The 72089-nt window shown below is 44.0% G+C and overlaps 1 protein-coding gene across 1 annotated transcript; it reads left to right on the forward strand.

Annotated features, from left to right (window-relative positions):
- Positions 1 to 2562: 2562 nt before the first annotated feature.
- On the forward strand, positions 2563 to 58728 carry mbd5 (methyl-CpG binding domain protein 5; the record flags this gene model as incomplete). Its single annotated transcript, XM_084335583.1, has 9 exons — positions 2563 to 2684; positions 11694 to 11796; positions 25768 to 25945; positions 30949 to 33237; positions 42755 to 42975; positions 44154 to 45290; positions 45943 to 46016; positions 46530 to 46605; positions 55010 to 58728. 9 exons carry the CDS (start codon positions 2563 to 2565, stop codon positions 55064 to 55066), a joined length of 4257 nt encoding a protein of 1418 aa, XP_084191709.1. The 3' UTR covers positions 55067 to 58728.
- Positions 58729 to 72089: the final 13361 nt, after the last annotated feature.

Consider the following 72089-nt stretch of genomic DNA (forward strand, 5'->3'; position numbering starts at 1 on the left):
GTCAACTATTCACTTTTAGTTTAATACATGATGCATTGTCTAACGTTATCTAGCTGGCTAGCTACTGATAGCTGCTGATATCAACAAATGCTCCAGCAATAGTCGAGTGCATGATACCTCCGTTAGCTCGGTAGCCAACGTTAGCTCACGTTAGCTCTATATGAAATGTCCCAGTAAACTAAATAGTTCACTGAGGCGTTGTCTTAACGTTATCTAGCCGGCTAGCAGTAGCTACAGATAGCTCCTGATATCAATGTCTTATAACATTGATTCGATGCGTATTCGAGCCCCTGGCTTGCATCGCATGAGGGCATGCTGAATGTGATTTGACCAAAGCAGAGTATACAAATAGGGTCCAGCTGCAGCGCCGGAGAATCCTGGCTGTAGCTGGAGGCTACTAGAGCAGTGTTTCTCAACTGGTGGGTCGTGACCCAAAAGTGGGTCGCGGGGTCATTTTGATTGGGTCGCGGATGTGTGCTGTAATTTTTTTTTTTTTTTATAATATATTTTTTTTGCTACCTATCTTTGTGGAAGTGGCTTAAGACAAAGCAGAGGAACAGATTGGACATTGAGCATGACCTCAGAGTTGCTTGGTCTACCATCACCCCAGATTTTGAGACTCTTGTCAGGAGCAAACAACATCCCCAGTTATCCCATTAGTTCCCTGGGATGTTAAGCTAAGAAGTCTGCTAAGAAGGATATATTATTTATTATTATTATTTTATTTCATTGTGTTTTTAGCCCTAGTTGCACTTATGTTGCAACCCCAGTTATCCCATTAGTTCCCCCAAACTTAGGTCTGTTATGTTAAGCTAAGAAATCTGCTAAGAAGCATATATTATTTATTATTATTTTATTTCATTGGGTTTTTAGCCCTAGTTGCACTTTGAGTTTATTTCATGTTTTTAACAATGCATGAAAGATTGTGTATTACTGCAAAAAAAATTAAAATCATAGTGGTTAAGACATTTGGGTCGCGACTTAATGACTAAGGAAAATGTTGGGTCCCGAGGCTAGACCAGTTGAGAACCACTGTACTAGAGTACACACAGACAGTGGAGCTGTTTGCAGATAGCGAGCATTTTGACTTGTTGCATGGTGGCGATGTCTCGCAGATAATACAACTACAAGTATATGGCTCATAGACGATCGGTGATCGGTATCGGTGGCAAAAAACGTGATCGGGGCATCCAAATATCGATACTTGGCGTCCCTGTATCGATACAGTATCGCCACGCAAATTATCGTGATACTACTACGTATCGACTTTTCTCCCCACCCCTATTATGTACATAACAAACTGGGAAAGTTTCATAGTGATATCTATTCAAATATTATTTTTGCCTATTCACCTGGGGTGTCTCACCTTAAAGAAAGTAGGTAAGTAGGCCGTTTGGATCGGACAGATTGGAATCTGAGCTGGTCACCGCATTGTAATTGATCGGTATCTGTTATATTAAGCCAGATCAAATTCTGATAATTTTTTGTAAAAAGATAAATGAAAACCATTTAAGGGAAAGCTGTTATTTAGGTTATTCTTTTTCTTTAAGAATAACTGTTAAATTACCAATCATATCTTACCTACATTGGATTGGTTTTTACTCGCTTTAATATACTTAAGGTGTGCTCTGTGCAGCTGTATTATCTCTGTGCAGCTGTATTATCAGTATTGGCAGATGCTCAATATGAAATCAATCAAATATCAATCAAATGTGATATGGTTATCTAATATCACCAAATTGTAAAATATATTACATCAGCTGTTTTCTCTCTGCTGTGCATGTCCTAAATAATTTTCTCTGTCTCCTACTCAGGAATCATGGGGATACCACTACCCAACTTGGTTTGGGAGCAGATATGTTGAACGAAGCCAACTTTTACAACTGAGGATTGCCATTCTGGGAAGCTGAAGACGAATGGTGATCCCCCCCCCTTTTTTTTTTATATATATATTTTTATAAAGGACAACTGCAGGCGCGTGCGGCACGCGTAGGCCAGACTGTGTCACCGACTGCAGGTGCCGTGAGGCCAGACCGCGTCACCGACTGCAGGAGCCGTGCCGCACGCGTAGCCCAGACCGTGTCACCGACTGCAGGAGGCGTGCGGCACGCGTAGGCCAGACCGCGTCACCGACTGCAGGTGCCGTGCCGCACGCGTAGGCCAGACCGTGTCACCGACCGCAGGAGCCGTGCGGCCAGACCGTGTCAATCGTCAGCTAACCTACGTCGGTTCGGAGTATTCCTGAATAAATAGTTGGCATCTATTATGGCGCAGTGACGCAAGAGACGCAGTAATGGAAGTCTCTGCGCCGCTTAGCGCTCAAACGATGAGACAACTACAAAAGTGGGATCTGTCGTGAGCTCGCCTCACCATTCGCCTTCCCGGGTCCATTACCCGAACGGCGGCATCCCGCCTCTTAAGTGAAGTCGCGGCGTGCCACCCCCCTTCCCCCCCTCTGTCTCTCCCACTTTGGACGCCAACTGGGACATGTATTGCGAGGACACCGGTTGATGTGTGATAGATATACCTTCTGAGGGTGCCGTGTGTCGTACCAGTGGAGCGATGAATGGAGGAAAGGAGCGTGAGGCGGGAGACGGGGAGCGGCAGGCGGTCCGGGTCCCCGTCCAGGTCCCCATCGGCTGGCAGCGCAAGGCGGATCCCAATGGAGGAGTGGTCTACATTAGGTGAGAAGAGCTTCTTCTTTTTTCGAAGCTTTTAACCTCTTAACCTCTGGTACCGGACCGACATTGACATCAGGCCATAAATCCATCTCTACAGAATGTATGAATTAATGTTGCGTTTTTTTCTTCTTCAAATGCAGCCAAGAGTAAAGACCATAACGGCATAACCGTCTGTAGTGTGGTAGTGAAAGGTTAACCTTCTGTAGTGTGGTAGTGAGAGGGTTAACCTCTTCCACCCGTGCGGTACCGGACCGTAAATGACATCACATCATAAATCATTCCCTCTAGTCTAGACTGTCTGTCATAATTTTTTTTTCTTTTCTCCAAACGTATTCAAGAGTAAACATCCTAACCATGTCACAACAGCAGTCATAGTGTATATTTTCAGCAATATGTTTGTTTACCAATAGGTTAAAGTGTTATTAGTGAGATGTTAGTTTTTTAAATGTGTTGTTTTGATCGTGGAAATCCGCCATTTTGAATTAGCGGCCTTTGCTGAATGATGACGATTGTAGTCATTTTGAGAAGAGGACATCCAGAGCTCTCAATGAGCATTGGAATTTATAAAAACTACATTTCCCAACGGCTTATAGCTGCCTATAAGCAAATGACTAGTGTATACATTTCTTTTATTTCTCTTATTACTCTGGATTATATTATATACCACAAAACTGAACGTTATTGGCATATATTGGAGCACAGTTAGTTTGTCTCCCCTATTGTGAACATTTAGCAACCATCCGATTTGAAATCAGTTTAAAAATGGCGGAGCTGTCGCAAGAATAAAAAAAACGACTGTACATACAGTAGATTTCATTCTCTGTTCTTCATGCACGCCTGGTGATACTAAATCCAAATTGAACTCTGCCGAGTAGATTTGGCCCGATCCATAGTGTGCAAGTTGGCTATAATAAGGTCATTTATAGGCCTCATATTCTATTTTCTATAATAATATTTCAAATTGCATGGGTTTCCCCTAGGATTTTCTTCAGGGGGGGTGGTAGGCCCCCAAAACGACTAGTGTTTTCGCAGGGCGCGCGTGTCACGGATACGTGGTGTCAACAGTGTCGTCATAGACGCGCGCAGTAAGGCGGTTGTTAGTATCGGTGCATTTCTCTACACTGAGCTGAAATGAAACGATTGCACATAAATTAGGTAAATAAATATTAACAAGGTGATTGATTGAATGAAAATTCTATTAACAGATTGCAGAATGGGTACAATACAGTACGGCTAAATACACACAATTGTTAACACATTGGGCGCCATGCATTGTGCCCATCATTATGCCCTCTCTGCCACCGCTGTAAGCCTATGGAGATGTTTACCTTCTTTGCAGGGCTATAACTTTTTAAAGATTATAGCGATATCTGCATTACTATGGCCCATTCAACATCGGGTATCTATCGTTCCGGATGTGGGAACGTTATATTTTTTCATTCATACATTGTTGTGTTAATACCGTCGAGAATATAAGTATGTTTTTAAGCTTTTCTGCTGTAATTCCAAAAACGCTAGTTATAGGCCCTGAAGCTATGATAGATTATCGATTGGCGTTTCTTTCCTATACACGCTATATTAAAAAATTCAAATGTATATGATCGGTATACATTATGCTTCATCATGCGTGAAGGAAAGGGGGGGGGGGGTCGTTTATAATTCCTTGATCGTCAGTAACGGCTTTATTTAGTATGGGTTGATATATTGATCAGACTGATTGCAAACAAAGAAATGGACAATCAAGCTGAAAGTAACGTTAGTGTCCTCTTACCATTCGCCGATGAGACTGGAGGAAAAAGATCCAAATTATTTGACGTCGATCTGCTAGATCCATTTCCGGTTTGTATGACGCAATAAACGGCGAAATCATATCGATTATTGCGTTTCGAAAGCGATCCAAATGCACTCGAGTGTGTATATTGATCCACGCCACAATATATCTCTGGCGGAGGAATTTCCTCGATGCACCGATCGTCACTTCCGGTTTGGCGTGAGTGTAACTCGCCCGACCATCCACCAGGCGGCGGTATTGAGGCGTTGCAATATCAGAACAGGGTCTGGCTGCGATCCGGAGGGAGGCTGGATGAATTATGAATGCCATAGCGAAAAAATGAAATATTGATCCCAAACACGTGATATGTTGTTGTTGGCGTTCAACGCATGGCGGGCAATAACGATTTACACCGTTCTTGGCACACAATGTGTTAAGGGGAGGCAGACCAGAGAAAGACTTTCATCTTGTTTACATCAGGGTCCCCCATTTTCAATTCATAATGAGTAAGGGTGCAATTAGCACCGTGCAATCCATTCTTTGTGGATATAGCCCTGAGACTTGTTACACACGATGCTAGTAGTCAGTATCGGAGTTATCTCAGAATGGATTTGGTAGCTTTTTTCTGCGTCTCCGTAGACCGTGCCGCACCACCGTTTTAATGTCTTAGTGAAGATTGATTTATATGAAAACCGATTTATGTATAATTTAGCTAGCTCGTCAACGTTACTGTGATTAAAGCAAACTTTAACCCTTTATTCGCCAATGACGCGTTACCACGTCATTCTCCGCCATGCGTAATCTGCCAATGACGGCGTAAGGCGTCTTTGAGATCAATATTTTAAAAATCTGTCATGTCAATCATATTTCACCCACGGAGACTTGAGATCTCCTGTTGATCTCCTCTCAACTCTCCAACGGTTCAAGAGCGCCATCTGGTGGCCGATCGGCGGATCGCCCAAACAGGAAATGAGCGGCAGGAAGTGGTGCTCATCCATATTCGGTCCGGCCACTCGCTATCGCTCGCGGGACTCGAGCTCGACACACTGGATAGCGATCCGTTGCCAATAACTCGATAAACAACATGATTTGGACGTATATATTATTATACAACCTGGAAATGGATCGCATATATCAACATCCCATAATCGCGAACTTTCTGCTCCACGCTGACCACCCAACGGTCAGGAAGCTGCGGTAAGTTTCAGCGTGTTTGCTTATTATGATCCATATAAACTGCTGTGATCTATGTATCGCCCATACTACATAAATTATTTAACGTCGGCCACGGACTTATAAACCCCCCCCCCCCCTCCGGTCACCAGCAGATGATGAGGCATGACGTTTAGGACCTTTTACAATTGAAAATTTTAATATGACGTCAATCGGTATCAAACTACATTTGATGATGTAATATATGTATTTATGGCTATAAATCACGTTCTGCAGAATGCTGCAGAAAACGATAAAAACATATTTATACTTTAGACCGTATTTTAGTATGAATATGTGAATGAAAAAGTAGAACGTTGCTACATCCTAAACGATAGATACTTGACGTTGAATGGGCCATAGTAATGTCAATTTAGCAATACAATTTAAAAAGTTATAGCCCTGCAAAGAAGGGGAACATCTCCATAGACTTACAGTACTGGCAGACAGTGGATTAAGATCAGAATAATCCCTGGCAGATAATGGGTTAATAATAAAATTAAATTAAAAATTATTATAATATATTTTTACTGGAGGGGCGGGGTGTCCCGCCAAGGCAATGGTAGGGGAAACACTGGCACCGTCCGGATGGCATAATTCAGTACTGTATCTACAAAACCTTCTGTTTAATCATCTTCCCTTTATTAATTTCCTTAGATTTGTTGTACACGTGATCTCAAGAAGGTACTGAATGAGCTCAGTGGCAGTTTCTTATGTCTGGTCATTTTTAGCATGGTGTTATCAAATCAAATCAAATTTATTTGTAATGCCCGACAACACACGTTAATGTCCCCATGGGCCGGACACGTCTTCTTTAAACAAGTCAAGAAGAAACATAACAATAAGTCAAGAACAAAACAAGAACACCATAAGGTCCAACAAATTTTAAATAAATGCAAATAAATAATAGAATGCAAGCACTCCCAGACATACTCCACGCAAATGTAAGGAAAAACTCACTAAAACCTAACAATAGGGAAAAAATGCTCCACAGGCAATGTGGAGGAGAGAAACCTTAGAAGGGCCATACAAGGGGGGATCTCCCTTCTTGGATGCCAGTGATAGTAGTGTTGCAGACTAACAGTTGGTAAGCATGCACTCGTGTGTAGTGAAACACAGATGAGTGCATGCAATAGCAACTGAACATTTAAAAAAATTAAAGATAGAGCTGATAGCGATAGCAACTGAACATTTTGAGAGATTAAAGATAGAGCTGATAGTGAATCTATTTGAGGCACAGGGGCGATGCAAAGAGGGTCGCGTCCTCCCCGTCTTAATCACGGGACGTTCCGAGACAGCCGGAGACAGGGAGATGGGGGGCGGCGCAGAGAGGGTCGCAACCTCCCCGACATCATCGCGGCACGGTCAAAGATGCAAAGAGAAATCATAATTAATATTCTCCTTTGTTTCATCACAATTTAAGCAAGCCTAGTAATAGACACAATATTTCTGACATTGGGAATACATTCACCGAGGTCCATAGATGTCCCTAGATACAAAGAACATGCAAATGGACCTTGTAGAAGTGGAGCAATCTTCCATTTACTTAGGTATGTATTTTAGGCGGATTTTCAGAAAATAGGGCTTCAAGGTTAAGCAACACACTCCCAGAAAAAAGGTCACACAAATATGTCAATTCTACACATGACCAACAGTCGGTTTTGAAGATACGATTGGGCCGGTTCCGATTGTGCTTCTTTAAAACCCAAATTAGACTGATTCTGCTCGTATGCCGAGCCCTCCATTTACATTTAGTCATTTAGATTGATGCTTTTATCCAAAGCGACTTACAAGTTCTGTACAACAAGTCAGCAGGAAGGGTACAACTCTGGCAGCTAATGGTAAGATTGTTCTTCAAACACTGTTTGGTGCATAGCAGGATAGACATTATTAGCATAGTAGGTCGTAATATTGGCATAGTAGTAAAGACATATTAGCATGGTAGGTAGTAATATAGGCATAGTAGTCTAGACATATTAGCATAGTAGGTACTAGGTGGTAGTAATATAGGCAAGGTACAGTGTTTCCCACAGGATTTTCAGAGATGGAAATGGGGGGTGAACCTTCGACCCTCTAGGGGGGTCCGGGGGCATGCCCCCCCCCCCCCCCCCCCCGAATATCTATTTTTTTTGTACATTTTAAAGTTAAATGCATCAATCTGGTGCACTTTGAGAGCAAAATAAAGAGGCTAGATCTATGATGAACTTTGTGCTCAAAACACAAAATCGACTAGACTAGTGCTTCCCAATCCTCTCCTCGAAGCACCCCAGCCGTTCAATGTATTTGTTAAATTCCACCATCAGCACACCTGATTCAACTTAACTAGCCCTTTATTAGTTGAATCAGGTGGTGGAATTTAACAAATACATGGAACGGCTGGGGTGTCTCGAGGAGAGGTTTGGGAACCACTGTACTAGAGCATACATTTGAGCCATCAAAGAAATTAAGCAAAAGTGGTTACCTGTGTTGAACTGGTTTATTTTTTAGAAAATAAAAAAATATATTGGATTACCATTACGACTGGTATTGGTACATCCCTATTGGCAAACTTTATATTTAAATTATTATTATTATTATATATATTTTTTATTACATTTTTTTTGGTTCATTATACAACTGGCGGGACTAATTAGACTGGCGGGCTGCCACAGTCTAGGTAATTAATGGGAAACCCTGAAGGTAGCAAAGTGCATAATAGTAAAAGACCGTACAAACAAGTAGTGCTTTTTCTTTTTATTATTAGTATTTCCTTTTTTCACCCCATCCATCTCAAACCCCACCCTCTTTTCTTGATCCTCCAATCACAACTGTTGCAAGGATCAAGAAAAGAGGGCAGGGTTTGAGAAAGGTCAATACAGTAGTTGGTCTGGCTTCAAAAACACCAATCAATGTATATTTACCAGCCACAATGCAATAAAGCAGTCGGCTGGTGTCAGGTTTATTTTGGGCCTCGGAAAGAATCCTGTGTACTTGTGTGACCGTGTCCTCGTACAGTCACCACTCTGTAATACTAGCTTGTGCTCTTTTCTTTTACGTTATTTGCTCTTCTGATGCGTCCTAGGGCACAAGTAAGAAATAATAATAATCAAGCATCCTCAAAAACCACTCATTTAGTTGAAACACAAGTACTTGAGTAATCAATTACTCACACCCATCCCTAATATCTAGGATATATCTGTATATATCCCATACCTACTCTCATACCTCAGTGTACATAATAATACTGTATACATCAGATCAATGTATTATTCAGTAGCTTCATTATATATATTCCATTTAATCACTTGTTTACATTTAATCACACTGTATATTGTTAACAGTGTTGGGAAAGTTCACTTTCTACATGAACTAGTTCAGTTCACAGTTCACAATTTTTTTATCCACTTTTTCTCCCATTTTTCTATATTTTCTCCCATCCCAATTTTCGTATCATCCAATTCAACCCTCCCCTGTCACGGACGCTGTTTCTTGCCTCCCACAAGCCGGCTGCAATGTGGACTAAGTCATACATAGCACAAGTCCCCTCCGGTACCTGAGGTAACAGCAGTCGCATCTTTTCACCTGCGCAGCTCGATCTCTCAGTGGCGAGGAGTAACGCGTGGGAGGCTCACGCTGCCCCCGACACTTCCTGATTCTACTGCGAAGGCGCACCAACCGACCTGTAAGAGTCGCTGTCCACAACGCCCGATCCTCACCCATCAGTTTCCCACCCCCTAATACGGCCAATGTGTATTAGTACGGACGACCAGCTAAACTGAAAGCAAATGTGGAGCGCTGGGCTCGAACTGACGAGCCCAGCGTTTCCAGCATTTCGTGGCGAGCGCCTTGCCCACTACGCCACGTAGCCGCCCTACAGTTCACACATTTTTAAATGAACTACGGTAGTTCAGTTCATAGTTCATAATACATTTTTTTTTAACTAAAGTTCATGGTTTAAAAAATGAACTGTTTATAGTTATTTTTTCAATACGTTGCTGCAAGCTATTATTTGTAAAGATTATTGCCACAACTAGGGCTGCAACTAATGACTATTTTGGTAGTCAACTAATCTGTCGATTATTTTTTCGATTAGTCGACTAATCGAAAAACAATTATATATATATATATATAAATCTTTTTTCTTTTTCTTTTTTTTTGCACTACCTATCTTTGTGAAAGTGGCTTCTCAGCTCTGGTCCAGCTGAAGACAGAGCAGAGGAACAGATTGGACATTGAGCATGACCTCAGAGTTGCTTTGAGACTCTTGTCAGGACCAAACAACATCCCCAGTTATCCCATTAGTTCCCCCAAACTTACTGTCGGTCTGTTATGTTAAGCTAAGAAGTCTTCAGCTGGCTGGACCAGAGCTGAGAAGCCACTTTCACAAAGATAGGTAGTGCAAAAAAAAAAATATATATATATAATAATATTTTTTAATTTTCTTTTAATGACTAATCGACGCAACAATTTCTCGTCAACGATTTTTCATAATCCATAATCGACTAATCGTTGCAGCCCTAGCCACAACCCATATAGAACCACAGACAGCAATCAGAATACTGGCATTTATTTATCAGTGTTTCCCCTACCATTGCCTTGAAAGGGCGCACCGTGTCGCGCGTAACGAGTGGTGTGTGTGTGTGTGTGTGTGTGTGCGTGTGCGTGTGCGCGTGCGTGCGCGTGCATGGTGATTGATTGAATGAAGATTTTATTAACAGATTGCAGAATGGGTACAATACAGTACGGCTCAATACACACAATTGTTAAGGGGATGCAGACCAGAGAAATACTTTCGTCTTGTTTACATCAGGGTCCCCCATTTTCAATTTATAATGAATTGTAAGTAAGGGTGCAACTTGCTCCGTGCAATCCATTCTTTGTGGATCTAGCCCACAGAGTGCCAACGCTTGGTTTGCACAAGCTGAACCGCTTAACGTGCGGTTTTGTTTTGCGGTAAACAAAACTTTGACGTCATCGGACTTTTTCTTTATATATATATAATGTATAATTAAATATTTTTTTTTTTTTTTATTATTACCGAAAATTGGCACCGTTGGATCTCACGTGAATCGATACACGGTAGTACCGACGTGTTTCGGTCGGTGTACCCTTAAAAGTATTATGAAATGAGTCATTGAAGGTCCGCTTGTCTGTGTCTATTATGAAATGACAATTGCGCATCATCATTGGAGGTCCGCTCTGTTCTGTGTCTATTATGAAATGACAATTGCGCGTCATTGGAGGTCCGCGCTGTTCTGTGTCTATTATGAAATGACAATTGCGTGTCATTGAAATTCAGATTATTTTCTAAATGGGCATGTCTTAGGTACCAAAATGTGGCACCGATTGATCTAACGTGAATACTCTGTAGTACCGATGTAATTTGGTCGGTACTAGGGTTGGGTACCTTTCACATTTGAACCGGTACCGGTACCCTTTTTCTGTACTTTAGTCTCTAAAAATGTAATCTGCCTACCTCAGTTGTAAAAAAAAAAAAAAAAAAACATTGACGACGTCGGGGGAAATTGTGATTTATCGTGATTCTGTCGGTACCCTTAAAAGTACCTAATTCGGTACCCATCCCTAGTCGGTACCCATAAAAGTACAGAGTTCGGTACCCATCCCTCCCCATCCCTAGTAGAGTCCTGTTCCTCATACTAGCTCCAGCTAGTTAGCCACAAACTAATGCAATGTCAGTGGGGTCAAGCTCCTGTCTGTACAGGTGGACTGAAATCTATTTTGTGCACACTGTGGAGTTAATTTCATTGAGCTTCAGTAAGCTTTTACAGGGGAGCTTGACCCCATTGACTTTGCATTTGTTTGTGGCGAAATAACCACAGCTAGTATGAGGAAAGCCGTGGATTTTGCCCGAGAACCCTACTGATCAACAGCATGCTAGCATTGCTAGGTAGGAAATAGGGCTAGTGTTCCAAAGATCTGAACGATCCCTTTAACACTAAGCTATGGAATGCTACTGTAATGCATAATCTCTATTTGTAAGCTTACCTTTCTCAATCTTTTTTTTTACATTTTTCATTCACCATCTTCAGTCCTAGTGGCTCGGTGCTGGCCGGCTTGGATCAGGTGAAATCCTACCTGCTGACAGATGGGACGTGTAAGTGTGGCTTGGAGTGCCCACTGATCCTCCACAAGGTATGTGACTCTGTGGACGTTCCTCTTAACTCATTGACCGCCGGGATTAGACGGGGCCCGCTCTAGCACTGCCACACTTTAAAAGATAGGAGTGGATCACCTTGTTTGTAGAACTATATTCTATGTTATAGCTATGGATACAATACTATGGCCAGGGGAGGAAACTAACTTTTTGGCTTACCAGCCAACTGGCGAGTATCTGATTTTTTTTACCAGCCAAACAGATTTTTTACCAGACAAAAAAAATCGCTAATTGTGATAATTACTTCTTTGTACGTCTTCGTCTAAATTGATTTTCAATCATAGTAAATTAATCACACTGTCTCTACTCTTCAAAATATTACATCATTAAATCACATATTAACATGAAAGAGGGAACTATTCTGGACTGGGTTGGGCTGAACTGGACAGTGAAAGATGCTGGGTTGGGCTGGTCTAGGTTATACTGAATGATGAATTGAAAATGAATTGAAAATGGGGGACCCTGATGTAAACAAGACGAAAGTCTTTCTCTGGTCTGCATCCCCTTAACAATTGCATGTATTGAGCCGTACTGTACCCATTCTGCAATCTGTTAAATAAAGTTTTCATTCATTCATTCATCACAGCTCAACTACTAGGAATGTGTGTCTGACTCTTAAGTGCAGGAAATATTCATCAGAAAGGGGGGACATGATGGAGGGAATGGAAAGAGCAGGTTTGACAGGAGCAGGGTTGAAGGGCATATTGGAGTGTGGAGGAAGTGGACAAGGCATTAAGCAAACAGGACTGAAATGGGGGACCCTGATGTAAACAAGACGAAAGTCCTTCTCTGGTCTGCATCCCCTTAACAATTGTGTGTATTGAGCTGTACTGTATTGTACCCATTCTGCAATCTGTTAATAAAGTTTTCAATCAATCAATCAATCAATACTGGGTTGGGCTGGTTTGAATGAATGAATGAATGAAAACTTTATTTAACAGATTGCAGAATGGGTACAATACAGTACGGCTCAATACACACAATTGTTAAGGGGATGCAGACCTGAGAAAGACGTTTGTCTTGTTTACATCAGGGTCCCCCATCAGTTTAGGTTGGACTGAGTTGGGCAGTGAAAGAACCAAGCAAGATTCAAGATTCAAGAGTTTTAATTGTCACGGCATACAGGTATACAATGAAATGCGGCTGGTCTTGCCCGCGACGATGTGCAATACAGTGGTACAACATATAATAGAATCCAATAAAAATACAGTGGTACAACATATTAATAGAATCCAATAAAACAGTGCAATAAACAGGTACATGGTGTGCCATCTCGGTATCTGTACATTAGTATTTACAGAGCATATAGGACATGCTAGTTAGCTTTAGTAGTGCAATACACTGTTCCTGATGTTATACTACTTTAAGTGGCCTTTCCTCTGGCCATAAGTGTGCGTGTGTGCGGCATGAGTGTTAAAGTGGCATTTCACTGTAATGTAATAGCTAAATAAAACAACTTGAACTTGACTTGTTACATTTGCACTCTGGTTGTATGCCAAATGTATTCTGGTTGTACTGTACTTGTGCTGTAAGATGACAATACATTGGAACCGAATCGACAACGCTAGGGGTTCAGCAGGTGTATTCTGAATGCCAAGTATGACAACATCACCGTTGTGAAGGGCATATGGGCGAGTGGTGATATGGGGGGAACCCCGGTAATAATAAAATGTCACTCGGCTGCATTTAAGCAAAGCCGCTCAGTATAGTCGTCCACTATGTTGAATGCGCGTTATGGTAGCTTGTTACATGCTAGGTAGCTAGCCGGCTAATGCTGGTTGACTTGTCATTCTCATCCGACTCGAAGGAGACGCGTCGCGTGCTGTTGTTCGCCCCCATGTCAGACCGCACTGATATCCGAAAGCGACGACTCTACATGCAATTATTTTCATCCACTGATGTGTTTTTGTAAGTTTGTCTACGTTGCCAAGCCGGCTGCCGGTGGCAGGAGTTTGTAGGTCTGCGCGCAGTGGTCTGTCCACTTCCCCTAGATGGGCGGCATCTTCTAGAAAATGAGTGTTCATTGGAGGAGCTTAGAGCGCATCTGTACAACGATGATGTTCATTGGTTATGGTCTGATTATTATGTGCCGCAAATGGGAGGAATCAAGGGGGGAGTCAGAGTTCGGTTTGTGCCAGTGAGCGAATCAGCAGATTGCAGAATGATTTTTTTGTTTTGTTTTGTAATTACTAATACTCGCCAGACTGGCGAGTGCTCTTCATGAATTACTCGCCAAACGTAAAAAATACTCGCAATTGGCGAGTAAAGTGGCCTAATTTCCTCCCCTGAGTCTATGGCCCATTTGAGATCACCTATCTATTGTTCAATATGTGAAAAAGAATACATTTTTCCATCCATACATTCCTGTGTAATACCGTGGTGAATATAAGTATGGTTTTAGAGTGGTCTAGGGTAATTCCCGAAATGCTGAGTTATAGCCGTATATGTCAATTCCACTATAGACGTTGCCATTTCTTGCCTGTACACGCTATTATTCCGAAATCAAATCTATATCATAGGTATTATGTTCCATCATGAATGCATGAAAGGGGGGGGGGGGGTCGTTTCTGATTATTTGATTGTCTAACGGCATTCGTATTTAACACTAAAAACGCTATATCAGTATAAAAGCATTGCAGGATCAAGCAAAAATTTACGTCAAATCATCCTTACCTGGGATCGGGAGTATTCCAAAAATAATATTCCAATAGTTTGATCGCCATCTGGTACATCCAATGTCGATTTGGTCCACGGCAGAATCCACCACAACATATGGATCGGGGATATTTGACACACTTCAATGGAACCGGGAGAACAGTTCGCCAGCCCTAGCCCGACAAGGAAAAATGAAACCCGAGACATTCGGCCGTACCACAGGCCAAGATACAAGGTTACAAAGGGTGCTCGATACCGCCATCTAGTGGGATGCGGCCGGTATTACACTTTGGCATTATCAGGATGATTCCCCATGTTAACCCTGAGTCTGTGTGCCTGTAATGAATAGAAATATCGAATAAAATAAATAACGATCAAATAACATATATATACACGTGGTTGGCGTTCAACGGTTGTCGGCCAAACACGTATATAATCGTTGTTGGCGGCCATTGAGTTAAGCTGCCTCTTGCCTTTGGTCCAGACGCTAAAGAAGACCTCTCAATTAGAGCTTAACACATTAGTTGCCAGCAGGGGGTGCGCTATTTATCGCTTGAGTGCCAGCGCTTTAGTCGATGAGAGGACAGGGATATTTGCGAACGCATAAACTATATCTTAAATTATGTGTCTAATACTGTCAACCGTCGCTTATCAATGACTTGCTTGCAGTCAACATGTACGAAACGGATTGTTTTTTCATCAGTACATTTCCGTTTTATACCGTTTTGAATACGAGTATAGTTTTGAAGATTTCTAGTGATTCCAGAAAAATCTGCGAAAATAGCCATTTACTGGAATACATCGACCAATGAAAGAGGATATCCCTACCGAGTCCAATGGCACAACCCGCAAGTCTCGACGACAAACGGTTCAAGAGATACACTGAGGGGGTGTGGCCTAAGGGGGCGTGGTCTAAGGATCGGGGGAGTGGTCAACATCGACCAATGAAAGAGGATATCCCTACCGAGTCCAATGGGTCAACATAGACCAATGAAAGTGCACATCCCTACTGAGTACAATGACACAACCCGCAAGACAGAGGGTGCTGTCAAGCAATTCAGTACTGCTACACAGAGGGGCGATTAAGGGTTAAGTCCATGAGAGGTCATTGGCAGGTCAGCTGTAGCCATGGGCCATGAGCCACACACCTGTTAGGCTGATGCAATCATGCATCAGCTGATGCAATCACGAATGACTGCACTTTCACTTTGAATGTATTTCAATGAGGGCAGACGCATGACTGCATTGTCACGATGATTAAAAGCAAACGATAAGAGATGAAGCGTTGTGAAGCGCACATGAGCACTTCAAGGAGTAGGTGAAGGGTTGTGTGCGATATTGTGGCATGCGGTCGACAATTGTGGCCGCGGTGACGATCGGAACACAAGGGGGGGAAAGCGATACAACCAGCCTTTTCTTAGAGTGGCTAGCCATTGGTGTCTATGGGGAGGAGAACCTTCAAAGAAATGGTCATCAGTTGAGATAGAAATGTCCAATTCCATTTATTTTTCTTTTGTGAGCGAGCCGACAGCCGTGTCATCGTTTTGATGTTTTTTCACTGTCGCAATTTACCCAAGGTGGTGGACATTTTTTTATTTCAACTCCTACACTATAACTTGCCATTCATTTCCAATGGGACCGAAGTTTTACAGTTTAAAGTCGATTCATAGCCAAACTGTGCAGTGAAACTTTCCGAAAAGTAATAGCGCTGTGAGCTGGAGCAAGCCGTCGTTTTGATACCTTTCACGTGTATGGGGCGCGAACGCTCTGGGCGGAGTTTTGTTTGCAAAATCGGTGGAATAAAGAATAAAGAATAGGTTGCCACCCACACTAATAACGAGAGGGGCGCCCCAGTGGCGAACCGCATAGCCGCGACACGGCCGACCCGGGTTCGATTCCCGAACCCGTCGTTATTTGCCGAATGTCTTCCCCCCACTCTGTCTTCCATTCCTCCTCTGTCTCTCTCTACTGCACTGCCCAGTAGAAATAAAGCGATAAAACGCCAAAAAATAAATCTTAAAAAAATAAAATAAATAAATAACGAGAAAATAACGAGAACTTGTTGTTGGCACTCAACGCATGGCGGCCAACAACGAGATTTCTCGTCATTGGCACCCAATGTGTTAAGGGTCGAAGTCGCGGCCCTTAAATTACGTCCGCGGTCCGTGAATCGCCCGTGGGTTCCGGGGGCACGCTTTTTGCATTAGAAATGTTAAGCCTGCATCCAACTAAAATCTTAGCATTATCGAGCAATATTTCTGTAATACAGATGGAGTAATATTACTTCACCTTTTAAAGGGGAATGCCACTCAAATTCACCTAAGATAAGATAAGTTATTCCTTTATTAAAAATAAACGATGTACACAAAGGTGCAGATGAGGGTCTGTATGCCCTACTGGTTATATTATGTTATAATAAATATAGGCAAGACATTTTTTTCTGAATATATACTATGAGTAATAGGGAAAAAATATCACGATCTCGATTCATAGACCTATCATCATCATTAGGTGGCTTCTTCGTTCCGAAGGTTGCCTATCACTCTCCAACCCATTCTGTCCCCACTTCTTCTCTCCAACTCCGTGACTCCGCCTCTCACTCCACTCCAATCACAGACATCGTCTACCCAGCCTCTTCTTGGTCTTCCACTTCCTCTCTTTCCATCCACCTTCCCCATCACCACCTTCTTGAACATCTCCCCGCTGGATCCTCTCAGAACATGCCCGCACAACTCCATCTTTCTCTTTTTTAACCTCTCCAGCAGCTGTCCCCCTTGCATATCCGCTCTTCTCAGTACCTCCTCATTCTTGATCTTATCCTTCCATGTTATCTTCAGCATCTTCCTCAGTGTCCACATTTCAAAATAGTCTATCATCCTCTTTGCCTCTTATGCAATCTCATTTCTAAATTATGACGATTCTTTGTATTGTATATGTTTTACAAAAAAATTAAAAAGTATTTAATTTTTTTTTTACTTTTTACCTGACTTTTAAATGATGGCGAAAAAAATCGTGTGAGAGAATCGGGATCTCAATTCATAGAGAGAAAAATCGTGATTCATATTTTAGCAAGAATTGTGCAGCCCTAATGAGTAAGAGTAAAAGTAAACGGTGTACACAAGGTGCAGTAGACGCATTTTTTCCCTGTGCCTCAGGACAGTTCAGTCAGTATTTGTGAACAGGCACCTCTCTACAAAAGCTGGAAATCAGAGCGAGAACCCTCTAATCGTTGATGTCACTGAGATGTAAAATTTTATGAATGCGACTGAATTTATGAGGTCATAAATGTTTGAGTTTTTACACCCAAATGAGTTTTAACCCAAATCATTTTTTAAATTCTGGTTCAGGAAAGGAGAGAGAAGGAACATACACCAGTAGGGATGCCCCGATCGATCGGCCACCGATCGTTATCGGCCGATAATCAGTATAAATATGCGATCTGTGATCGGTGATAATGCTTTATTTTCGCCGATCGTCAAACCCGATCTCACTTGCTGTCGCTGAGTTCTGTCTCAGACACCGGGAGCTGCACACAGTGGTGCGGCGTCTGCTCATCCCTCCAGCCCCTCCCGCACGCATGTAAACACGGGTCTAGTAGTCTAGTGGGACGGGACACGGGAGGACAGCGTCTCCCTGAGCTAACATTAGCTTAGCTACCATTACAAAATGACCCAGTCAACTATTTACTTTTAGTTTAATACATGATGAGGCATTGTCTAACCGAACGGTATCTAGCCGGCCAGCTACCGATAGCTCCTGACATCAACAAACGCTCCACAAAGTCTAGTAGAGACGTGTACGATACCTCAGCTAGCTCACGTTAGCGCAAGTTAGTTCACTGTTCAAAACGAAATGTCCCATTGAACTAAATAATTCACTGAGGCGTTGTATTAACGTTATATATCCGGCTAGCAGTAGCTACAGATAGCTCCTGATATCAATGTCTTATAACACTGATTCGATGCGTATTCGAGCTGAGGGCATGTTGAATGTGATATGACCACAGTAACGTTATACCAATAGGGTCCATCTGCAGCGCAGGAGAATCCTTGCCGTAGCTCGAGGCTACCCGAGTATAGGGTCCAGGTGCAGCTCCGGAGAATCCTGGCCGTAGCTGGAGGCTACTAGAGTACACACAGACAGTGGAGCTTGTTGCGTGGTGGCGATGTCTCGCAGATAATACAAGTACAAGTCTAATTATATAATATATATATTTTATAAAAAAGAAAAACAAATTTATATTAAATTAAATTAAAAGATTTTTAATCAAAAACTATCGGATCGGTATCGGCCGATATGGCTCACGACGATCGGTGATTGGTATCGGTGGCAAAAAACATGATCGGGGCATCCCTATACACCAGTATTGGGATAGGTGCTGCTGACCGCAATGAATCAGTTCTTCAGCGTGAATGTCTACCGTCAATATATCCATGTGATGTTAAGCAGCATCCTTTGAATCCAGGCAGTCCAACTGTCAACAGTGACCATGTGTAGCAAATTATATCACACTTGATTTGCAAATAAAGTAAGAAGTAAATACTCAATAAAGGACTCTAAGTTAATATAATAAAAATAAATGCAAGACCTTGAAAAATACTATGCTATCTATATATACAAAACAAATCAATGGTAAACATCCACTGATCCCATCTTCTAGACAAGAATGATATTCTGATATTTAGATCTGATTTAATGTGCTGAATCGGACGTCTCACCTGTGTCTGAGGGGGCCTGTGCTGACCCCTATGATGATCAGAGTAGCATCATAAAATCTAGCTGTGTTGGCCCGGGAGACGGGACACACTGTGCATTTGTCCCTGACAAATTGCTGCATGCGGTCTTGGCATGAAGTTTGCCAGGGACCAGGGAGGAGGGGCGTAGTTTAGACTTATAATTTTTGTCCAAAGTCAAATGTTTTGTTTTGTTTTGTTTATATAAGTAAGTAAGTAATGTTTATACAGTAGAGCGGCTTTCATAGAGCAGAGTCACAAAGTGCTTCACAAAGAGTAAAAATGGTTAGGGATAAGACCATAAAATAGTAGAAAACAATCAAACATAAACAACAAAGACCTTAACTCAATCAGTGCCGGACCCGATGATAGTCGGGTTAACTCGCCAACCGTTCAGCGCCAGACCCGAGTCGGGTTTTCATCGTTATTTCTTTTATTCGATATTTTCATTCATTACAGGCACACGGACATCTGGGTTAACATGGGGAATCATCCTGAGAATGCCAAAGTGCAATACCGGCCGCATCCACCCAGGTGGCAGTATTGAGCACCCTTTGAAACATTATATCTTGGCCTGTGCGTCGATCAAAAGTCTCCGGTCGGATTTTTATTGGTCGGGCGAATGGAGCGGTTATAATAGGGCTGGGCGATATGACCAAAAACGTTATCGCGATAAAATTATTTTCATATCATTCGATATCGATAATTATCGTCGATATAATGTCTGTCAAGTTTAATTAACTTCTAATATGCTGCTACGAATGTCTCAAGTCGAGTTGATGTCGTCATCAGTCCGCGCACGTTAACAGTTAGCCGACAAGCGGAGTATCTCATGACAATAAATATGACACTAAAATACTCTCTTCCGCCACAATATATTGAAACGACGTCCACTCCCACACTACTATAAACGTGGCCTCAGAATTCAAAACACACACATACTCGGCACGTAAATATATAAAACAGTGCCGTGCAAGCTAGGTATCCTAGCCAGCCTGTTGCTTCTAAGCGGTGTATTCCACGACAATGTGCTAAATATGACACTAAAATACTCTCTTCCGCCACAATATATTGAAACGACGTCCACTGTATACCCCACACTACTTAAACGTGGCCTCAGAATTCAAAACACACACATACTCGGCACGTAAATATATAAAACAACGCCGTGCAAGCTAATTAGCCTAGCAAGCCTTGTTGTTGAGTGAGTCCTAGTACCTCTGGGTCTCCTTCCGGATCTCGTTCGCTCTCGGCCATCTCCTTCACTGATTGGTTGTTAGCTGTTGTGCGTATGCACGTCACGTCATCACGTAACGTTGGTTGTTGTTAGTGAGTGTGCTGAGCCGAGGCTGAACGGAGCCAAGCTTGGAAATCGATATATCGAAACTTTGCGACCACGTTTCATGTTTATTTCGAGGAAATAATTTATCGCGATAGTTATCGTTATCGTTTTATCGCCCAGCCCTAGGTTATAATGATCGGATTGAGAAGCGTGAAATGCTCCCGGTGCATGATGTGTGGCGGATTATGTTGGCGACACGATCAACACCCATTCTGGGACTCGCAATCAGATCATTGGAATATTCTTTTTGGGGTACATCCTAGTGAAGGTAAGGCCTATATGGTATCAATCCTGCTGTGATCCAACCATGACTTAACTTCGATCACAATATATGTTTGTAACGTTACTCCACAACATGTGCCGTTGGTGACGATCAAAGCATCAACAAACTACCCCCCCCCAAACCCTTTCATGCATTCATGATGAAACATAATACCGATAATATAGATGTGATTTTGAAATAGTAGCGTGTACAGGCGAGAAACGGCAAAGTTTTTAAGTTAATTGCACGTATTGTTGCATAGCGTTGTTTTCTGGGATTAGACAGGATTACTCTAAAACTATAATCATATTCACCATGGTATAAAACGGGAATGTCTGGATGAAAAAATTATTTCTTTAACACATATTGAACGATAGATAGTCGACGTCAAATGGGCCATAGTATTGTATCCATAGCTATAATATAGAATATAGTTATAGCCTAGGGCTGGGCGATATACCCAAAAATGATATCACGATAACGATATGATAATGTTATCATATCACTCACTCGATATCGATAATTATCAATATTGTTATAAGTATTATTATTATTATTTTTTTTTTTAAACAGATGTATGTTTATTTTGCAGCAATTCTTTGTCGTTGCCGCCATCTTTAGTGTTACAGCCCCTCACACTCCAGTTCTCAGGCTGCAGCTGGTTTGAAAGCGAAAGTAAACAGGCTTCTCTGCTGGCTGTGGCTCCAGGGAAGTTGAATAGTTCTGGCTCTGCTAGTTTCTTTTCTGTTGGCGCTTTTTTGGTGGACAAACCACCGCACATGTGCACCGTGACTCGCGACTGGAGACTAGCTTGCTAGCACCCATAGCCTACTGTGTACAGACGATTTCAAACTGTATTTTTTATTAGAAAGCAAACAAAATAAATTGACAAGAGAAAAATAAATCTCAATTTGGTCAGTATTGTCATTTGGACAAGCAAAGCCATTACTTGAACACATTCTGTGCCACGCCGTTTCTGGGAAACGGCTATGCGAGGCCACCCATTAAACTAGTCTGTCACCCAGCGTTTCCGTTAGCCGGTAATTACCGGTATTTGACCGGCAAAATGTGTTGAAGTCCGACATATTTAATCTCTCCGGTCTTAATGTCCGGTGAAAATAATTCCCTGAGTCTAAGCACAATTTGATTATTTGAATTGTATTAAAATAGGCAAAAATTAAATAGCCTATGCGATGAACGAAACAATCATTACATTTGTTTCATCGTTGCTTCACCAAGCAGGTATAATAATGTTGTCAGCGAGAGCTTAGTGCTGGGTTTTGCGAGTGCATGTGTAGCTGCAGAGCCGGAGCAGCAGCGGCCATTACAGCGGCCATTGCAGTACTCCAATTCAGCCATTGGCAATTCAATGTTGGGTGGGGGGCGCTGCTGTGCGGTCCCCAGATAGAGCCAGAAAAGAGCCAATAACAGCTGAATCTAGAGCTGCCGCGGTATTGATGTTTTCCTTACCGCACAAATTTGCGAAATATTTCCTACCGCCGCGGTTATTACCGCACGCACAAAAAAACTAAAAAAAATTTGAATGTATTTTTTTTTAGTAGTCTACTCTTTATAGCATATAGCCTGCCTCTAGTCTAAATGTCTATCTTTAGAGGATGACTTTGCAGCATGAATATTGTTTGGGATTCGGCAAGCACGCATTCGTTATTGAAAGTGAAACACGGATTCGAAGTTTCCCCTCTGGTCGTGCGCTGTTCACTCGGTGTCGCGGGCAGGGGTGGTTACCCCCCCGACCCTTTCTTATTATTATTATTATAAAGTTACTACTTTATAATAAAGGCATTCGTTTTGTGGCATTAACGTTATATAGTTACACGTTCAATAACATCAGCGTATTTACCGGACCATAGCAAGGCAAGAAATACTCAATTCATATCTCAGTTCCTTTCTTTGCTCAGAGTGTGCTGAGTTGTCCCATTCTGCGGTCTGTTAATAAAGTTTTCAATCAGACAAGTGTATAGAACGAAGGGCTTTTATTATAACATTCGTTGCAGACAGTAAAATCATTGTCTCGTTTAGTACTCCTGAGGAGCGATGGTAGTCCACTCCGGCGGGGAGCTAAAGCTAACGTTATTAGCCGTGTTGTGATGAGCTCTGATCCAACGTGTGACGCATCTCTCTTCTGACCAATCAGTGGTCTGCAATGTTTCACGTGACTTTTCTGGTACCCAATAGGGTCGCTTGGAACCTCGATAGAGGAGTAGGGTATATCTGCAGAGCCGCAAGCCCAACGAGAGGAGGGTACTTTATTATTATTATAAAAAAATAGCGGTGATGCGGTATTCAGCCTACTCTTGCGGTGGGCGTGATGTAACCGCGATACCGCGGTAATGCGGTAATCTCGGCAGCTCTAGCTGAATCTGCTGCTCTGCATCGACATACTCTCGCAAATAAGTCGTTGGGAGGTGGAGAGAGAGAGAGTCGTCACGCAAACCCACGATAATGTTGCCGTCTCTCTCTGCCAAATTTCTCAGTTCTTCGCTTGATATAATTAATACAAATGTCCAATATAACGGAATTCGTTAGCTCATAAAAATTTGATTATAACAGTCTGCTGTTTATTATTGTCGGGCGACTGCCCACAGACACCTATTTGATTTAAAGTCGGCAGCAGCATGGAGTCTCAGGACTTATTTTATTTGGAATATAATGGCTTTATATGCAAAAGTAGCCTAGTTTTAAGTAAAAATATTATAAATCTACATGCCTTGATGATGTCATTCTTTTGTTTTGTTGTCATTCTTTTGCCTATCAATTGTTTTTAAGCTCAATAAACTCTGACCGGAATTTCTCTCATTTGACCGGTAGATTGAAATCTACCGGACACTGAGGCCGGCAACAATTTTTTCTAACGGAAACCCTGCTGTCACCTTGTTTGTAGAGCTATAACTATATTCTATATTATAGCTATGGATACAATACTATAGTCATTTGACACTGAGTTTCTTCCGGTCAAGATGCAAAAAATAAATAATTTGTCCATCCATATGTTCCCGTTTTATACCGTGGTGAATATGAGTGTTATTTCGGAATGATCCGGGCCAATTCCTGAGAGGCTGGTTTAAGCCGCAATGTGTATTATACAAAATCCATTGGCGTTTTGTCCCTACACACGCTACAATACAAAAATCAAATGCATATGATCGGTATTGTGTTCCTGCATGAAAGGGGGGGGGGGTAGTTTTTCGATGCTTTGATCGTCACCAACGGAATACGTTATGGACTAGCGTTACACACATGTGCTCGGATCGCAATGGGGACATTCTTGGATCAACGCAAGATTGATACCATATAGCCTTTACCTTGACTAGGATGTACCCGAAAAGAATATTCCAATTATCTGATCGCCATTCCAAGTATTGATGTCATTCGTTTCGCCAACATAATCCAACCGCTACACTTGTCCGACAAAGAAAAGTCCGTCCGGACCTATATAATCGACGCACAGCCCAAGACACAACATTTCAAATGGTGCTCGATACCGCCGCCTGGTAGGATGTGGCCGGTACTGCACCTTCGGATTCCCAGTATGCATTTTTCAGGCAACACACAGCTCCCTGAGATTGAATAGGGTATTAAAATTGAAAAAAAGGAAAAACGACCCAGAAACGAGAATCTTCGTTTATGGCACTGAATGGTTGGGGCCCAGAAACGAGAATTCTCGTGAGCGGCACTGAATGTGTTAAGTTGCAGGCAAGAAAGACAAGTATGTCCACTGTCTCTGGTTTTAAAGCTGCCCTGTTGCAGGTAAAAAAGAATTATGTTTTCTTTATCGATCGATATCGATTATTAAAATATATCACGATAATTATCGTTATCGTTTTATCGCCCAGCCCGATTATAGCCCTGCAAACACCACCACGTATTCCTATACTTTAGAGCGTCGGCCTATTAACAACACATCAGGCATATCGCTCCGGCGCTGAGTTAACACGTTTTTGCTCGCCATGCGTGCCAATCACGTAATAGAGCTTTTTTGGATAGTTTTTTCTTTTATTTGATATTTTTATTCATTATTCATCCACTGACCTCGGTGTTACCATAGGAAATTATTCTGAGTTGGCCAAAGTGCAATACCGGCCGCATCCTGCTAGGTGGCAGTATCGCCCACCCTTTGAAACCTTATATCTCACCGTGTGTTACACTTAAACCCCTCCGGGCTTAGACGGAGCCACTTAGATGGAGCCAAGTAAATCGCTTCATCCGACCACTTCGAAACGCATCTAGCACACTCGATCCATAAATTGTGCCAAATTATGTCCGGGACCAGATGGACACCAATACTGGAAATCGCGAGCAGACAATTGGAATATTCTTTTTGGAATACCCCCGATCAAAGGTAAGGACTATCTGACGTCAATTCCAGCTTGATCGTACAATGTTTTCATATCGATCCAGCTGATCAGCGTGTGTGGTGTTCAAAACAAATGCCGTTACTGGCCATCAAAGCATAAAAAAACTACCCCCCCCCCCCCTTTCATGCATTCATGATGAAACATAATACCTATTATATACATTTGATTTGGAAATAGTAGCGTGTCCAGGCAAGAAACGCCAAACGCTTATAGACGAATTCACGTCAGCTTTTCAGGAATTATCCCGGATCACTCCTAAACTATACAATATTCACCACGGGATAACTCGCAAACGTATACATGAAAGAATTATCTCTTTTTTTGCATGTTCGACGGTATCTGGTATCTGTCTTCTTGTCTCTCTCTGGAGAAGACTGTAAGCTAATTTCCCCTAATGTTGGCGTGTTCCTTTAACATTTATAGTAACCAGAGGGGAACCACTCTTTTAAATAAATTCATTTTCTTACCTTTTTCTCTCGCTTGTCTTTCAACTGAAATGCTTGATATTGAGTTATTACTTACACACCCCGAAAGATTCCTTTGCAAGTTGTATAACATCCACTCCTTTATCACATCCTCAGGTGTTCAACTTTGACCCAGGGGCTATGGTCAAGCAGAGGACGGCCGAGGACGTGCGGGCGGACGAGGACGTCACCAAACTGTGCATCCACAAGCGGAAGCTGCTGGCCGTGGCAACTCTACACAGGAGCATGGAGACTCACCCGCCTCTGTCGCTCACCGGTCCAGGGGGAGGTACGAGTGAGTGTCAAACTTACCGCACCTTCATGTCATATGATCCTAAAGATCGATTTGAAATGTGTTGATTTGAAAACCAAGGGATGGGCAAAACTCACTAATCGAAAAAACTAGCTTCCACGTCAACGTGTGGTTTTGTTTTTACTTAATAGCAAACGTGAGCTAATCCAATAAGCGAGCTAGCTGGCTGCTGTCATTGCTAACACCTAACGCTAGCATATTTCCGGGAACAAAAGCATTCATTCTGAACACTGATGCTTGAACAAGATCACCAATGCTTGAAATGTGTGAGCTTTAGTGAAACAACATGGCAAACGTACAAAACGTTGCTACAATGTAACATCTCTCTCTCTCTCTTCATCTTTCTTTTCTGTTCTCCCAGCTGTTAACACTTTAAGTGCCGAAAACGTGTTTAGGCGTCCTTCCCCGCCATGCTCAAGTTGCCGAGGACGCCGTAACTCGTCTTTAATATCAATATTTCAAAAATCTGTGATCGAAATCATATTTTTCTTCCGCAGCCCTGAGACACAGTGCTGGCCTCCTCTCAACCCTCTAGCGGTTCAAGAGCGCCATCTGGTGGCCTATCGGCAGAAGCGCCAAACAGGAAGTCATGTGGATGAAGTGCTGATCGTCCATATTACTTCCGGGCACTCTCTATAGGTCCCGGGACTCGATCTCGACACAATACATAGCGATCCGTTGCCAATAACTCTATAAACAACATGATTTGGACGTATATACTATTATACAACCTGGAAATAGATCGCGTATTTCTACATCCCATAATAGGAATATTTCAGTTCCACGCTCATCGTCCAACGGCGCGAGGAAGATACGGTAAGATTCAGCGTTATTTTTGAACGTGTTCGATATAAACTGCTCTGATGATCATATCACCCACACTAGATGAATGATATAACGCTGCCCACGGAATTATAAACGATCCCCCGCCCATCCGGTCATCATCAGATGATACGTAGAAACTTCTAGAAGTACGTCCAATTGAAATTTTTTATCTCACACAGATTCCTACCAAACTGTATTTCATCATCAATATAATGCATTTGGGGCTATAAATCACGTTCTGGAGAAAGCTGCAGAAAGAGATGAAAACATACTTATACTTTAGACCATATTTTACTATGAATATGTGAATGAAAAAGTTTAACGTTGCTACACAATGAACAATACATATAGGACCTTGAATGTAGGGCTGGGCGATATGACGATATTATATAAATATCGGGTACAGTTCATTAACGATACACTTTTTAAACGTATCGTGGATATCGTGATGTTTTGCCCAAGAGGCTTGTGTCGCGTCAATCTGGTCCACACGTTGACACTTTTGAACAGCGCCGCCCCACACACACACTACTGCATCAAAAGTTACTACTTATGATAACAAAGGCATTCGTTTTGTGGCATTAACGTTATATAGTTACACTTTCAATAACATCAGCGTATTTACATAGCAACGACCGAGGTCGACCTAGATATAGCAAGCATTAGTCGTTCATATCTCAGCCCGTGCTGACTCAGTTGTGCCCATTCTGCGGTCTGTTAATAACGTTTTCAATCAGACAGATGTATGGAAAGGCTTTTATTATAACATCCGTTGCAGTAAAATCATTATGCCTCCAGTCGTTTAGTCTTCCTGCGGAGCTAAAAGCTAAACGTCGGCCGCAGCGAGCTACCGCTGCCATTGTTGTTGTCATTGAGCTCTCCAATGGCGGAAGTAAAAAATGAATACGCGCTTGCCGATTGGTGCTAAGAACAGCAGGGCGGGTGCAAGCGATGTGACGTAATTGGCAGACGCGACTGTCAATCAAAATGATTCTGTTTGCCGACTGAATGAATGAAAACGTTATTAAATTGCAGCATGGGTACAATACAGTACAGCTCAATACAACAACAGTCAACAGTGGACTGGAGGATGCAGACCAGAGAAAGACTTTCGTCTTGTTTACATCAGGGTCCCCCATTTTCAATTAATCATATTTCATATCTAAATCATATAATATCTCATTGCTAAATATATGCAATATATAATCTAATAATCCAATAATCTAAATCTAATATATAATATAAAAATGTTAAATGCATGGGTATTTTATTTTGTCTTTAATGTTAGCTTGCAAACTCAAATACTGTCTTGGTAAGCCTCATAATGAATTGTTTGGGGAAAAAAAGAAAAACATGGTGATGCGTATCGTGTATCGCCGAAAGGTCAGAAAATATCGTGATATCATATTTAGGCCATATCGCCCAGCCCTACTTGAATGGGCCCTAATAATGGCAATCTAGCAATAGAATTTAAAAAGTTATAGCCCTGCAAAGAAGGGGAACTTCTCCATAGACAAATAGAGATGGCAACGGATGGTATATCATGAATTTAGCCTTAGGCAATCAAAGTGTTAACAGACTGTTATGCTACCTGGCTAGCTAGCGAGCTGTACCCAGCATGCTGTTCAGCGGTGTACCAGTTAATAGGGTCCCTTCTCGATCCTCTACACCAGTGGTGCCCAACCAGTCGATCGCGATCGACAGGTAGATCGCGGGCTGATTTCAAGTAGATCTCAATTAACACTTTGATCGCCGGGGTTAAATTCATAATTTACCATCCCTCGCCAGCCCTATTTAACATGGAGAAGTTCCCCTTCTTTGCAGGGCTATAACTTTTTAAATTGTATTGCTAAATTGACCCATTCAACGTCTTATATCTATTGTTCAGGGTGTAGCAACGTTATACTTTTTCATTCACATATTCATACTAAAATACGGTCTAAAGTATAAGTATGTTTGTATCGTTTTCTGCAGCTTTCTTTAGAACTTGATTTATAGCCCTAAATGCATTATATTGATGATCAAATACAGTTTGGTAGGAATCTGTGCGAGATAAAAAATGTCAAATGGACGTGGTTCTAGAAGTTACTACTGATCATCTGATGTCGATTATAATTCCGTGGGCAACGTTATATCATTCATCTAGTGTGGGTGATATGATCATTAGAGCAGTTAGTATAGAAGACATTACAAAATAACGCTGAAACTCACCGTAGCTTCCTCTCGCCGTTGGGAGATGAGCGTGGAACAGAATTTTTTCTATTATGGGATGTCGAAATATCCGATCCATTTCCAGGTTGTATAATAGTATATACGTCCAAATCATGTTGTTTATCGAGTTATTGGTAACCGATCACTATCCGTCGTGATCAGCTCGAGTCCTGGGACTATTACCGAGTGATCGGACCAAATTGAAATGAGCACCAGCTTCCACTTCCTGTTTCTTCCCTGGGCGATCCGCCGATCGGCCACCAGATGGCGCTCTTGAACCGTTAGAGAGTTGATAGGGGCTCACCAGTACATCTCATGTCTCCGGGGGAGAAATATGATTTCGATCACAGATTTTTGAAATATTGATATGTCCAGCATCTTCGGCAGAATGAGCATGGCGGGGAATGACGTGTTCCAGCATCAACGGCGATTAAAGTGTTAATAAAATTCGATTATATACATTTTTTATTTTTTTTTTATAAATCAACTCTGCCTCTTTTTGTTAACTACAACAAGCAATGCTGTTTGTTATTTAAGGGGAGACACTGCAGGTGAATAGGGTAAAAAAATTAACTAATAGATATCACAATGAAACTTCCCCAGTTGATTACTTATATTAAGACAAGACTTTTTTGTATTACAAGTTTTCTGAAATTGTATGTTTAAATATGCAAATGAGGCATGATCTACTTAAATATGCACTAATTTGCATATAATTCCAGGACAGAAATCTGAACATTGGATAAAGCCATTTTCAAAATTATAGTTTCATTTTGTTGACATATTAGAGCCAAAGGTTATTACAGAGGGGATTTTGGATATCTCTTTTTATCACTCCATAAATCAGAAAATACTCCATTGAGTCAATTTTTATGGTAAAATTCCATATTTCGCCATGTTTTTAGGAATAAAATGTGATATAAATCAGGGTATGAATGCGATATCAACAAACCCTTCTGTAAATACCTTCAGAACATAGATATGAATAGAACTGGAAGGTTTGGTGTATGTGAGTGCTACTGAAGTGGAGATTTCTGGCTCAGAGTATGAGGAAAAACTCTTAAAACTCATTTTTGGGAAAACGCCTTCAAAGTTCTGTATTGTAAAATGCCATACTTTTTTTTTAAACAGATATTTACAAACACAATACCTAATCAAACCATTAGTAATAAACACATGCCTGAAAACTGAATAATAATAATAATAATAATAATGATGTTATTGAACTGAACAGAACTACACACAGGCTACAAACAGTGTAGTACAGTGTAGTACCCCCTAATAGGCAAAAAATATTTGAATAGATATCACTATGAAACTTTCCCAATTTGTTATGTACATATAAACTAAGAAAAAATATATTGCAAGTTTTCTGAAATGTATGTTTATATATGCAAATGAGGCACTTCTCCATTAAATATGTGCACATTTATGGATGCAATAAGGCAAAATGATGTAAAATAAACAACTAAATGTGTGTTATTGACGTTTTATTGTCACTAGTTTCATAGAAGACATGTTTAGGAAGCAAAATATAACAAAATCTCAAAATCAACAAAAAAAGTATATTTGACTATTCACCTGCAGTGTCTCGCCTTAAGATGAGGTCGGACTCGTCACTGACAGATTTGTGTTCATTATGCTGCTTTTATAAAGCCTCAAATGACGGCTTACAATATACAATTTTGGCTGGTAGCTCTCGGCTAGGTGGTAAATAAAAAAGTAGATCTTGGTTCAAAAAAGGTTGGGCACCCCTGCTCTACACAGTGTAGTTGCCGGTAAAAAGGGAAAATATAAAAAAAAATACGATATTCACGTTTTTTTTTCTTTTTTTATAATTTAACGACAATTTGAATATTCTAAAATTGACGCCCATCCCTACTTGTAATAGTCTTTTAAGGGTTTTTGGTTCCTCATTGTAACTCTGTTGTTCTTTGTTTGGCCTGAAGGTGTGACACCCATGGTCCATTCCACAACTCATCGAGCAATAAGGAACAAACCCCACGAGGGCCTGCTGCCCAACTCGGTGGTCCCTGACTGCAACAACCCTTTCAAGATGATGCTGCCCGCCGGCCCACAGCAGCGCCACTACCTGCCCCAGGAGGAACTCTACCCCGGGTACCCCAGGCAGCAGAGACTGGGGAGCGGCGAGCCGAGCCCCAAGTCTCCGTACCGCACCGGCTACCTGCTGAGCCCACCTCCCTCCGGCTCCAGGCTGTACGGAGACGGCTCCCGGTCCCCCGACACGGACGCTCTGGGCGGCCCCCCCGACTGCTTCACGAGGGGCAACCCCTGTGGGTTCCCCGGAGGAGCCCACAGCCCCGGCTCCATCCACGGGAACACCAGAACGCCTCTCTCCTCGCCCCCCGGCATAATGATGCTCCACGGGTCCCCGGCCGGCCAGCCGTCCTGCGCTATGGCCGGGAGGACTAGCACGCCCCTCTCCCCCACCGCCACTGCCAAAAGCCCCGTTGTGAACATGCAGAGGGGGGCCTTCCCTGTCGGGATGGACGTGTCGCGGGTGGCGTTTCACCACAAAACGCAGCCGGCGCTGCACCCCGTACCGCCCCCGCCATCCATACCCCCCTCCTGCGCCCTGCAGAAGAGGCAAATGACCTCTGAAAAAGACCCCCTGGGCATCTTGAACCCCATCCCCACCCATGCCCCAAACCCCTCCAGTTTCCAGCCTAGTGTCCACTCTCAGGTACCAATGATGAATGTAAACATCCCCCCCCCCGCCATCGTCCCCTTGCCCAGTAACCTGCCTGTACCAACGGTGAAGCCTGTGCCCACGGGGCACGGTGGCCACGGGCAGAGGACTCAGCACGCCGGTCCCACCTCCTCCATGTCCCCCTCCCCCGTCACCTCGCCTGTCCACATGGCCGGGCCCGCTCTGAGCAGGATGGAGGCCTCCCCTCACCGCTCGCGCTCCTCCTCCACCTCCTCCGACCACGGGAACTTCGCCATGCCCTCGGGACACCAGGCCCCATGCGGCAGCGGCATGAAGGTCCCTCCCCGCTCCCCCAGGTCGGCCATGGGTTCCCCCCGGCCCGCCGTGCCCTCCAGCCCCTCCACCCACAGAGCCGACCCGCTGCACCAGTACAAAGACGTGCCCCCCCAGCTGCTGTCGGGAATGGGTCACCCCGTCGCCGGCCCGCAGCACAGCAATCCCATGTACTCCCCCGCCTCCTCCCCCTCCCCCTCCTCCTCGGCCACCCACCCGGGTCTCCTGGGCATGCCCCTCAACCAGATCCTCAACCAACAGAACGCTGCCTCCTTCCCCGCCAGCAGCCTACTGTCGGCAGCAGCCAAAGCACAGCTAGCAAATCAAAACAAACACGGTGCCGGCGGGAGCACTAGCGCCGGCGGCATGGGTGGCGGTTCTGTCGGCGGTATGGCGGGTGGCGGGGTGGGCGGGGTGGTTAACGGAGGTGGCGGCGGGCACCCCGGCTCTCTGAGTGGCCCTCGGGGCCCTGAGGGGCACAGCACTTTAAACCCCATGCTCCCGCCTCACTCCACCATGCTGCTCACCGTGCCCGAGGGGCAGAGCGGCCGGGCGGCGCTGCGGGACAAGCTGTTGGCCCATCAGAGGGACCCGCTGCGGAAACGCAAGCAGTCGTCGGGGGGCGGCGCGGCCGACAACAACGGCGGCAACGTGGGCTTTAACATGCTCGGTAAGCCCGGCGTGGCGGGAGGCCCCCCCCGCGTGCCGGGGCCCGGCTCGGCCGAGCAGCTGCGTAAGGTGGCGCGGCTCGGCAGCCTCCCCCCGAACACCTCCATGGCCCAGCTCCTCCAGTCCATGAGCTGCCAGAGCTCCCACAACCTGGCCGGCAGCAGCCACCGCCTCGGGCCCCCGGCGGCCGCCCAGTTACACTACGGCGACGGCAGCCCCATGAACCCCGGGGCCTCCCAGCAGAGCCTCGTGGCTCAGCACAGACTGCGGGGCCCCCCGGGGGACGGCATGCAGCACTGCGGGAACATGGACTCCCCCGGGGGCGGCCACCCTCACCCCGGCCAGTTCCCCGACATGATGGTCCAGATGCAGGCCTCTTCCATGCAGAGCTGTGGCCCCATGGGGCCTGAGGGCATGTCGCTGGGCCACCCCAACCCTCCGCCGCTCTCTCACCCCGGGCCACACCCCCAGCAGCTTCTCCACAGCATGGGACGGCCCAACATGGCGATCATGGCCCACGGCGGCGGCGGCGATGGGAGTTGTGCACAGGCCCTCTCGGACACAGGTGAGACGTCTTGATTCAGCACGTTACATCAGCTCTAAATATCACTATCATTCTTGTCTAGAAGATCAGTGCATGTTTACCATTGTTTAGTTTTTTATATGTAGCCATAGCATAGTATTTTTCATGGTCTTTTATTTATTTTTATTATATTAACTTGGAGTCCTTTTATTGAGTATTTACTTCTTACTTTATTAGTGATATGATTTGCTACACATGGTCACTGTTGACAGTTGGACTGCCTGGATTCAAAGGATGCTGCTTAACGCTACATGGATATATGACGGTAGACATTCACACAGTTTAGACTCAAAAGATGTTGACCTCTTATATAATCAGTGCTACATTTCTCATGCTATTATTCTAGATATTAATGCCACGTGACACATATTTGTGGTCTTTATTGACTATTATGGATATAGAAAAACCACAATGGCCGGGACATCTGGCCTGTCAAATATCATTCCATTATTCCCTATACATGACGGGGTATGGGCTAGTGGGTGTATGTCAATGGCATTTCTGAGTGAAATGAAACCTCGCCAGTTGACGGGCGCCAGGCTCGGCCAATCGGACTGCCGGCATATCTTGAGTTCACTGACACAGCCTCATCACGGTAAGCTGAGAGCTAATTGTCAGTCAGCCAGTGTTTCTCTTTGTTTTACTTGTACGCGGCTAGCATCACTACAAATAACGGGATCTGCATTACTCTTTAAGGAAAACGGCTCTAAAGAGCTTCTCCCAGCTAGCCGGTAGCTATAGTAACCACAGGCCCTGAATAGAGCCCTGGCTGAAGCCTTTGAAGGGGATTTAGGCCTCTGGGCTGTGTGTGTGTGTGTGTGTGTGCATATGTGTGCACGTGTGCTACTGTGTGTTTTGACAGCACTGAATGGATGGTGTTTTTCTCCCCCTATTTATTCCCAGTGTGGTATTTGACTGTATTACTGGCAGAGTGTGTGACGTCTAGGGATGGGTACCTTTCACATTTGAACCGATACCGGTACCGGTACCTGTGAATCGATACCGGTACCCAACGGTACCTTTTTTCGGTACTTTAGTCTCAAGAAATTTAATTTACCTACCTCAGTCGTAAAAAAAAAGAAATCCAAACTTCAAATAACTACAATTTCGACAGTTTTCGGCTTGTCATTGCTCCGACTGCTTTGTTGTTGAATCAAGTCAAATCCTAGGTAAGCATATATTGTGCGTGTGAACGTTGACATGGAAAAAAAAAGTAAAAAAAAAATAATAATAAAAAAACTTTTTTTAATTTTTTTTTGGTTTCTCACTTGATTCGATACTCGGTAGTACCGACGTGTTTCGGTTCGGTACCTCAAAAGTGCCGAATTCGGTACCCATCCCTAGTGACGTCTGACTCTGCTCTCACGGCTGGGAGTGGAGATATCAGCCATGTGTTCTTCCTGTCCTGTATTAGGCCTTACGTTCTCATCGGCAGTTGCCCTGTTTCTTTTTTAAAAGATTTTTTTTTACTGTTTTCATCTGCGGTGTATTAAAAAGTATTCAATTCATAATTCTCAGGAGATTAAGTCATATTAAATATTGAATTTCTTTTTTTTATTCAAGTGAGTCGTTTCCTTTCCGGGGCTACTGAGACTCCGGTGTGTCCAACGAGAGCTTCCGCTGAACATTTTATATCGGCACGCAAGTCCCGCAGGTGCAGCCGCCAGTTCAGTTTCGCTATGTTTTATTTATTTATTTAGCTAGTATGGTCGTGAAATTGGTATTCAATTTCAATTTATTTAATAAGTGGTATTAAAAAGGTCTTAGAAAGTCTTATATTTCACTTGTTGAAACCCGCAGATACCCTGGTTTTCCTCGTCTGTGAAATTTTTGAAATTCCAAAAACGTCTTCAGATTTTCCCCATAATTCAAAACTGCTTTAACAAATTCAGATGACGCATTCGAAATCTGGCGCGTCGACGCGGCCCTTCTTTAAAAGTAGCCTGTAGCCAGTGGCCGCAGTGCTTTAGACTCTCACCATCTGTCTCTAGATGGCAAACAATCTTAGAGCCCCCCTCCTTTCAGCACACACACCCTCCCTAACACAGCTCACCAGCAGCTCTAAGTTCATTGTAAACCCCTTTGCCCAGACCCCCTGCCACCCACCACCAACGCTGACCCCATCCCTCATCAGGCTAAACCCCCCACCCCAGCTTCCTGGCAGCCTGGAACAAGCCGCGGACAGCACCACCAATCATCACTTGGTTCCCATGGCAACCTCCCCGGCAACAGCCATCACTATATCATAGCAGGGGGGGGGGGGGGGGGGGGGGGGGGGGGTTTGAGCCCTGGCTCCCGGTCGTAGAGGATAGAGGGAGAGGCGGAGAGAGAGAGAGGAGGGGAGAGAAAAAGATAGGGAGGGAGGGGAAGAGAAAAGGACAGGGAGAAGCGAGAGAGAGGAGAGGGGGAGAGAATAAGATAGGGAGAGAGGGCCGGGGAAGAGAAAAGGACAGGGAGAAGTGAGAGAGGGGGAGAGAAAAAGATAGGAAGAGGGGACGAGAAAGGACAGGGAGAAGCGAGAGAGAGACACACACACACAGAGCACACACAGCTGCCCAGCGGGGCCTGAAGCTACGCATTATTGCACCAGCTGCTCCAGTCACCACCACCCGGCCACAGGGCCTGTGTCTCTCTGTCGCACCGTTAGCCCTCTGAGTTTCTGTTGTTGATCGGGTGCTCCCTCCGCTTAACATTGCTACTAGGCTTTAAAATAAAAAAATTAAATTGTATTCCAAAGGATACAAAATGTAGCCTTGATTTGTTTTGTTTGTGTCGTCCTTGTTCACTGTTGTGTAGGGGTGTAACGGTACACAAAAACCACGGTACGGTACGTACCTCGGTTTTGAAGTCAAATAGTCAATGTTTGGTACGGGTTTTCGGTACAGTGGGGAAAGGTTTGGCTTTCCATGTTCCACTCAGGGGTGATGTAGTGTGCAGTAACTAATTGTACTTGTAGGGTTGTCAACGAATATTCTATATTGAAATTAATAATCGACTTGTAAAACATTTTCTAAATAATAATAATTATTACTAAACTATAAAATGCCATCATGGTGTGGTTAGCTACGGAGCATAACGCTCAAACGCAAACGTGCTCTCTCTCTCTCTCTCTCTCTCTCTCTCTCTCTCTCTCTCTCTCTCTCTCTCTCTCTCTCTCCGTTCAATGATTTAAAGTGGCCAAACGTTACAATAAATACTAACTGGATAGTTGATGATAAACATTTAATTTCATTATCTGAAATATTATAAAATCATTAAGTCTGCTATAAGCCATTATCCCTTTGTGTGTGAGTATTATTGTCTCACAGTAGTGTGTATATATACATTGTGTGTTTTTAGCTAAAGTGGATAGAAAACACAGTACTGTGCAAAAATCTTAGGCACCCAAGAGTTTTTATATACATTGTCTTACAGTAGATTATTTTATTTTTAATAATAATAATATAAGCTGCATATAAGGAATACAACCAAATCCTCTGTCATACCATTCAATTTTATCATTATTTTGCATCGTGTTGAATCGCATCGTATCGCCCCAAATCGCATTATGTTGAATCAAATCGTATAGAATCGTATCGTATCTCAACAGGGGTGAATCGTATCGCATCGCCCGGTGCTTCAAATGTATCGTTAATGTATCGTATCGTTGGCACTAGTGATGCACCGATGTGAAAATTGTGGCCGATACCGATAACCGATATTAATATTGCTGTTCTGGCCGATACCGATATTTACCGATGTCGATATCTCTGTATAGAAAACACTTTTTTATGATAATCAAATAAAGAGCTATTTTCCAAAACGCATATTTTTTTAACTTTTGTAACTTATTTTCAGAAATTACATATCGGCCGATATTATATCGGCGGCCAATATATCGTGCATCACTAGTTGGCACCGTATCGAGATGCGCATCAGCTCCTCAGTGATGGAGATGCACATCCCCCTAGTAGGTATAGGTACCTGGAAGCTCAGTCATGTAGGTAGAGGGGTACAGGTACCTGGAAGCTCAGTCATGTAGGTAGAGAGGTATATGTACCTGGAAGCTCAGTCATGTAGGTAGAGAGGTATAGGTACCTGGAAGCTCAGTCATGTAGGTAGAGAGGTATATGTACCTGGAAGCTCAGTCATGTAGGTAGAGAGGTATAGGTACCTGGAAGCTCAGTCATGTAGGTAGAGGGGTACAGGTACCTGGAAGCTCAGTCATGTAGGTATAGGTACCTGGAAGCTCAGTCATGTAGGTAGAGAGGTACAGGTACCTGGAAGCTCAGTCATGTAGGTATAGGTACCTGGAAGCTCAGTCATGTAGGTAGAGACAGGGAGCGAAATTAACTTTTTGACTCACCGGCCAGTGGCGGGTAGATGGGAAGAATCTACCCGCCAAGCAGATTTCTTACCTGCCAACTTTTTTTTGATAAAAAAAAAATTATAATTATTTTATATATATTTTTTTTTAATAAAATATATATATTATATAATCATACTTGTAGTTGTATTATCTGCGAGACATCGCCACCTCGCTGTCTGCAAACAGCTCCACTGTCTGTGTGTATACTCGAGTGGCCTCCAGCTCCAGCAAGGATTCTCCGGCGCTACAGCTGGCCCCTAAACTCTTACATTCAGCATGAAAGGATTCTCCTGCGCTGCACCTGGACCCTAGTCAGCAGCCCGCATGCTGATGCGATGTAACTGGACACTTGTTAATGTCGGGAGCTATCAGTAGCTAGCCAGCTGGATAACGTTACACAATGCCTCATGTATTAAACTAAAAGTGAATAGTTGACTGGGTCATTTTGTAACAGTAGCTAACATCAGCTCACGGAGGTCTCTCTGACTAGACTAACGTCAGTCACGGTGACTGTGTGTTTACATGCAGCATACAGAAACAGGTAGGGGAGGTTTAGGAGCAGCAATGCGCTGCGTGTCTGTGCTCAGACAGCGAGTGAGAACTCCGCTCAGAATTTGATCATGATTTTCGGTTTTCACATGACCATTTGATTGGCCGCCACACGGCGGGCTGACCTCATAGTGGGAGGCGCCAAACGTATAAACTGAGCGCAAATGGCGGGTGGCGCTCTCTAGTTTCGCCCCCTGGGTAGAGAGGTACAGGTACCTGGAAGCTCAGTCATGTAGGTATAGGTACCTGGAAGCTCAGTCATGTAGGTAGAGAGGTACAGGTACCTGGAAGCTCAGTCATGTAGGTAGAGAGGTATATGTACCTGGAAGCTCAGTCATGTAGGTAGAGAGGTATATGTACCTGGAAGCTCAGTCATGTAGGTATAGGTACCTGGAAGCTCAGTCATGTAGGTAGAGAGGTATAGGTACCTGGAAGCTCAGTCATGTAGGTAGAGAGGTATAGGTACCTGGAAGCTCAGTCATGTAGGTAGAGAGGTATAGGTACCTGGAAGCTCAGTCATGTAGGTATAGGTACCTGGAAGCTCAGTCATGTAGGTAGAGAGGTAGAGGTACCTGGAAGCTCAGTCATGTAGGTATAGGTACCTGGAAGCTCAGTCATGTAGGTAGAGAGGTACAGGTACCTGGAAGCTCAGTCATGTAGGTATAGGTAGTAGGTACCTGGAAGCTCAGTCATGTAGGTAGAGAGGTATAGGTACCTGGAAGCTCAGTCATGTAGGTATAGGTACCTGGAAGCTCAGGGTGCTTTCTCACTCACCATTCGGGTCCGTACCGTCCTCATTCCGGGTTAGGGTGCGAACTTCCCCCCTCCCTCTCCCCCCTCTAGTTTGTGTACACACTTCAGTCTTGGTTCGCTCCGGGTTCTGTTTACGGTTTGCGTTTTGAGCGTGTACGCTTGCCGTAGACGATGATGTCACGCTCGAAAATGTAAACAGGAAGAGTGTTAACACAGCGGTGGAGACTGGATGCTGATATAAAATAAACAAATAACCAATAAATATGAAGTTATATTTGAACCTCTGTTGTCAAGCCTTGTCAATATAACCCACCCCCTTTTCTCACGAATGGATGGTGTTGTAGAGTCCGCTTTTGAGCGTTTCCCAGGGCTAACGCTAAGCTAGTCTAGTATAGCCACTGTAGCACTTATTTTTCAGCAAAGAACGTGCAATAAACAAAACGGATACATTCACTGTGTGTTCTGCCTCTCATTTGTTGATGAAACAAAACTAACATCAACACAATTGAACACCAAAAGCAGAGTTTAGTCTCATCGGCGCCGATTTTGTTAGCTTACATGCTAACGTGAATGGAATATGCCAGTATAACAGTATAGCATTGTGGCTAGCAGCTAACGTTAGCTCACGTTAGTTAGCCAGCCAGCACCAAACTGATGATATCGGGAGCTATCAGTAGCTAGATAACATTAGAGACACCACTGGTCTATAGAAATAAATGCATTCGAACAAGAAAGTATAGTAGACATAGCAATGGCAAACGCTAAGCTAACGGCTAACGCTAGCTAGCTTAGCCTGTTCAGCAGCTAACATTATCCCATCGCTCGTGGCAATTATATTGCATGTCATTGATCTACTGGTCGACCACGGCCGACTGGTTGGGCACCACTGGTCTAATAGAAATAAATGCATTCGAACAAGAAACCAATGTATAGACATAGCAATGGCAAACAAAATTGCCAGGCCTAATGCGAGCCAGGGAAGTGCTGTGCTTTGTAACGTGGCTTCATGTTTTCATCCACTGAGCTCAGCTGTGAGGCTCCACATGCTTGTTTGGTTGAGGTCTGAACTCTCAAATTGCCCATAAATATCGTTTTTGTGGGTATTGTCCAGTTGTTGCTGTGTGGTTTTATCTGCCCAAAATTCAAGCAAGTAACGACGTTGTGTGTCAGCAAGTTGATACAAAAGCCTCCCCCGCTCCCACTGGCGTGCACCCGGAACCACCTATTTCAGCTGTCCAGGTTCGTCCCCGGGGACGGGGGGGGAGCGTTCTCACTAGGACAGACGCACCCTTTTCTGATGCGAGCCGGCTCTGATTCGACCCCGAACGGTGAGTGAGAAAGCACCCTCAGTCATGTAGGTAGAGAGGTATAGGTACCTGGAAGCTCAGTCATGTAGGTATAGGTACCTGGACGTAGGGCTGGGCGATATAACGATAATGATAAATATCGCGATATATTTTAATAATCGATATCGAATATCGAAATTATAAAAAAAAACGAAAAAAAATTAATAAATTTTTTTTTTGTGACCTGCAACAGGGCAGTTTTAAAACTTGTCCATTTATTTTGTTTGCTTTCTAATTTAAAATACAGTTTGAAACTGTCTGTACACAGTAGGCTATGTGTGCTAGCAGAACTAGACTCCAGTCACGAGTCACGGACCGGTGCACATGTGAAGTGGTTTGTCCACCAAAAAAGAGCCAAAAGATGGAAAATAAACTAGCAGAGCCAGAACTGTTCAACTCCCCTGGAGCCACAGCCAGCAGAGAAGCCGGTTTACTTTTGCTTTTAAACCAGCTGCAGCCTGAGAACTGGAGTGTGAGGGGATGTAACACTAAAGATGGCGGCAACGACAAAGAATTGCTGCAAAATAAACATACATCTGTTGTTTAAAAAAAAATGTAAAAAAATTAATTAAATTTTTTTTTTTTTTTTTTTATACTTATAACAATTTCGATAATTATCGATATCGAGAAATATGATAACATTATCATATCGTTATCGCGATATGATTTTTTTCCATATCGCCCAGCCCTACCTGGACGCTCAGTCATGTAGGTAGAGAGGTAGAGGTACCTGGAAGCTCAGTCATGTAGGTGGAGAGGTAGAGGTACCTGGAAGCTCAGTCATGTAGGTGGAGAGGTAGAGGTACCTGGAAGCTCAGTCATGTAGGTGGAGAGGTAGAGGTACCTGGAAGCTCAGTCATGTAGGTAGAGGGGTACAGGTACCTGGAAGCTCAGTCATGTAGGTAGAGAGGTACAGGTACCTGGAAGCTCAGTCATGTAGGTAGAGGGGTACAGGTACCTGGAAGCTCAGTCATGTAGGTATAGGTACCTGGAAGCTCAGTCATGTAGGTAGAGAGGTAGAGGTACCTGGAAGCTCAGTCATGTAGGTATATGTACCTGGAAGCTCAGTCATGTAGGTATAGGTACCTGGAAGCTCAGTCATGTAGGTAGAGAGGTAGAGGTACCTGGAAGCTCAGTCATGTAGGTATAGGTATCTGGAAGCTCAGTCATGTAGGTAGAGAGGTACAGGTACCTGGAAGCTCAGTCATGTAGGTAGAGATGTAGAGGTACCTGGAAGCTCAGTCATGTAGGTATAGGTACCTGGAAGCTCAGTCATGTAGGTAGAGAGGTAGAGGTACCTGGAAGCTCATTCATGTAGGTAGAGATGTAGAGGTACCTGGAAGCTCAGTCATGTAGGTACACAGGTACCTGGAAGCTCAGTCGTGCAGGTAGAGTGGTAGAGGTACCTGGATGGTTGCTGGTAGATAGATAGATAGATATTTGTATTTGTCCACTTTTGTGGACGATTCAAGAGTTTTATTTGTCACATACATACACGAGACATGCAGTGAAATGTAGGTGGCCATGCCCGCCTTGATTGTGCAAAAATACAAATAATAAAATGGAATAATAAAATATAATGGATCATCAAAAAAAATGATGTGTCTTTGACTTTACCATGGTTGCAATCAACAAGACAACACAGTTCAAACACCATACAGGCATAAACGACATTGGCCCAAAACAACCCAATACATAGACAAAAGAAAAACAACAACACAAACACAGGCAGAGCTTCAGGTACCTAACCAGTACCATGGTTTCAATTAAAAGCTAAGAATTCAGGCGGCTGGGTAGCGCAGTGGACTAAGAACTCGCCTACCACCGCAGAGACTCTGGGATCTAATCCAGCCGTCAGCGGTACCTCCGGCTTGGTCAGTCGTCCCTACTAACACAATTGGCAGTGTTAGCCGGTGGGAAGTCGGTGGGGTATGTGTCCTGGTCGTTGTAAACTACGACTCCTACTGGTCGGCCTGTTCAGCAGGGAGGGGATCTGGGGGAAAATAGCATGAACTTCCGCACGCGGTACGTTCCCCCAGTGAAACTCCTCGCTGTCAGGTGAAAAGAAGCGGCTAGCGACTCCACATGTATCGGAGGAGGCATGTGGTGGTTCTACACCCTCCCCAGGCCGACAGTGGGGCAATGTGCGCAACGACCAGGAAGGGAATTGGCATAATGACTAAATTGGGATGGGTGAAAAATACAGAAAGCCCAGAAATAAATAGAATGCACTTTCTTTCTTTTTTTTTTTTACCTAAGAATTCATCAGAGGAATGGCATGTGGAATGAAAGACTTCTTAAATAATTTTTTGGGGGCTAGGGGAACTCTATAGTGCCTTCCAGATGGAAGCTTGTCAAACTCACTATGAACGGAATGCGAAGGATCAGACAGTATTTGCTGAGCCTTGTCCCTATTCCCGAGTACCGTACATATATAACATTTGTCTTTGTGCTTTCCCTGTAACTTGCCAGTTTAATAACACTACCCTTGTTAATCCGCCAGGACACCCGTCGTCTCTGAGCTGCGGTATGAACGGCCTGCCGCACCACCTCACCGGCGGCGGCGGTCCGATGTACCAACAGCAGCCGCTCCACCCCGGCATGCTGCACCAGTCCATGGCCGGCCACCCGGCGTACCACCAGGGCCAACAGCACTTCGCAGACAACTCCTACGCCGATGGTAGCGGCGCCAACTCCATGGCCTGCCTCTACCAGAACTATCAGGTCGGTTGACTTATTTAAAGACCCAATAGATTCACATCGGAACACTGAGAGGAATCTCAAGTTTAATGTTAGAATGAAAGGAGACCACTTAGGAAAAGAAAAAAAATAATAGATGGTGTGGTATTTTTTTAAACACTTAATGCATTTGGCCATTTTCAAATAGTTTGACCTAAATATTTCCAATTACCCAAGGCTAACCGGCCATGTCTGCTTCCATTCATTCAAAGCTAATTTCCCAAAATGTTGGTGTGTTCTTTTAACACTTTGAGTGCCAGCAGGGGGCGCACGATTTATCGCTTGAATGCCAGCCGTTTGAGACTGATTTTCCGATATTTCATGATTTTCGCGGAGCTATTTCTATATTCTATATTATGGCTATGTGTCTAATACGCCCGTCGCTTATCAATGACTTGCTTGCAGTCAATATGTACGAAACGGATTGTTTTTTCATCTGTACATTTCCGTTTTATACCGTTTTGAAAAAGGAACGTTTTTGAAAATGTCTAGAAAGAAAAAAAGATTCCGTGATAATAGCTCTTTACTGGAATACACACAACACGTTGTCATTTTCCGGCTGATTTATGAATAGTTTTCAAATAAAAAATTTCTCATCCATTTCCATTGAGTCCAATCCAATAGGTGCATTACTATCCGGGAGACGATAGGGGGCGGTATTTTCCCTGTTCGAGCTCATAGACAGTCCCAATGATAACGTGAGGCTAGATTGATGAAAAATGAATGGATATCGCTAAAAAAAGCAATAACGATTAAATAACGAGATTTCTCGTCCCTGGCACTCAACGCATAGCATGAAATAACGAGATTTCTCGTGGCTGGCACTCAATGTGTTAATGCATTTGGCCATTTTCAAAATGTTTGCCTAAATGTTTCCAATTACCCAAGGAAACAGTCTGGGAACAACAGACCTAACTTGAGGTAACCGAGAATAAAACCAATATAAACAGTTGACAATACTGACACTCTGTGCTTAATTTAGCGGTACATGCGCTTATCGTCGGATGTTTTCATGTTTAAATGTTTTGCTCTGGTCTGGATGTTTTACTGGTGCAACAATGTTGTTACTTTGTCATTGAAATGGTCTCTACACGGTTGCATGGTACCATGGTTCTTAAAGAGTGTGTTTCCTGACTTGGGTGTGGTCTTCTTGCTCTCAGCAGCACGGCATGCTGTCCCATCCCCAGTTCGGGGAAGGCCAACATCGGGAGCTGCAGAGCCAGGCCGAGGGGCAGCCGGCAGGGACGCACGGCCCAGACAGGCTCCCCGGCGGCGGGCCGGAGTCTGTGGACGCCATCTACCGAGCGGTGGTAGATGCCGCCAGCAAGGGCATGCATGTAACCATCACCACCACCGTGAGCGGCACCACGCAGGCCAGCCCGGTGACCGCCCTCAGCGCCATGAGTGCCTTCGCTGCCTCCATAGGGGAACCCGTCAGCCTCCCCCACGTCGCCAACGCGGTCGTCCACGGCCACCAGGAAGGGGAGACCTCGTCCCAACAACCCAGACCCAGGCAGGCCAGACCGGTTCGTGCTCAGAAGAACCCGGAGCAGGGCAGGAGGACCCCCGACGGCCCGGAGGCCCACGACTACTTCCGCTCTTCCGGCAGGGGCACGCCCAGGGCGCAGTGGGACGGGGAGACGCAGCACAGCGGCGGGTTCGACGGCCACAGCAACCACTCCTGGGGCGGAGAGGAGTTCCTGGAGTGCTCCACCCAGATGAGGAGTAGTCCTTGTATGGAGAGACCCGCCAGCCTGGCCCCCGCGCCGCCCTGCCCCGCTGACGGCGGCCACGGCCTGGCCATGGCCCCGGACAAGTCTTTCCTGGACGACAGTTACCGCTTCAACACCTGCCGGACGCCCATCAACTACAAAGAGCGACTGGACCAGACGGCGGAGCGCTGCGCCCACATCAATGGCGCCGCCCCGTTGCACTTCGCGGCGCGGGGTTACGGAGACGTACTGGGTCCCTCGAGGCAGGAGCTGACCGGGGACGACCAGTCGCCCAGCTCCTCCACCAGCCTGGAGGGGCCCCTGGCCACGGCCAGGGACTACAGCCACTACAACGGCCACTTCAGCGGCATGGCTCCCAGCCCGTCGGACACCAAGAGCCTGAGCAGCGAGGAGGACCTGCGGCAGCCCGACTCTCCCTCCTCTGATCTGCTCCACTACCGGCCCCGGAGCTTCAACATGGGAGAGCTGGTCTGGGGTCCACTGAAGGGCTTCCCCTCCTGGCCGGCCAAGCTGGCCGGAGAGGAGCAGATGCACAGCGCTGCCCTGCAGCTCCGAGAGCAGACCAAGGTGAGGGGACAGGTGTCTGGTCGTCTACAGACTAACTTACATGGATGAATCTTAAGCCCGGAGCCATATTTTCAGAAAATTCACCTAAAAGTACATACCCAAGTAAATGGAAGATTGCTCCACTTCTACAAGGTCCATTTGCAGGTTCTTGGTATCTAGGGACATCTATGGACCTCAGGGAATGTATTCACAGTGTCAGAAATATTGTCTGTTACTATGCCTGAGTAAATTGTAATGAACCAAAGGAGAATATAAATGATTATAAATTTTTAAAGAAATCCCATCTTTGACGTGAATAACACCATGCTAACATTGACCAGACGTGAAGGATTATGTTGGCAACACGATCGACATCAATACTTGGAATGGCGATCAGATAATTGGAATATTCTTTTTGGAGTCAAGGTAAGGGCTATATGGTATCAATCTTGTGTTGATCCAAGAATCCATTCACTGCGATCCGAGCGTATGTGTGTAATGTGTGTGTGTAACGTATTCCGTTGGTGACGATCAAAGCATAGAAACATTGATTGTTGATACAGGCGAGAAACGCCAAGGTTTTGAGTGAAATGCACGTATTGCTGCATAGCATAGTTTTCTGGGATTAGTCAGGATTACTCAAAAAAATTTATTTTACGTCTGTATCCACCAGGTGGAGCCAGAGAAACTTAAAACACTAACTCACGACCTGGAGGCGCTTGACCGAGCCGCGAAAAGGAACCGAAAGTAAGTTCATCCTCAGTTAAAATGTCTTACTCACCCACCTTAAAGGAACATGCCAACATTTTGGGAAATTAGCTTATCGTCTTCTCCAGAGAAAGACAAGAAGATGGATACCAGTACGTTCAGTAGAAAGCTATCTGTCTGCACGTTAGCCTAGCTTAGCATAATGAATGGAAGCTGACAGTGCCGGTTAGCCTAGGCATTGTCCAACAAACACCTCTCCCGAAGGCTAACCAGCACTGTCCGCTTCCATTCATTGTGCTAAGCTAGGCTAACGTGCAGCCAGATAGCTTTCTACTGAACACACAGAGAGGAAACTGGTATCTATCTTCTTGTCTCTCTCTGGAGAAGACAATAAGCTAATTTCCCAAAATGTTGGCGTGTTCCTTTAAAATGTCTTACTCACCCACCTTTAAACCAATACAAAAAGAGAAGGTGAAAAGCAGATGATGTACTACGCTGATGGCATGTTTGCAGTAGTTGATTTCCTATATTTCCTCTTGTGTTCTCCAGCAGAGCGGGGAGATTAAATAATCATTTGGAAGCTGCTATACACGAGGCGATGAGCGAGTTGGATAAGATGTCGGGCACAGTGAGTATTTACAACTCCGTTATGTTCTCTCTCTCTCCCTCCCTCCCCTCCCCGTCGGCTCAGAAGACTCCTGTAGCCTCTCTTAGCGTTTGGACGATACATCGATCCAGATCGATCTATTATCAATGATCCAATAGGATCGATGCAACATTAAAAGATCGATTCATATTTATTGTGATACTCTTATTTTGAAAGTCCCGTGTAGACATTACAGCAGAGTAGGGCTACAAAGTGCGCCTATTTTGCGACCCGAAATAAGTCTGTGCTGTTTTTTTTTCCCGCAACGGGTCAAATGCATCTAACATGCTACTACTGAATAAATATGTAGAACTGTTTCCCAGTTGCCTGTCGGCAAAAATAATGATTGACACAGCGATCCACCAATTCATGCTCCCAACTGTTTGTGTTTTTCTACACTGCCTGCCAGTATTTCCTTTATCCCCTCCATGTAGACAAATGTTAGCTAGTAGCTACCGCTAAAACCAAAGTGAAACCACAAGTATATCCTTTATTTTTATAAATGGTAACCTTTATTTCACCAGTTAAGAATAAATTCGTATTTATTTACAATGACAGCCTGCGAGAGGACAAAAGGACCCTCTCGAAGGGTTACAGGGAAAAGGGGACAAAAATAAATAAATAAACCAAAAAGAACAATCCGGATAAGACTATTGGACACAGACCTCATCCATGCTTTCGTCACCTCCCGCCTGGACTACTGCAACGGGGTCCTGTACGGGGTTCCAAGCAAAACCCTGGACAGGCTCCAGTATGTTCAAAACTCAGCTGCCCCACCCTCATCCACCTCCACTGGCTCCCCATCAAATCCCGCATCACATAAAAAACCCTTCTGCTCACTTACAAGTCCCTCCATGTTCTGGCACCTCAGTACCTCACTGACCACCCCCACACTCAGTCACGGTCCCTGCGATCCTCAGACACTGGTCAGCTCTCCATTCCCTGAACCAGACTGCGGACCTTCGGGGACAGAGCTTTCAGCGTGGCAGCTCCCACCCTCTGGAACTCGCTCCCCGCAGAACTCTGCAATGCCCCAACTCTGGACTCATTCAAAAAACTCCTCAAAACCCACCTCTTCAACTTGGCCTTTAACCCATAATTTCCCACTTTGAATGTTGTGACTGTCCACCATGTTTGTTATTTTTGTTAGTTCTTCCCCCCTATGTAAAGCGACCTTGGGTCTTATGAAAGGCGCTATATAAAACAAAGTTATTATTATTATTATTATTAGACGATACATACATCACAGATGTATGGGAAATAATTTAAACACACCAAGTAAAATGGCAAGGTATGTAATACATGAAGCAGAAGACAATTGACAACATGTCAGTTAACCCCTTAACACTTTGACTGCCGGGAGCCGTCTTTAGACGTCTTTGCTGGCCATGCTAAAGTTGCCGGGGGACGCTGTACGTCGTCTTTATATCAATATTTCAAAAATCTGCGATCGGATTCATAATGTCCCTCCGCTGGCCTGAGATACACCAGCAGGACCCACTGAGCTCTCTGGCGGTTCAGGAGCGCCATCTGGTGGCCGATCGCGCAACCGCTTAACAGGAAGCGCAGTAGAGGTTGTGCTAGATGTCCGTATTGCTTCCGGCCACTCGGGATAGGTTCCGGCACTCTAGCTCGTCACACTACATAGCGATCGATTGCCAATAACTCGATAAACAACATGATTTGGACGTATATACCATTATACAAGCTGGAGATGGACCGGGTAATAATATATCCCATAATGATAAAATTTCTACTCGACGATGATCGCCCAACGGCGCGCGGAGACTGGGGTGAGTTTCAGCGTGTAACGTTACCGTCTTCGATAATAACTGATATTATCAACATTTGACCCACATTAGATGATTGGTATAACGCTGCCCACGGAATTATAAACGCCCCCTCGCCCATCCGGTCAACATCAGATGACGTGTAGTAACTTCTAGAAGTACGTCTAGTTGGAATTTTTTATATCGCGCTGATTGCCATCAAACTGTATTTCATCATCAATATAATGCATTTGGGGCTATATATCACATTCTGGAGAAAGCTGCAGAAAGAGATGAAAACATACTTATACATTAGACCATACTTTACTATGAATATGTGAATGAAAAAGTTTAACGTTGCTACACAATGAACAATACATATAGGACTTTGAATGGGCCCTAATAATGGCAATGTAGCAATAGAATTTAAAAAGTTATAGCCCTGCAAAGAAGGGGACTTTCTCCATAGACAAATAGCGCTGGCAATCTATGGTATATCATTAATTTAACCTTAGGCAACCAAAGTGTTAACCTGTTAAGCCCTATTTTCTGAAAATCCGCCTTAAAATACATACCTAAGTAAATGGAAGATTGCTCCACTTCTACAAGGACCATTTGCATGTTATTGGTATCTAGGGACATCTAATGGATCTCATGGAATGTATTGCCAGTGTCAGAAATATTGTGTCTGTTACTAGGCTTGAGTAAATTGTGATGAAACAAAGGAGAATATAAATTATTATTATTATTATTTTTTCATCATTGACTGTGATGGAAACATTCTAACATTGACCAAAGGTGAAAAATCTATCAAAAGTGAAAAACTGAGCTAAGCAAATGAACAAAAGGCAGATGATTTACATTTTTTTTTTTGTTGTAGATACAGTACTGAATTTTGCCATCCGGACACATGTAATTTGAAATATGAATATAAAATATCAGGCCTATAAATTACTTTAATATGGCCAAGTCATACTGTACATCTATGGATCGGCCCAAATCTCCTCTTTCCAATAGCTGAGGATTTAAATCTGGATTTAGTACCACCAGGCGCCTGTTACAGGGCAGCAAAGACCCCGAAGGAAATAGTTACTTTTGTATAATGTCCATAGCTCCGCCATTTCTTACCGGATTGCGACAATTTTTTTCCCTAGACATTCACAGAAAGGTAAAGAAAAAATATACGTTGTATTTTATGGCAATAACGTTGAGGTTTGTCCCGTGAGATATAAACACGATTTTCACATCAATATCTGTAAAAGAAAAATGGTTAGACTACGTTTGTATGTGGCTGGTGTGAGCTGGGTAGTGTAGTCTTATGAAATTTAGACAAATGTTTATCGAAAGCCCTGGGTCTCCTCTTTCTTAGGACTAGAACGATTTCATGACGGCTTCCTGTCCTCGCGTCTAAATCGTCCGTTTTATGGTGCAATGCACAGAGATTTTTACAAGCTCATATTTAGCTAATAACACTTAAAATCATTGGTAAACAAACGTAGTGCTGAAAATACACTTTGACTGCTGTTTTGATAGGGTTAGGGTCTTTACTCTTGGCTACATTTGAAAAAGAAACGCAACATCACTTAATACGGACTGTATTGATCTATTTGTGACTTTAAATACATCTCAGCCCGGTACATGGTCAATCGAGGTTAAGAGGTATCCTTTTTTTTTAATGAACTAGACTGAACATAATTCCTTCCAAAATATAAATTTGCGGAATGCAAATGACGTGGGCTTCGGAGGGTAGCGGACAGAGGGAAGACGGATGAGAGAGAGCGTCGGGGCAGGGAATTGAATCCCGGCGACCCCTTGATGGATCACTAATGTGGGACTGAGTGTGTGGATATCCAGCTTGCTCAGCACACAGCCTCGTCACATTAAGGTCAATAAAACCGTTCCTACGGCACCTACTAGTCACATGCCTGGCGTGACTAGTAGGTTGTGTGACAACATTATTCATTATTATCTATCCTTTGCTTCATTATATAAGGGCTCTGATTTATAGTACAGGGTTTGAACTAAACGCAGGCCAGCTGCTTGTCCTGGAGCCTCTTGGCTGTGGTCGGTGTACCGTTTCCACTTGACACTTTAGCACGTAGCCCACTTGTGTTCAATCGGTCTGGGTCTATTCTAAAAACAATTCTTGGCAGCTAAGGAATTTATTGACTGGTGAAATTGGATATATGTGATTGACCAAAGAGTGACTTTCATGTCCTGATATAGTGACAGTGTTTTTTTGTTGAGCTGTTGACAACTAGGGATACAACGGATACCTATACCAGTATCGGTTACCAGGCTGATACCAGGCTGATACCAGGCTAAACACGGAATTGGTATTTGAGCGTTTTCTCAATAGTCAAATCTGATACAAGGATATAGTGCTAACCAGATGTATGTACAGAGTTGTAGTATTAATATGTACAGTGATACAGGTATAAAGACACTATGGTAGTAAGTCACACTGGTCAGCAGTGTAATTAGTAAGGGATATGTACAGATATAGATACCGGTATAGTATCTATCTACTAGGGCTGACCCCGATTAGTCAAATAGTCGATTAATCGATCGAAAGGAGCCGTAGTCGCCTGCCAACTTCTTAGTCAAATGCACACAAAAAAATATATATATTATTATTATAATATATTTTTTAATCATTCTTTCCAAAAGCAAAGAGGGCGCACATACCAGCGAGGCTAACTGCCTAAGAAAACAGGCACAGAGGCACTGAAAGAGGATTTCACACACTAGACATATCAAGATGTATCCATCAGTGGACCAATTGCATGCTTTCGCAGAGGACAAGAAGCCTTCAGTCGACTTCTTCAGACATTAAGCACCCCCACAGCCCAAATGGAATGACCCCCCCCCCCCCCAAAAAAGAATTCTGCCAATCCAAGTCAACTAAATATAATTTGTATATTATATTAAAATATATTTACACTATATACTATTATATTATGGTACTATATTATATTGTATATATCATGTACTATATCTCATATCACATTATATGTGTTGTATACACTATTATGTACTATATACTATTCTATACTGCAGGTATACTATACTGTAATGTGTATTGTAATGTGTACTATATGTCTGTACTGTAATGTGTACTATATGTATGTACTACGGTATGTATGTATGTAAAAAAAGAAGAAAAAAAACATAAGTCTTCAGGGGTAGGGCCCGACAAGCCTAGTGCTTCTCCCTAGCCCTTTTCGGACAATTGGACAATGCTGCAATAGCAGCTGGTAAAACGTTGACGATTTATGGAATGACCATTGTTATGTGTCCAAAACCCGAAATAAAAAATAACTGAACTGAACTATACAAATCCTTAGTCGGGGACAGGCCTAATATCTACAGATGTTTTTATATGAATTGTTATGGCTTTATTGTTTTAAAAAATCCCAGTAATGTTTTGGGTCCACCAGACCCGCGGACATTGGGTGAGTAACAAGAACGCGAACACCACACAAGGGTTAAGAGACCCCCACCTTTGGAACCAGTACCCCTGCTGGTCTGGTGTCTACTCCCACCTCTGGAACCAGTACCCCTGCTGGTCTGGTGTCTACTCCCACCTCTGGAACCAGTACCCCTGCTGGTCTGGTGTCTACTCCCACCTCTGGAACCAGTACCCCTGCTGGTCTGGTGTCCACTCCCACCTCTGGAACCAGTACCCCTGCTGGTCTGGTGTCTACTCCCACCTCTGGAACCAGTACCCCTGCTGGTCTGGTGTCTACTCCCACCTCTGGAACCAGTACCCCTGCTGGTCTGGTGTCTACTCCCACCTCTGGAACCAGTACCCCTGCTGGTCTGGTCTCCACTCCCACCTCTGGAACCAGTACCCCTGCTGGTCTGGTCTCCACTCCCACCTCTGGAACCAGTACCCCTGCTGGTCTGGTCTCCACTCCCACCTCTGGAACCAGTACCCCTGCTGGTCTGGTCTCCACTCCCACCTCTGGAACCAGTACCCCTGCTGGCCTGGTCTCCACTCCCACCTCTGGAACCAGTACCCCTGCTGGTCTGGTCTCCACTCCAGGGTTTCCGTTGTCCGGTAATTACCGTTTTTTTACCGGGGAAATCTGTTGAAGTCCGACATATTTAAATATCTCCGGTCATAATGTCCTGTGAAAATAATTCCCTCGCGACCTGTGGTTTGCTGATGAGAATGGCGGGGCGGGATCTTGATGCTGGATTAGCGAGAAGCATGCAACTGCAGAGCCGCAGAGCTCACAGTTGTGCCCGCACAGTGCAATACTCCAATTCAGCCATTGGCAATTCAGCCATTGGGTGGGTGGCGCTGCTGAGCGGTCCCCAGACCGGACCTGATAGCGCCGCTGGCTCTGCGGCTCTGCAGTTGCATACTATTGGGATTAGTTTATCGCTGCGTTGGGAGGCGGAGATTGTCATTGGTTTCAGCGATCACGCAACGTTGAACCCCACGATAATGTTGCCGTCTCTCTCTGCCAAATTTCTCAGTTCTTCGCTTGATATAATTAATACAAATGTCCAATATAACGGAATTCGTTAGCTCATAAAAATGTGATTATAACAGACTGCTGTTTAATGTCGGGCCGACTGCCCACAGACACCTATTTGATTTCAAGTCAGCAGCAGCACGGAGTCTCGAGGGACTTATTTTATTTGGAATATATTAATGACTGTATACGCAAAAGTAGCCTAGTTTTAGTTAAAATATTATAAATCTACATGCCTTGAGGATGTCATTGTTTATATAGCCTGCCTATCAATTGTTTTTAAGCTCAATAAACTGACCGGAATTTCTCACATTTGTCCGGGAGATTGAAATCTTCCAGGACACGGAGACCGGCCCCAATATTTTCTAACGGAAACCCTGCTCCACTCCTCTGGAACCAGTACCCCTGCTGGTCTGGTGTCTGGAACCAGTACCCCTGCTGGTCTGGTGTCTACTCCCACCTCTGGAACCAGTACCCTGCTGGTCTGGTGTCTGGAACCAGTACCCCTGCTGGTCTGGTGTCTACTCCCACCTCTGGAACCAGTACCTCTGCTGGTCTGGTGTCTACTCCCACCTCTGGAACCAGTACCCCTGCTGGCCTGGTCTCCACTCCCACCTCTGGAACCAGTACCTCTGCTGGTCTGGTGTCTACTCCCACCTCTGGAACCAGTACCCCTGCTGGCCTGGTCTCCACTCCCACCTCTGGAACCAGTACCCCTGCTGGTCTGGTGTCTACTCCCACCTCTGGAACCAGTACCCCTGCTGGTCTGGTGTCTACTCCCACCTCTGGAACCAGTACCCCTGCTGGCCTGGTCTCCACTCCCACCTCTGGAACCAGTACCCCTGCTGGTCTGGTGTCTACTCCCACCTCTGGAACCAGTACCCCTGCTGGTCTGGTGTCTACTCCCACCTCTGGAACCAGTACCTCTGCTGGTCTGGTGTCTACTCCCACCTCTGGAACCAGTACCCCTGCTGGTCTGGTGTCTACTCCCACCTCTGGAACCAGTACCCCTGCTGGCCTGGTGTCTACTCCCACCTCTGGAACTAGTACCCCTGCTGGTCTGGTGTCTACTCCCACCTCTGGAACCAGTACCCCTGCTGGCCTGGTCTCCACTCCCACCTCTGGAACCAGTACCCCTGCTGGCCTGGTCTCCACTCCCACCAGGTCTCATGTGTTTCCCTCTCAACTGTCCAATCGTCTCAATAATATAATGATAATAGTACCAAGGGGAGTGGACTACCTACCTTACCAGGCAGCTTATCAGGTTTCAAGTTATGTGCTTGTGGCCGAACCACAGTGATTTGTACCAAACGGCGTCCTGTGATGAACCGTTGGCGGCACAGGCATAGTTTAGGTGTGACATTTGTTACCTTCTTTGAATCAAATTTATTTTTTGCCATTTGTATTCCTTACAAAGACGGCAAGAACCATCTACCGACTAAATACATAGCTAGCTACCTCTCCAGCGCTCTCCTGCTACGTTGTGTTGTTCATTCATGAGAAAAACGACTAACCTTTGTACCGTCTGCTGCCAGAGTTGTGCCCTTCCTGCTGACTTGTCGTACAGAACTTGTAAGTCGCTTTGGATAAAAGCGTCAGCTAATGACTACATGTAAATGGATCGTTGATCTGATTGGTCAGAGTGATGTGATGGTTCGATGGTTCGTACAATCACAGACAAGTATTTATTTTTTTCCCTTTTCCAAGAATGACTTCTCAGATGGGTTCTGTCACCACCCAGTGCCCACTCTTTCAAAAAGTATTTAGCGGGCTTCAGCGGCCGAGAAAGTAAAGGCCATGATCTAGCGGCGAGGAGGGGTCGGGTGTTGATCTTGGGGGGTCCTGGGGTGGGGGAGGAATTGTCTTTTGTGGTGTCTGTGATAATATAATTAGATTTTTATGTTCTGTATTTATAATTTGTATTATTTCTATTGTCATTATTGTTATTATTATTACTATTATTGTCATTATTATTATTATTATTATTATTATTATTATTATTATTATTATTATTATTATTATTATTATTATTATTACTGTATTGTGTCATGTTTTATGTGTAAGAAAATAAAAAGATTTGATAAAATAACGTCTTCTCTTCCCTCCCCCCCCCCCCATCAGGTTCATCAGATCCCCTCGAGGGACCGCCAGGTCAAACTGCCCAAGAGGAGGAAGATCTCCAGATAACAGTGAATGTGTGTTGGCCTCCGAGAGCCTCAGAACAACGTTCACTACAACAGCCTTGACCACGGTGGGGGACGTTTAGAAACACGCCCGGGCGCCACACACACACAACGTGAATAGTGGTACATTTATCGTTCCATGATTTCAGCTCGACTTGACTGACGTAGAAGGTGCTGGATAAGCCAATCAACGAAATACAGTTTTAACTGTAGAAGAAAAAAAGAAATCAACAGTTGCAATTTGTCTACAGCTCACTGAATAACTATTTTTTTCTAGTATAAGATAGTAAAAAGAAACACAAAAAAAATGATTACAAGCATACCTTACATATTTAAGAAAATAGACAGTCCAAATATTTCTGATACATTTTCAATATGTATATAGATAATACTGAGAATTTCATGCTATTAAGAATTGTATGTAAATATTGTACAATGTCATGTACAAGCGTACCTAATGCACATTTTATCTTTTATTGTACAAACAAAAACACAGAAAAAGTGTTGGTTTCTCTACATGATGCAGTCGGCACTGACTGTACGCATAGGATTAAGTAAGAAGATTCAGCCTAAAAAGCTTTTATATGATAAACGGTAAAGACATTTTCTTTTTTTAGTTATTATTATGATAGTGAACAGCGACGCGCGGCGGGCATGATGAGTATGTTACGCTCTCGCGGTTTAAATGACGGCCACTTCACACCGTTTTTAAGTGTTCATTTTGTATTCGGGAAAAACCAGAATGAACTTTACCAGCAGAAAGTGTTTTCATTGTTCCCTTCTCTTCTCCGCACCGGCTGCATCGTCGAGTTGTGTGATTTAGGATTTCTCTCTCTTTTTCTTTCTTTTTTTCAAATAATGTTAATCAGCCACAGCTATAGTTCTGTTTCATTCCTTCCCCACTGCCAGTGCAGTTTTCAAAGCGGCTTTATACCCTTCTCACACTCAACGCCACGTTGAGAAGGCATAGGACACGTTGCCCCTTGGTATATAACCTCACAGAAGCCTAGGATCTGCTTCCTTCTTGCCTCACAAACCTTGCGTTGTCTGCGAGTTAATTGCTTTGGTGGATCCGTTCTCCAGATTACAGCTTTGCAGGTCCACAGTAGGGTAAGAAAATGTTGCCCCGTCTAGTTGACAGTTCTATCCTATCTTTATCTTCGATATCGTTGAGCTGGAGGATGGCCATGATGTGTGTCCAAAGTACTTGGGCATCAGTCACCTTAGGGAGGCCCTATTTTATGGCATTTCTGCTTTATTGGATAGGACAGGAAATCTGGGATAGGACGGGGGGGGGGGATGCCATGACTGGGTCATGTGTGGGTTCAGGAGGTTGGGAGATCTAGTTTGACTTGACAGCCATCACCTTGCGGATGACTGCTGCCAGTTGATGGTCATTCCGGAATGGACCGGCCAATCCAAGTCCTTGCACCCTCTTCCACAAGGCTTGGTTGAAATGGAAGTAGCATCCTCCGATTCTGGCCTGTGGCAACTCCATTTCAAGAGCAGTTTTCAGTGCATGCTCAAGGTCATGCACTGACTTTCCTCTCCCCTCCAAAGTCACACAAATGATGGCGTAGTCGGAAAAATTATCTTGGTGTTGTTTTATTTGCCGGCCATCCACGGTGCAGGCGACCGGTGCCCTCTAATGGTGGACGCTCAGCCGTGCGGCCCTGCTGCGGCGCCGGGCACCCTTGGGGTGGCGGTGGGCGGCCCGGCTGCGGTTACGCCGGTATCGCTGGTTGAAGATCCGGTGGCACCAGCCGGGACGCCTGTAGACGCCAATGACGCCATGCAACAATCTCCCCATTCTCCTCATTCTCCATGGACCCACCGCCGCCGGACCCACCACCACCACCACCGGAGCCACCGGGAGGATATTTCCAGCAGGCGCAGGCGCAGCCATCCTCTTAATCGCAGTTACCGGTACTTAGAAGTTGATGGGAAACAAGTGCCGACTACTCGACTACCTGGAAGACAGACCTCAAAGCCCGCCTCCCCCCAGCTAATATGCCCATTGATAGGTTAAAATGTATTTCATTACGATTACAGGGATACCAACGGTGGTGGGTGATTCTCCTTATTGCAGTTTTGACAGACTGGAACACTTGGCGGTAGTGTCCAGTTGTGCGGTGCTCCATGAGGACATGTACAAGGGGGACAATGAAGCCATGAATGTCCCCCATTATAGTGAAGACTTGGTTGTAGGGGTGTGGGCACAACTTGAATGTAGCATCCATGTACAATGTCCTGCAGTGTTGCAGCTGTCTCAGGTTGCCGTCTGTGGCAAACACTGCAATCTTGGTGCAACAGGAAGTGGTCTCTGCCCCATGTCTCAGCCCATGGACCTTCGATCCTTATGTGGCCGGTGTGATCTCGCTCTGCATTGTGTTTTGTTTCGATTCGACCCCTGTTAAGGGATCGCCCTGAGTGGGAGTTGAACCCTGGTCTCCCGCGCCACGGGCGGCATCACAGACCACTGTACCAAGAGGTGAATTCACTTCTAAGTACTGGGTCTGGATGCCTCTGGGGAGTGAGTTTACTTGCAGTACCGCTTAACGTCCACAGCCACTTCACTATACAAGTCCCTCGTGACTGTGGATAGACATGCGGTACCTCCGTTACACTTACATCACCAATGGTAGCTGGGATGAGAGGCATTACAGCAGCTCTGGCTCTGGCCATAACAGACCTAACTGTTTGAAAACTTTGAGGTGGTTCTCTGTCACCTCCACCCTGGATCTGACGGCGCCGCTGTAGACCGACTCGCTCAGCGTTGAAAATTCATCGGATGGGTACTGTGTGTTCCCTCACCACCTCCCCAGTAATCACTTCAGAGGTGATTTATTGGAGAGAGAGCGAGTGTTTAGTAAGTAAGTAAGTAAATAAGTATTTATTTATAAAGCACCTTTCATACATGTCATGCAGCTCAAAGTGCTGTACACAAACATACGCATATATAAAGCATCACATTAATAAGACAACAGTAATAAAAGTACGGCAATAGGCAAAGCACAGTAAAATAACATTTCAGTAAAAGATCAATACATAAAATAAAAACATAATAATAAAAACATTTCAATAAGATACTCGCTTTCCCTAAGGCATGGTACACTATTTGTAAGCTAGACTGTATAGGTACGTTTTTAATTTTCCTTTAAAAATGTGTATGGAGCTGGCGTTCCTGATGTGTGTTGGTAGTGTGTTCCATAGTTTTGGGGCATAGTTGGCAAATGCCATACTTCTGATCCTCTTTTGGTTTCTGGGTGTGTCTAATAAACCTGTAGTGGATGACCGTAGTGTTCTTGAGGGCAGATAACTAACTAGGGAATTTGCTCTCCCTCCTGACTGGTCCAGAGTTCCTCCTGTTCCGCTTTGATCTGTAGGAGTACTGACTCCTCCTCTTTACACACAGGGAGTGGGGGGTCTGGAGGGAGGAATAATAATAATATGAGTAACAAACATAAAGATACAGTAGATAACTTGTCAGCATTAGGTGAAACTCTGCAACTGAGAATAAAAACACAAGTGCTTTCAATCAATTACTGCTTGGCTACAAAATGAGCCTATTTAATAGTGAGGACATGTCCTCATCACGCTGTCAATCACAACTTGGAGGTTAATAAATGTAAAATGCACACTAAAGAATTAAAACAAAAACAATTTAGCTAACACACAATAATAATAATAATAATAATAACAAACAATAAAATAATGTGCAAATTTGCTTTAAAAGAAAATTATGTATTGTAAAATATGTTACACATATATAATCAAAATATAATATGCTAAATAAACAAACGAATAAATAAAAATTACAAATTCACTTTGTCTAAAGAACTATTTACATTCCACTCCCTATCATCACACTTCAAGGTTAGCCTGTAGCTCCTACTGGTTTCCATTTACAGTGCAATCCTTCTGGCCTTCCTCGCTGCAAAGTCATCAATCACATCAAATTGTCCAACTCCTGAGCCAGCTCCTTCCCATCCAAATCAGATTGCCCTCCATGGTTTAAGGTGTGTACAAGTGCCTCTGCTTGCTTCATCAGCTCTTGGTGTGGCAGGTCTTGGAAGTTGTACAAAATTGCATACCTTTCACCTTGGCACGTTTCTCGTCTTCTTCTTTTCTTTTCTTCTCTTTTTAAACTGGATGGCCGGATGGCTTTTGCCTCTTCATAGTTCTCTAACGTTAGTCTTTCTTTCCTCAACGCTCAATTCTATAAACACTTGACCGATACCCATCAATGCACAGCGCTCTAGCATGTTCTGACTGTGAACACCTAAAGCTGAGGCTCAGACCGTTTTAGATTTTTGGCTCATTTTCCCTTATGTTAGATTTTTTTTTATGTAAAAATAATGGTTGCAGATATAGAGGGGGGCGCCCTCTGGGTGGCTCTAGGCGACCGCCTATATCGCCTGTAGGAAGGTCCGCCCCTGCATGTGTGGGTTCAGGAGGTTGGGAGATTTAGTTTGACTTGACACCTCCCACTCCTCCCACTCGATCTCCATGGACCATTGGGGAGATCGCCAGCTTCAAAGGCAAACTTGGTGGTTCTTGATCAAGTTGAAGTGTCACAGCGACTACTTGATTTGACTCTGTTTTTCAGCAGGTAGCAAGACAACCAGCCGCCTGACGTCCCTGTGAAGGATAGTGGCTTGGAACTTCTCTCTTTTGCCAGTAGGGGTCTGGTGGCTTGTTTTAGTTTTTAGAGCTTTTGTCAGGGGAACATGGTAGCTTGGGAAAACCCTGACATAGACGTCCCTTATGATGCCTTTGCTGTCTGGATTGGTACTGACAACTCTGCCAAGCTTGAATTGGCCTCTCAGTGCATTTTGGTCGGCCAACCAGACAATGTCTCCTTTTGTGACATTTCTCTGTGTGGTGCTTGGGAAGGTTGTGCCCTCTTGCACAGCAAGGAAAATGTCTCTTAAGGCATCCTCCATACTTGTTTCCATGCAGTGCAAAGAGCTCTTCTCCTGGTCTTGGCACACCTTGAGTTTTCCCTCTTTAGCCAGTTGGCTATTTTCAGGCGTGGGGTCTCTCAAACGTTAACATTTCCATACTTGTTTCCATGCAGTGCAAAGAGCTCTTCTCCTGGTCTTGGTACACCTTGAGTTTTCCCTCTTTAGCCAGTTGGATATTTTCAGGAGTGGGGTCTCTCAAACCACCTTAAAAAGGGCTGAAAATCAGCCGTACTGGGTCCCTCAGGTTACCGTGTACTGCTTCCGCAGGTTGCTGCCTTCCTGACTGTATCTGATAGTTGTGAGGCTCCTGAACCTCGCCCGTGTCAGTGGCTGACGACAGTCGGTGAAGACTGGTAGTCAAGCCTCCCAGTTTTTGAGGCAGCACTGCCAAAACCGGCCGATGTTGTCCAGGCCCCCTGTATATCGTTTACATTCAACAGACCTATATTTTGACTACTTATACGTATCTTTGTGCAATATGTATATTGTTTACATTCAACAGACCTATATTTTGACTACTTATATGTAGATATGTGCAATACGTCTGGCATATGTGTGTACAGTTTGACATTATGCTCATTTCATATTGCAATGAAAAACTCCAATAAACAAAGTAAGAAATAAAAAAGGGTGGGGCTTTGGGGGGCGGTATAGAGAAGTAGTGCAGTGATAGAGTTGGGGAGGGAAAAGGCGAGGTATTCGAAGGATGACATGGGAAGGAGGCCGAAGTGGTGAGGAGAGCTTGGGGGTTGTAGGAGGGAGCTGGGAGAACAGGGACAATGGAGACCTTGAGTGTCAAAGTGCAACGTGGTCAAGTCCAGGTTATTTGGGGTTTTGAAGACAGGTGACAGTTCAGTGAAGTAGTGAAATGAAAAAGGACTGTGTGATAACTTATCCGTCTGTTTCACTGGTGCCTTCTCTCCACTGGTGTCTTGGAACCTCTGATAGGCCATATCCTGGGCCACTGGATCCTTGAGAACTCCATTTTGTAATTCCTCCAAATTGACTTATTTATGTTGCTTTCTTTGTTTTCTTCATCAAGCTTGGTCTCTGTCTTTGCTTGTTCTCACTCCACTCTGGTTTCTTGCTCTGCTGCCCATGCTGCAATCAACTCAGCTGAGTCCTATATGGCAATTAGACTGCCTGCCTTAAAGGGGCAGTGCCAATAGGCTACTCTGCTACAAGGTGCAGTTCGGTGATAGATAGCGAGTGTTTGTGAAAAACGGCAAGACCCTGCAAGTGCCTTCTTCCATAGAAGGAATGGGTGGATATACCTGAGCAACTTGGCATGCTGTCATTTCTGTCAGCCATCTTGGGTGTTGTTAAAATTACGTGCAGTTCCGATGGCTGGCCACTGGGTGGCAGTGTATAGGGTGATGCTCTAACGTCCACTATATTATTGGCCTTGTAGGGACAGAGATTTTCTGCTGAAAGGCATCCCTCCGGGCTCTGTGCCATCGAGACGGGACTCACTCCCGACTGGCTGTGTGACCTTTTGGTCATGAAGGCCCTGCAGAATGCCAGGGCTCCCTCGACTGGAGCGCTCCATGGCAACCGCCAGGCTATGTTTGCCTCACGGCGCGACGCTAATGACCAGGACCCGGTTTCCTGTCCCTGCCAGGCATTCTGTGGTATTTGCAGTCGTTCTTTTGAGGTGGGTCGTGCCGCCTCGACGGTTAAGGTTTGTGTTGCTGTAACGCGGGGCGAAATGATTCTGGGAAGCAGATCCTAGGTTGCCGGGTGGTTACTTGCTGAGGGGAGGCCTGTGTTTGTTATTTAATCTCTACCTGCGAGGAGTGATCGGAGACGAATCCACATTGCAAACTGCACTGGCAGCCTTCCAGGACGTCACAGAACCCTAGTTACCTTCCTAATCTACGCTTTAGATAGAGCAACCAACCTTTCAAAGTAATAGTTTGTGACCCTCTCAACCTAGATTCTGATAAGGAACACTAACTAAATTTTCAAGAATGATGAAAGCATTTCTTGCAATTAGGGGCCTTATGTTTATTTGTTTTTGTTTTATTTTATTTTAGTTCATTTAGCATTTTGTTGTAAATTATTTATGTACAGTATTTCATATTTATTTTTAAGCTTTACAAATATGCTAGATGGCAATAATACTACCAAGAGTTGAAAACTCAAGCCTTATATGTGTATATGTATGTTTTATTTTTTTGGGGGGGGGTTTACACACAGAAAGCTTATGTATTCAGATTAGTCAATTAACATGATATTCTGTTCCTTTTTATTTAAGAAGTGAGCATTTTGGAACACATAACATTGTGTTTTTGTTGTTTCTTTTGTTTTTTTTTAACAGTTTGGCTAGCTACTTGTGTTTGTTAAAGATTGTTTTAGATGATGGGATTTTCTTCCATACAGAAAGTTATGTATTAATGTCTGCCTAGAAGACCATACTATTTATGAATATGCACGTCTAAAACGAGAAGAAAAGGCAGACAGTATTTGTATTGCTAAATAAATGCAGTTATAACACTAGTAGATCAAAGAATTCAAGTTAACTAGTTAAAAACATCACTTTTGTTGATCGACAAAAAAAATCAACAATGATGATGTGCAGTATTGTGTAGTTAAAGAATTATTGTGACCTTTGCCCTTCCGGTACTTTCAAAGCGGGCCGTGTTTGAGGGGGGGGCAGTTACCGTTACACAGGATGTGATGTCATGTCCTCGTGATCGCGGTGTTGTAAACATGGAGGACACTCCTCCAGTGTTCCGCCTGCTTCTCCAGATCAACGGCCGTCTACAGTGTGACATTCAAAAAAGAGAAATATTAAAAAGAAAAAAGGGGAAAAAGAGAAGAAATTATTTCACTACAGAATTGTGCAAGTGCAATACTATACTAATTAACAGGAAAGGTTCCAACGACATCTTAACTCAGCATTTTCTTTACTTTTTTCCTTCTTTTTTCTCATCGAGATAATGTCTTAAACTGATGTGCACACACTTTAAAAAGGAAACCTTGAAAATCAGTTTTACTGTAAAAAGAAAATATGTGTTGGTGATGAGAAAACCTGTTTAAAAAGGAAAGAAAATACGATCGATAACTCTCAAACACAAACTCTTTCGGTAAAGTTCATTCTGCCTTTGTGCAATGACATGCAGACACGCAACCCTGCCCCCCCTCCCAGTCTTGTGCTGGAATCCCTGTGTTTATGGATCTTCTTTTCTTTCAGTCATGTTTTTGTGGTCAGAGTTTCAGCGCGTTTTCTTTGTGTTCAAAATGGTCTGTGCAGTCTACCCCGCCCCCCACATCATGATTGTTTGTGTTAAGTTTGTGAGCGTGTGTGTGTGCATTTTCTATTCTTTCTCTATATGCCAGTGAGCTTGTGTTTGTTTTACTTGACAATGGACAACTATCTCAAGCCCCGCCCTCTTCCCTTGATCCTCCAATCGCCAAACTGTCACGTCCCTCGGGGCAAGTTAGTCGAGTGATAGTTGTGATTAGATCAAGAAAAGAAGGTGGGGGTTTGAGATGGGTCAATTTGGCTACCTTCACACTGCAGGCCTTAGTGCTCAATTCTGATTTATTGCTCAGATCAGATTTTTTTTGTTTGGCTGTCTTTGGGGGTGTTTTTGTTTTTTAATACATTTGGCCAATGTCAGATTCCAGTGTGCTCACGCTCCTGAACTGACCTGCATGCGCAAATTATCAATAAAGAAGATGGATGGACGTACAGACTGTTCAGACTGAGGTCGCATTGCGACAAATCTGACCTGTATCTGATTTAGGACCACATATGAAAGTGGCCCAAAATACCCCCAAATCAGAATTGAAAAGATCAGATTCCATGTGCTGTTAATGGTAAATGGCTGCATTTTACCCATTCACACACCGACGACGGAGGCGACCACGCAAGGTGCCAACCTGCTCATCGGGAGCAGTTAGGGGTTAAGTGTCTTGCTCAAGGACACTTTGACACGTTGCCCGGGAGGATCGAACCGGGAACCTCCGGATTACCCGACAACCGCTCTACCTCCCGAGCCACTGTCGCCCCCACTGTTGTGGGAAAGAATTCTGATCTGAGTCACGTGAGCAAAAGAATTGGCACCATTTTGGGCTGCAGTCTGAGCTAGCAGTGTTCTCCTGACACCCGTTTGCTCTTTGAACCTTTTCTTCTTTTTATTTCCTTCTACTCATCAACCTTTTGTTGTCAGTATTTTTTTTCCCTCTCGACTTGTAATTAAGTATATATTTTCTCATTAATATATACTTTACAGAAAATAGACTTGCGTGAAGTATGATGTGCACTTGATTGCATTTTCGTTGCGTTGATGTGGGCTATGGATAGTTTTTGTCTGCCCATTGTTTCTAAATCGTTTGGATTTTTTTTTTATGGTTTCGTGTAAGCAGCGTTTTATTTTGTAAATATTGTGAAACATTACAGGTCATGCAGTGATGTAACATTTTGAACGATGTTGCACAGATGTTTAAGATATTAAAAACATGGTCACTCTTACTTGAAGGATTTGATGCGTTTCGTGTTTACTTTTCTTGCATTTGTAAAAAGTTGTGGATCGTGATATCTATTTGTATCTAATGTTTTACCAGATCGAGTACTTGCATGAATTACTATGAATGTGTAGTGCTTAAGCAATTGTTTAGGGAAATCTATTTTTAGAATGCATCTTAACACTTTCAGTGCCAATGACGAGATTTCTCGTTAGTTCATGCCAACCGTTGAGTGCCAACGACGAGAGATCTCGTCTTTTCTCGTTTTTTTTCAATCTAGCCTCACGTTACCAGTGGGGATCTGTCTGAGCTTGAAGAGGGAAAATACTGCACCCCATTGGATTGGATTGAATTGAATTGCATGGAGAAAAAAAAGTCCTGCTTCCACATTTTACTTGTCAGACAAGTAACCGGAGACGATCCAAGTCATTGCCCACCACCAGAACAGCGGAGAATATGTGTTTCCAGTACCCAGCGTTGGATCAATAAACGCGATCGATATTTGGAATGGCGATCAGGAATTCGAATAATCTTTTTGGAGAACATCTGATCTGAGGTAAGGAATCTATTTGACCAGTCTTGGGATAATCAGAGCTATTTTCACCTATATATCAGCGTGTGCCATATGTGTGTGTGTGTGCAATCAGGAAATAAGGAGATAATCGATTTTTCAGCCCGCTTCTATAGCGTGCATAAGTACACATACTATCGATAATCTAACGTTTATTTGAAAACTATTCATAAATAGGCAGAAAAAAGTTTTGTGTATTCCAGTAAAGGCCAATTATCACAGAATCTTAAATTTTTTCTGAAACTTTCAAAAAACTAGCGTTTTTCAAAATGGTATAAAACGGAAATGAACCGATTAAAAAAACAATCCGTTTCTACAATGTTGACTGCAAACAAGTCATTGATAAGCGACGGCCATATTAGACACATAGCCATAATTTAAGATATAGTTTGTGCGTTTGCAAATATGAGAGCTCCGTCATTGAATAGAGCGGTGGCATGCAACAGGGTTCCTAGGCACCGCATGGCTGGCACGGAAAGTGTTAAAGAGCATTGCAGAAGCAATGAAGAGATTTTGTCCGGAATCACACACGCACTACCAATTTTATTATGTCTCGCTTCGCGGACATAATGCACAGCAATATACCCGATGCAGTCAGAATAGTCAGTTACCATTTGTAATAATTACCTCCACTGTCTGTGTTGGCACAATTTGGACATGCATAAACACAAACCGCTGTTTTAATCTTTTTGACAGCTAAGCTAATAAACTTTTCGCGGTAATGTGCCGTGTACTATCCATGCTCCGCAGCTTCCTCCAACAACTCTTAATCCCCTTTTAAGTGTTAAATGTGAGATAATAAAATAAGACATTTAGTAAATAAAGTGTTAAATTATAGCCAGCCAGAATCAGATCTGGGACATGCAACTAAACTATTCAAGAAATGTAATATTTGAACATGGAGGCAACCATTGGTCATGGAAATGGCATTTTTTTGTCATGGAAATTAACTACTAAAAATGTGTGAACCTTACTTTTTTCTTCAGAAATAATTCTATTTTAAGAATTCACAGTTCTTCCTGTGCCCCGGGACAGTTCAGTTAGTGTTCGTGAATACGCACCACTCTCTCTTAAAGCTAAAGTCTGAGAGAACCCTCCAATCTGTGATATAAAATCCATATCATAGCTCCATAGCAACATGGTCTCTTCAGAGAATTGTAATAAAGTAATGTTGACCACAGGATAAAAGGTACATAATGTACACTGTTATATATGTATAAGTAATATATTTTCATTTAGTATCGGTGAGAGTCAAAAAAGAAATGTGGGGGGTTATTAAGATAAGATATTCCTAGGGCGGCTAAGTGGGCAAGGCGCTCGCCACTAACGCAGGAGATGCTGGGTTCGAGCCCAGCTCTCGGCGTTGCTTCCGGCTTGGCTGGTCGTTCATACTAATACAATTGGCAGTATTAGGGGGTGGGAAAGCCGGTGGGTGGGGATCGGACGTTGTGGACAGCGACTCCTACAGGTCGGTTGGTGCGCCTGTACAGCAGAATCAGGAAGTATCGGGGGCAGCGTGAGCCTCCCACGCGTTACTCCTCGCCACTGAGAGATCGCGCTGTACAGGTGAAAAGATGCGACGGCTGCCTCCTCGTGTGCCGGAGGGGACACGTGATGCAAGGCTTCGTCCACATTGCAGCCGACCAGTGGGAGGCATGGTCTAACAACGTTCGAGACAGGGGAGGGAAGAATTGGATAATACGAAAATTGGGATGGGAGAAAAATAGAAAATGGGGAGAAAAAGTTGACAAAAAAAATATATATATATAAGATATTCCTTTATTGATGCCCTTGGGGAAATTCAGGCAGCATGGGGGGGGTTCAGGTATGTGCATGGTAATAGTAGAAGACGTAAATACAGACAGTACAATTATAGTCCAGTAGAAAAGTAAGAATAGGCAGTGTAAACAATATAATTAACTGAATATGCGCATATGAGCAAGTAGGCAGTGTAATCAAAGGTGCAGACGGTATGTATGCCCTATCAGTTATATTATACATTACAATAAATATAAATAAATATGTCATACGTTGTAGTCTGTGCATTAAGTGTCAGACACGCTTAGTGATCAGACATTCCTACTGTAGTAGTTCTCGAGTTCTGTTGTCGTTAGTTCTCCGGCTGCAGTCCCTGCCCACTGTTGTGGAGCCTGATGGCCGCTGGTATGAAGGACTGGCCGAGGCGGTTAGTGGTGTGTCGGGGGGTTATGAGTGGCTGAACGTGCTTTTCATCTTGACTAGCTCCACATAGAGGTGGTGGGAGGAGTTCTCCAGGATAGCGGCAAGCTTCCTTCTCGTCCTTTCCGCCACCACCTCTAGTTTGACCAGATCGACTCCCACCACAGAGTTAGCCTTCCTCACCAGCGTGTTCAGTTTGTTGGTGTCCCTCGAGTTGATGTAGGCCCCCCATCATGCCACAGCATAGAAGAGGACGCTGGCCACTACAGACTGGTAGAATGACTAGCGGTCTATTGCAAACATTGAAGGACCTGATGGTCCTGGTCGTCTCAGGAAGAACAGCCTGCTCTGTCCCTTCCTGTAGAGGGCTTCTGTGTTGTCCGACCAGTCTAATTTATTGTTTAGGTGTACTCCAAGGGACTTATATCAAAGTCATGTTTATTGTCATTTTTACATGGGACATGGAAGCACGAAATACAGTACTCTGGTCTCGGTTATAGCCATTAAATACTAAATAAATTGAATAAATACACAAATAAATACTGATCCTCATGATAGACATGCAAACTGATTCAATAAAAATCCAATAAAAACGAGTGCTGTCAGGCGATTAAAAAAATTAATCTAATTAATTACAGGATTTGTAATTAATTAATCGAATTAATCTCATAACCATTTTATGCCTGATATTTTATATTCTATAATCATATTTCAAATTGCATGTGTCCGGATGGCAGAATTCAGTACTGTATCTACAAAACCTTCTGTTTAATCATCTTCCATCTAATAATTTGCTTAGATTTTTCAGGTCTGGTCAATTTGAGCATGGTGTTATTCACAGTCAAAAGATTAAAAAAAAATTATTGATATTCTCATTTGGTTCATTACAATTTACTCAAAATAAAATGTTCATTCAATCAATCACTGCGCAGATTGATTGATTGAATGAAAATGTTATTAACAGATTGCAGAATGGGTACAATACAGTACGGCTCAATACACACAATTGTTAAGGGGATGCAGACCAGAGAAAGACTTTCGTCTTGTTTACATCAGGGTCCCCCATTTTCAATTCATAATGAATTGTAAGTAAGGGTGCAACTTGCACCGTGCAATCTATTCTTTGTGGATCTATCATACAGTATTTCTGACACTGGGAATACATTCCCTGAGATTCATAGATGTCCCTAGAATCAGATACCAAGAACATGCAAATGGACCATATTAAAAAAAAGTCTGTAAATGTGTATTCTACATTCTTATGGAATGAATGAGAGAAAAAAAAAAATGTAATTAATTTTGAGTTAATTTTCATAACGCGATAATTTGCTGTGTAATTAATTAATCTAATTAACGCGATGAACTGACAGCCCTAATAAAAACGAATCATTCAATAAAAAAACAGCTGCGATGAACTGTTCAGTAGTCTCACAGCATCCGGGAAGAAGCTATTCTTCAGCCTGGTGGTTCTTGCCCGGATGCTGCGCAGCCTCCTGCCTGAAGAATATGTATCCACCATCTCCACCTAATCCCCTCGGATGATGATGGGAGTCGGAGGGCCTCTTCTTGCCCCTCTGGAAGTCCACCACCAGCTCCTTGGTCTTGCTGATGTTGAGTTGGAGGTGGTTGCTGTCACTCCATCACACAAAGCTCTCCACCAGGGCTCTGTACTCGTCGTCAGTGATGTAACTTACAATGGAGGAGGAGTCTGAGAGCTTCTGTAGGTGGCACCCGCTTTATGGCAGAAGTCAGAGGTGTAGAGGGTGAATGGGAAGGGTAACAGCACAGTTCCTTTGGAGGCGCCGGTGTTGCTCACCAGCACATCAGAATGACGTACTGCGGTCTGTCAGTGAGGTAGTCTGTGATCCAGGCCACCAGGCCATGCTCCGGCTGCATCACCCTGAGCTTCTCCACCAGCCACAAAGGCTGGATGGTGTTGAAGGCGCTGGAGAAGTCACTGAGCTGCACGGCTTCTCCAGGTGTGTGTAGGCTCTGTGGAGCATGTAGATGATGGCTTCTCCAGGTCTGTGTAGGCTCTGTGGAGGGGATCATCCCTATGTTCCCCGGGTCCTATGTTTTCCGGGTTCTATGTTCCCCGCTTTGATTGATTAATAGATTGAACATTTTATTAATTTTTATTATTTTATTAATTATTAATGTCCGCCTTGTTTCGAACGGTTAAGCTTAGGCCCTCTTTCGAACTGGTTAAGGTTAGCGTTTGGAATCAGGGCTGGTGGTCTAAAATTTTCAATCAATCAATCAATCAAAGCGGGACATAGAACCCGGGGAACATAGGACCCGGGGAACATAGACATGCTCCCCTGTGGAGCATGTGATGATGGCTTCTCCAGGTGTGTGTAGGCTCTGTGGAGCATGTAGATGATGGCTTCTCCAGGTGTGTGTAGGCTCTGTGGAGCATGTAGATGATGGCTTCTCCAGGTGTGTGTGTAGGCTCTGTGGAGCATGTAGATGATGGCTTCTGGATGATGGCTTCTCCAGGTGTGTGTAGGCTCTGGAGCATGTAGATGATGGCTTCTCCAGGTGTGTGTAGGCTCTGTGGAGCATGTAGATGATGGCTTCTCCAGGTGTGTGTAGGCTCTGTGGAGCATGTAGATGATGGCTTCTCCAGGTGTGTGTAGGCTCTGGAGCATGTAGATGATGGCTTCTCCAGGTGTGTGTAGGCTCTGTGGAGCATGTAGATGATGGCATCCTCCACCCCAATGTTTGCCTGGTATGCAAACTGCAGGGGGTCGAGGGAGTCACGCACCAGGAGCTCGAGGTGTTGCAGGACCAGCCTCAAACTAAAGGTCTTCTTCATGACTAGCCTGTAGTCATTGAGGGCGCTGGGGCATCCCTTCTTGGGCACCGGGACAATGCAGGGGGTCTTCCAGAGCTGGGGCACCCTCTCCAGCCTCAGGGAGAGATTTAAAGGAACATGCCAACATTTTGGGAAATTAGCTTATAGATACCAGAAGATAGATACCAGTTTCCTCTCTGTGCGTTCAGTAGAAAGCTATCTGGCTGCACGTTAGCCTAGCTTAGCACAGTGAATGGACGTGAACATGGCCGGTTAGCCTAGGAATTTTCCAACTAACACCTCTCCCTCAGTGCTGCTAACCGGCACTGTCCACTTCCATTCTTGGCCGCTCTGCATCTTCTAACTACACACCCTCAAGACCCCTCCGCTCTGCATCTTCTAACTACACACATTCAAGACCCCTCCGCTCTGCATCTTCTAACTACACAGCCTCAAGACCCCTCCGCTCTGCATCTTCTAACTACACACCCTCAAGACCCCTCTGCTCTGCATCTTCTAACTACACACCCTCAAGACCCCTCTGCTCTGCATCTTCTAACTACACACCTTCAAGACCCCTCCGCTCTGCATCTTCTAACTACACACCCTCAAGACCCCTCCGCTCTGCATCTTCTAACTACACACCTTCAAGACCCCTCCGCTCTGCATCTTCTAACTACACACCCTCAAGACCCCTCCGCTCTGCATCTTCTAACTACACACCCTCAAGACCCCTACGCTCTGCATCTTCTAACTACACACCCTCAAGACCCCTACGCTCTGCATCTTCTAACTACACACCCTCAAGACCCCTCTGTACTGTTGATCTCTGTATGTCATAAATGTCATGATATATATCTGTATCTGTATATTGCGTATGTCATAAATGTCATTATGAATTGAAAATGGGGGACCCTGGTGTAAACGAGACGAAAGTCTTTCTCTGGTCTGCATCCCCTTAACAATTGTGTGTATTGAGCTGTACTGTATTGTACCCATTCTGCAATCTGTTAATAAAGTTTTCAATCAATCTGCTCTGCATCTTCTAACTACAAACCCTCATGACCCATACGTTCTGCATCTTCTGGCCGCCTGAGCCCCACTCCTATCTGAGCTCCTGGGGGGTCATCAATGCGAAGCAGGCTATTCTCGGTCCTCACTCCACAATGGTGGAATGAACTTCCCACCACAGTCAGGACAGCCAAAAGCTGGCCACTTTTCCGCCATCGACTAAAAACACGTCTTCAATCAATATCTGAAATTAAAATTAAAATAAATAAATACTAACCTTCGTACTGTCTTTTACTATTATGCACTTTGCTACTAAGTTATCTATCTTGCCTATATTACTACCTACTATGCTAATATGTTTATACTACTATGCACTCAAAACGTTTTACAACTGTATATAGTCATCTTTATTTTAGTCATATTTGATCTTATTTTATTCTTATTCTATGCTAATTTTATTGTATTTATATTATTGGATGCTGCTATTGTTGAGGAACCACGACAAATAGAATTTCACACTTTTGCTGTAAGGTACTGAATGACGTGACACTAAAGGAATCTGAATCTGTAGCACTCAAGTTTGACACAGTTTGACGAACAATCCTACTGACCCTTAGCTGACAGATTTGTACCCGTCCTGCTGACTTGTTGTACACAACTTGTAAGTCGCTTTGGATAAAAGCGTTCAGCTAATTGACTAAATGTAAATGTACCTTTAGGAGAGGGTGGAGTGTTTTCAGATGCTGACTCACCTGTCTTGAGGCAAAAGGAAGAACATAGTTCATTCTTAAAATGGGCGGTATTCCCCATTAACTAATAATTATTATAATTTTCTTTTGGGGGGCGGCGGATTCAACTTTACAAGTTTCTCTGTGGTGTAAAACTTGATGCAGTGTAAAATGTATCCATTGTATTTTGTTATATTATTTAACACTGACCTCTAGTGGGGATGCAATGGATCGCCGCTATAGACTACTGCACTTCCGCATTACATTGAGCTCATGGGGGGAGACAATTAATGAATGTGGAT

This window comes from Notolepis coatsorum (assembly GCF_963971535.1).
Source record: "Notolepis coatsorum genome assembly, chromosome: 1".
Lineage (NCBI taxonomy): Eukaryota > Metazoa > Chordata > Actinopteri > Aulopiformes > Paralepididae > Notolepis > Notolepis coatsorum.